Consider the following 72,089-nt stretch of genomic DNA (forward strand, 5'->3'; position numbering starts at 1 on the left):
AAGTTCCTGAATGGAAGTGGGAACAAATCACAATGGATTTTGTGGTTGGATTACCTAAGACGGTTGAGGGTTATGATGCTATCTGGGTAGTGGTGGACCGTTTGACCAAGTCTGCTAGGTTCATCCCGATGAAGGTCACGTACTCCGTGGAGAAGTTGGCTGAGTTATACGTGAATAACGTGGTGAGACTGCACGGCGTTCCTCTATCCATCATCTCTGATCGCGATGGTCGTTTCACTTCTAACTTTTGGAGGTGCGTGCAAAAGTCGCTGGGATCGCAACTGAAGTTTAGCACCGCTTTTCACCCCCAAACGGATGGCCAATCCGAGAGGACGATTCAGACCCTAGAGGATATGCTAAGGGCATGTGTCATGGATTTTGGTGGGAGTTGGAGTAAGAGGCTGCCACTTATTGAATTCTCATACAACAACAGCTACCAAGCCTCAATCGGCGTTGCACCATACGAAGCTCTCTATGGGAGAAAGTGCCGATCTCCAATTCACTGGTTTGAAGCTGGAGAAAATAATCTCGAGAAAACAGATTTTATCCGAGACACAACAGAGGCTATCAAGAAAATTCGTGATCGAATGGGAACTGCCCAAAGCCGACAGAAAAGTTACGCCGATAAGAGAAGGCGACCACTGGAATTTCAAGTTGGAGATTTGGTGTTCTTGAAGGTAGCACCTCTCAAGGGTGTGATGAGGTTCGGCAAGAAGGGAAAGTTGAGCCCGAGGTACATTGGTCCTTTCGAGATCATAGAAAGAATCGGAAAGGTAGCCTACCGTCTAGCCCTGAATCCCGAGTTAGCATTGGTGCACAACGTGTTTCATGTCTCGATGCTCAAGAAGTACCTACCTGACCCAACGCACGACTTAATCCAAGTTCCCATCGAAGTTCATGAAGACTTGACGTATGAAGAGAAACCTGTCCAGATTCTCGATCGCGAAGAGAAAGTTTTGAGGAACAAGGTGATTCCTTTGGTAAAAGTGTTATGGCGGAATCACAAGATAGAAGAAGCTACTTGGGAACGGGAAAAAGACATGAAAACACGATATCCCGATCTTTTCAAAGGATTTTAGTATGTCCAAGTAAGAATTCTTATGTTCTTCTCGATTTTTTAATTTTCGGGACGAAAATTCCAATAAGTAAGGGAGATTGTGAAACCCCACAATTTCAAAATATTTATGAAGTTTTGTTACTGATTTTTTTTATCCAAGTTTTTATGATGCTTGTTGTGTGTGTGTATATATATAGATATATATATATTTATTTATAAATATATGTGTATATATGAAAAGTGATGAAAGATATTTATTAATACTCGTTTGCTTTTTGAATACATAAAGTATATATATATATATATATATATATATATATATATATATATATATATATATATATGAATGTCAGTGTTTTATATATATGTAATTAAATTATATAAGTATACAAAATGTGTTTGGTTGGGTTACGCAACCTATGACTTTTCTTTAAAAAAAAAAGAAAAAAAAAAGAATATGATATATATATGCACACATTTTATCTGATTGCGTAAAAAGTAATTGGTATCATGAAAAGTAACGAAATTTTTTTAAATGATTTTCCTTCTAGAAGTATCACATCAGAGCTTGTTATTTTTTCCCTCTCCTTGCGCGTGTTTTGTTGACGAAAAGTAGGATTAGTTAGGGTTTGTTTCAAAAACCCTATATATATATATATATATATATATATATATATATATATATAGCTAAACAACTCTTTTTGTTTTTTTTTTTCTCCTCTCTTCTACACGCTGTTTTTTTTCTTCTTCTTCAGAATCTCCCCAGCCCTCTCACCCACGTTTTCTCTCCCCTTTCCTCTCTATCCCTTTTCCAACAATAAAACTAAAAACCCTAATCACCAAATAGTCATCTTAATCTCTAAGTTTTGGTTCAAGAAGTGTTAGTGAGTTTTTTCCAATCTCTTTTAAGGTATTTTTTTTCTTTATGCTCAGTTCATATTGTTCCTTAATTTTTTTTTATGCTTTTATTTCGTTTTTCATAAGAAAAATTAGGTTTACTATTTCCTGTTTAGAAATCAGTTTTAAGCAGTGTCAAAATCGCACGTTTTAAAATAGCTAAAAACGGTTTTTGGATCTAATTTTTTTTACAGATTATACTTTCACATGTTATTTAATTGTGGTTTAAATTTCAGAATTTTACGAGTTATCAATTTTATTTTATGAATTAATTACGATCAGTGCGCAGACTAGTTTTTACCCTGATCTTTTTACAACAAAACGTCTTGTTTAAATATCTACAAAATTCCTTTTGAGCTAATTGTTATACACGGCCTAGTTCTATATGTTTATGATATCTACTCCAAATTTTAGAATTTTTGGATGCCCACAGAATATATTTGGGATAAAATCCAAACGGTGCGCAGAATCGTTCCAAAGCAGTTTTCGTTTTTAAAAAGAATAAATATTGTTTTCTTATACTTTTGATTTTTATTAAATAATCTGAACATATTTTGTATATGCCTCTGAAGTATGAAGTGTTCCAAATATTTTTTTCGCTCTCACAGTAATTTTTATAGATTTATTTTTCAAAAAAATATTTTATCGACCCCAAGGGTATTTTGGTAATTTTACACCTTCAGTCGAAATTTCGAAATTTCCAGAAGCTAAGTCATGTATTAAATCCTTTTCTTACCTGATAAGTAATAGTCAACCTTTTCCGTTTAGGTTCCGAGTCATTAAGAGCGTCTTTTTCCTTCGATGGTCTTCGATCGTAATTCCGATATCCAGGTGAGAATAATCTCACTGCAACACGGATTAGTTCAAAATATACTAAGTATTATGTGATATGAAGTATTTATGTATTGTGTGAATTTTGTGTACGTGTTTGTTCGGAATGTGCTTGGTATGATATGATATGACGATATGTGAGTTTATGTTATTATATTATGCTGTGTGTTAGAATATCTATAACACGTCTTATGTTTCTAGCTATGTTATCATGTATGTTTTTATCTTATGTCGCTCATGCTTTTAACGTAATAAACACGAGTAATAAGTTAAGTAAGCAAGAGAGTCGTACCGCCTCGAACTACGGAGGTAACTAGAGGAATTTCTCGAGCCGAACTACGGGCTCACATAGAGAGTTCCTTATATGTTTATGTATGTGACGGGGCGTTCTATGGGAGGTCGCAGCCCCATGGTTCGTTACCAAAGTGTACACTGAAATCGGTACGGCTACTCTAGGGGACCCCCGAACTAAAATACGATAGACTTTTAATAGGGTATCTCATGTCACGGTTAAAATTTAAAGTACTAATAACCGGTTCATGTATTTTTTGTTTTATTGCTTATGTTTTGTGAGTTATAGTTATTCTCGCTGAGCGTTAGCTCACTCTATGTATTTACGTCCGTGTTGTAGGTAAACAACATATGAGCAAGTGAGGAGGGTGGATCAGCGGCGGCGATAGCGAGAGGGTTGGGTTATGGTTGCCGTTTTCGAAAATAAAAGACTTCCGCTTTGCTTTCAGTTTTCAATAATCCAAACCCAAGGTTTTATTTTTCATGGTTAAAGTTATGTTTTTTTTTCAATTTCGTTAAAGGTTACGACTTTATTTATGGTATTTATTTCACAATAGTATTTTTGGGTTTTAATTTCCGATTATGCAACTTCGACTTTTTGGTTGTTTTCGTTCATCAAGTTTTAAATGAAAATTTATTTTTAGGTTATGAGTTTCCAAACTTATATTTTAAGTTATGTTTTAAAAAAAAAATTTACCTCAAATTTTCTTAAGTTTTAAAAAAGTAAGATAAGTAAGACGGTCCGAAAAGTCGGGTCGTCACAATTAAGCAATCTTGCATTGCTGACTCCACAATGGAAGCAGAATATGTGGCTGCTTGTGAAGCATCCAAAGAGGCTGTATGGCTTAGAAGATTCCTTAAGTATTTGGAAGTTTCTCCAAACGTCGACGAGCCGATGACCCTTTATTGTGATAATAGAGGGGTTGTCGCTAACTCAAAGGAATCTCGAAGCCATAAGCGCTCTAAACATATTGAGATGAAATATCATTTGATTCGAGAAATCGTGCAGTGCAGACACGTGGAAGTGAAGAAGATCCCAACGGTAGACAACCTGGCAGATCCATTCACCAAGGCCCTAGCGAACAAGGTCTTCGACCAACATCGAGAGGGATTAGGCATGAAGGACTACTCACATCTTCTTTGAGTCAAGTGGGAGTTTGTTCTCAATGGTGCCCACAAGAAGAGTAGTAGTGTCTATTTATGTACATTTGATGTAATATAGTCTCACGAAGACTCTTGCTTGTAATTGCTTATTTATTAATAAAAGTTGAAACGTTTATTCATTCTACCTAATCTGTTTGAAGTTTTATGATAAAACTTTAGTCTTTAGTCCATAAACAAACCTAACAACACATGAAGAGACAAATGTAGATTTGCATGAACAAACTCTTCATGGTTTGCTTAAAACGATATATTCACAATCTAAGGGTCAAAGGACTATTGACCTCAGTTCGATTGTTAGGAGAATCTATGATGTCTGGTTATGGGACATTGAGAGTTGGAGACTCTATAGTTCTTCTAGGTATCTTCCGAAGGTATTGAATTGACCAGTGCACTTCTAGAGACAAGATAAGAACAAACCATTTAACCTCTTATATCTCGAAGTCACTACGTATGAATTGCATCGTGCTTACCTCAATCCTTAAATGAGACATGTCATTTCGCAGCTTACGTATTCTCATTTGAGACATGCCCCCCGCCCCTCCCCCCTCCCCCTAACCCGATTGGAACTGAGCTTCCCGCTATAACCGAGCTGCATCTTGTTGCGACCTCTTCATCGTTGCTCGGAGTTTTATTTCATATTCAGGACCCTCTTCATTAGCATTAGTGTGAAAGGGTTTGTTGAAGGTCCTGCGAAGGATTTCGTCCAATGTATGTTTATGCTTCTTCTTCTCAACATTACCGAGGATTAAACCTCGCATCTCCTCCATCAACTCAAGAGGAACTTTATCGCACATTTTTACGTTCTTCTGAGCGTCTAAATGTGCAAGATGATTTTCCACTCTTGTGATCCCCTCCTCCCATTATATGACCGCAAAAATTGCACGTGTTTGCACTTGCTTTTCCCGGAACGGGCTTCCAATACTTCCTTGTTGGGTCGGGTGGCGCCATTCTTCAAGTCTACTATACAAATAAGTAACAACACATATTCATAAGGATTAAAAGAATCCATAAAAAATTTCAACAAATTCATATATACAAATTCTAAATTTAATTTCAACAATCCAAAACAAATTTCCACAATCCATATGAAATTTCAACAAAAATCATATAAACATATTCAAAATTTAATTTCAATGATCCATATCACATATTCAAAATTCATATGCAATTTCAAAAAACCATATCACATAAATATACACCTATTCTAAATTTAATTTCAACAATCCATATCACTTATTAAAAGTTCATATGAAATTTTAATTATACATATCACTATAAACATACGCATACACATGATCAAAATTCGAATTTGAATAACATTATCTCATAATCATATTAAAACAAATAAATTAAGTTTAACCATGACAAAATCTATAAGAAATTTCAACAAAATCAACCAAACAATTCAAAAACCTAATTTCTGATTACAAATCCCTAATATCGGATTATAAATATCAAGAATTCGAAACCAAAATCAGATTGATGTTACTAAATATGAAAAGAACTAACAAAAACTCTAAAATCCCTAATAAATTAAAAAAAAAAAAAAAAAACCTCTGATTATCGCTTACATTGAGATATGTCAGAAACTGTTTAGGATCCCAGATGTTCTCACCTTTCTCGCTAGGAAGAAGGAAGAAACTCTCGTCTGGCTGCCGAAATCTTCAAGCTCTCGGTGGGAAGTGGCGGTTTTGCGTGACTTTTCTCTTGAGCGATGTCGGGTAGATGTGACCTAAATCTTGGAGTGAATTGAGATTTTAGATCTGGATTCCCGTTTTATAGTTTGTTTTTAGGTAAAAATGAACTGGACCGGGCTGACTTTTCTAAACCGGGATGAAGACCGAAACCCGTCCGGTTTCTAGCGGTTCCTAGGGAACCACACGATTTTATGTTGAACCGTGCCGGATAGTGTCCGGAACTCGGTTCTCGGACGGGAACTGGCCGATTCTCGAACGAGAAGCGGCCAGTTCCCGTGGGATTTAAACCCTTAAGCCAGAGTGTCATTCAGTTGGCAAAGAATCTGGTGTATCATGCTAGGAAGAAACATATACAGATGCGATACCACTTCATCAGATCAGTATTAGAAGATGAAATGGTGATGCTTGAGAAGATCCCCGAAAGTCAGAATCCATATGGCATGTTGACAAAGTCATAATCTAGCTAGCATGTTGACGAAGTCAGAATCCAGCATATTAACGAAGTTAGTGCCATATGACAAACTGAGGTTGTGCTCGAACTCAGTTGGACTCGTTGCATGATGATTGGAGTCGCCGCTGCAATGGAGACAAGAGATGTGATTAGTCTCTAAGCGAAATTTTTTTTAAAGTGTGGAGCCTTATTGGTCACCGAGATGACAAGCTGAAGACCAGCGCCGAGCTAAGGAGTTGAAATGCTGAAGACCGAGGTTGATCACCGAGCTGGTATTGATCGGCGGGCAGACCACGTCGAGCTTGAGTTAGGCCAAGAGTTTTTAGGGTATTTCAAGTCTATTGTTGCCCTAATTGTTTCTTATAAATATGTTGTAGCCGTCACTTTTGTGCGTCTAAAAAAACAAAAGGGAGAGGCGGTGCAGAGGGAGAAAAGAGAGAACAAATTTTGTAAACACCTTTTCTGATTGGGTTTATAGTGATATTTGCAGAGGCAAAGTAGATGTAGATTTCACGTTGAGATTTAACCACCATAATCTTCTGTTTTTTTCTTTTCTATTGTTTATTTTGTCTTCTAATTATAGAGGGGTTTCGGCGTTGAAATCTAAACAACTTCCCAAGCATCACATAAGGGAATGGATTATTCATGGTCTCATGCCTCCCAATTCACCTCAATCTCCTCAAAATAGTCCTCATTTTTTAGCTTCTAAGGTTCGAGTCGAAATGGCCGATCTCAGTTAGACATTGAGGTTATTCTTGGGTCGAGAATGTTGTCAATAATGCCCACAAGAAGAGTTGTAATCTTTATTTTGTGCATTTGATGTAATAAAGTCTCATGAAGACTCTTGCTTGTAATTGCTTATTCATTAATAAAAAGTTGAAACGTTCATTCACTCTTCCTTGTCTGTTTGAAGATTTATGATAAAACATTAGTCTTTAGTCCATAAACAAACTTAACAACTTACGAAAAGACAAATGTAGATTTGCATGAACAAACTCTTCATAGTTTGGTTAAAACGATATATTCGCAATCTAAGGGTCAAAGGACTATTGACCTCAGTATGATTGTTAGAAGAATCTATGATGTCTGGTTATGAGGCATTGAGAGTTGGAGACTCTATAGTTCTTCTAGGTATCTTCCGAAGGTATTGAATTGACCAGTGCACTTCTAGAGACAAGATAAGAACAAACCATTTAACCTCTTATGTCTCGAAGTCACTACGTATGAATTGTATCGTGCTTACCTTAATCCTGAAATGAGACATGTCATTTCACACCTTAGTATTCTCATTTGAGAAAGTCAGAGTTCGGACTCACTATGTGATTCCGAACAAGGCCTATTGGTGAAGTACTAAGTTGTGAGAATGTCATGAGTAACTTTGTGAAGTTCTCATAGATATGGAATTCATGTACAAGATTGCTGAAATGCAATGTATATCACCTCATGCTTTGTTCCTTGGAGTGTGAATAAATGAACTGGCCAGTGTCCAAATTGAGTCTTGACTTTTTTTGGATGAAACAATGTGACTTGTTAGCTCCTCGTCAATACATTGTTTCTAACTTATTCACAAGCGACAAAGGAGTTGAGGAAATAACAGTTAGAAGGGTAAAATGGTAATTTTGTAAATCCCGACTTGCTGATGATATTCATGAAGGGTAAACACTGATAATATTCTTTGGATCCACTCATTACAATTAGGTTGAATTCTTGAGTAGAAAATAAATTCATTTGAACCGAGAGATTTTCAGTGTCAACTCTTTAGTGGAGTCAGTTGACATTAAGCTAAACTTGGAAAAGGTTTGTGAACTTTTGAGTCCAAGTATTTAGCTCAAGCTTTGTTCATTTGGATCCATGAGGTCACTGTCACGAATCACATCGAGTAGGAATAGTTAAACTGGAAGCTAAGTCAAAACAAGAACGAAAATTGTCAAAAGAGTATTTTTGTCTTTTGAGACATAAGGTGAAATGAATGTCAATAAATTTTTTGACAAGGTCATTTGATGACTCAATAACACTAGGCCATGACTTGATCATTGGGCCTTGTGGATTAATTTCATTTCATAAGAATTTTATTGTAAATTCTTAATGGGCCTTTTTCATGATGTCATGAACAAATGAAGAAGCTTCTAGAAGCTCCTTCTAGAGTTGAAATGGGCGCCCAAATACCCAAGAGAAAGAGAGAATATTTTGTGCATAAATGTATCAAGATACTTGCCAGAAGAAAAAGAGGAAACAAATTTCCCCTACATGGAAAGGAAAATTTCGGCCAACCTAGAGAAGGAACAAATTAGGAAACAAATCCCTTAAGGGAATGAGACATGGGCGCATATAGGAGAAAATGGGAAATAAGGGATTGCTCATGAATGCTTGAAAAAAAGAGGAAACTTCTCTTTCTAAGGCTAACCCTTCTCCTATAAATAAGGCTCTCATTCTCATTGTTTTCTCATTCCACATAAGTTAGAGATTGAGAGCTTCTCTCTCTAGACCTTGTGGTGGCCGACTCCCCTCTCTCTCTCTCTAGTCAATTTCGTTTTATTGTTTTGGCACCTAGGTCCTCATTTGACCTAGTGTTTAGCTCTGCGACTTCAAGACTTGTTCTTAAGTCGTAGTGTTTAAAAGTGCCCACTCACTAATTCATTTTTTCTCGAGTGATTTAGTGATAGAAACTTTCGTGGTTGCTCGAGTTAACGAGAAAAGGAAGAGAGACGTGCTGCGAGGGAGAGGAACGTTGCAACCTTTATCCAAAAGCTTCTCAACGTTCAAGCGTCTAAAAAGGTTAGTAAACTTCTATGCTCATATTAGTTTCATTTACATGTGCTTGCTCTTTGTCTAGGTTAGTAAAAACTGTTTTACTTGAAAAAGAAAATTTTAAAAATTCCGCCGCTTAACGAAGCGTTAAACCTTTTCTTAAACCCTAGATCAATTCCAACAGAGAAATAGCTGGATTGCTAGATGATGTCTAAGCCCCAAAATTCATTATGATGCACCTCTGATCCCGGCTTTAGATCACACTAAAATTTTGAAGCCATTACGTAGTCTCTAAACGTTCCAAGATGTTCGCTTCACCCAAACATGTAAACCACAATCCTCTAGGTAGAAGCGAAAATCAAACATACCTCGACCCGACTGATTCGAACTGCCCATTTTTGTATCGAGTCTCCAGAACCTTGTTGAAGTCACCGAGACAACACCAATGGGTGGATGAAAAACAAGAGAGATGACGAAGAACCTTCCATGTATGCATCCGTTCACCGATGCATGAATTCCCATGAACACCATAAGCCGCCGTGATTTTCCCTCCGAGTTCACAATCGAATCATCAAGATCGCACCAAGAGTAGTTCATCACCGAAACCCCCCACGCATCTTTCCATAAAATTAGAACTCCGCCGCTCAAGCCCACATAATCCACTGCCATATAGTTTGGATAGCCTATATATTGTCTAAAATCATGGACCTGTTGCCCCAGAGACAGATCTCAATCGAGAATACAAGACACGGGGGAAAAGCTACTGATTAGCCTTTGGAGTTTTAGGATCCGTCGGGGTTTCCCAATCCCCAACATTCTTAGAGAGGCGACTCATTGAACCCAGTCGGGCTGAAACAAAACCCCCTCTAATCCAAGAGTTGAGATGACTGCATCATCCACAAATTTTTGTGACTTCTCCTTCTTCAATTCATTATGAGATTCATAAATTTTACGTTTGGATTTCTTGACTTGAATCATGCCGGAATTATGGTTACCATCACCTCTTCCTCTAGCAAGCTTCTTCCAGTTCATCAACTTGACACGGGGTTCAGACTAGCCAGCGCCAAACGAGAAGCCCATCAAGCCTTTGGATAGAGGGTAAGAGAGAAAATGGTATTGAGCCCCGACATCGATAGGCTCACACAGCTTTAGGACACCATAACCCTCCCAAACGGCGAAGGCATAATCATCGGAGAGTCCATCTTCGAAGGCGAGACATTGATCACAGAGTATATGGGATCAGAAACTGCTTTCAAGGGGAGTATGCATGTTTTCAATTACTGCAGACCCATTATTGGTGCTTTTTCCACTTTCTGCATTTGAAATTAGAACTGAAGTGGACTCCCCTGATTGGATGGAGAAAATCTCACCCATACTTCGCATTCGATTCCGACATTTCCTGCAAAACCCTAGAGCCATTCCTAATTTCGTGGGTCAGAAGATCGATGTTAATCAATGGTCCTGCAGAATTGAACGGACGCCTGAATGTCTTTCTACCCACTCAGTTATCGGCAAAATTGTAGGACCATTGTGATGTCAACCGCCAAAGTTTTTATTGGTCGTGATTTCGAAGCTCAAGCTTGATGCAATAAGAAGAATGCCAAAAAGGTGTTCCACATCATAGTAATCAGGACATGGTGAAGAGACATGAAAATCTTTAATGTATGAATTAATAAACCACAAGTAAAGTAAAAGCCCAGAATCTTCTCAGACTTTCATGAAGCGACCATAACACATCCCCCGATAGTCTGATTCCACGTCAGTCACTCCTTCGACCTGATTTCCTAGGAATTTTCCGATTGTCATTATCATGAAAAATACGGTAAAGACCATGAATTTGAATCCACATGATAGTAAAGAAAAATTCATCACTGTTATCTCCATTAGATGTGTCATTCAGTAACAAAAGGGCTTTGTCAAAATTTTAAGGCCCATTATTCAAAACTCACAATTTATCTGTCTCGTCACTAAATTTGAAGAGGAATCTGTCTGCCGATGTTTGAAACATGTGCAAATTGCCTTTGGGATTCATGACGGACGTGAAGAGAAGTTAGCAAAATTCAACCATACCGGCTTGGTTGTAAGAAGTTTCACTAAGAGGCTGAACCCGATCTCTTCTTTACCCCTCTAAACCCAAACCTCGTCAATGTCCATGATGCTCTCATCTCCCGCAAGAGAGAACCCATTAACCTGGCCTATCACAAAATCCATGGATGACCAGAAGAAAAGAAAATCACCTTTACATGAAGAAAACACTCTTTTAGATGTTTGAATTAGGCTAATTATATGTTAATATTTAATTAGTCAACAAGATGGGATTCTTTTTCTTTATATGTTATTATATAACACACCGTTGGTAATTTTTTGGTCGTCATTTTAATTTTTTAGAATGTTTGGTTAGTGGTGAGTTTATTATATATGGTATTACCCCATATTCTCTTGGGTCATTCTAATTTTTTTCTTCACTTAAATAGAATTTTAGAGCTGATTACATATCATATATAGATCTATGTAGGTATAGTGCATTGCATGATACGTTTAGAATATAATTTATTTTATATAAACATTTTTGTCATTCAATTATTTTAACTTGTACCGAATAATTTGCTTACAAAGTAATTTAGTATTTAGGAATACTTTCACTATTGATTTAGGGATCTGCTTTGTATTTTTAAATGAAATGAGTCATTTATCATAATTAGGTCGTTTTATATTCGTGTAAAAATATTCTGGTTATTTAGCTACACTACCTTATTATTAATTTAAATAAATTAAAAATTATTATAAATATAAAAAGTTATTTAATTGTTATATGTTATTTTATTATATTATTAAAAAAATCACTGAATACATTTTAATAATGTTATTTAGACAGAAAGTATCGTCAAATCTTGGCTAATATGAAGTTCAATAGTTTAAATTAACTTACTATATGTGATTTATAGATAAACATTTCCAATGTTATATTCATTTTTTTTTTTATATACTCAATGATTTGTTAAATGATCAAATATCATATAAGACAAATAATTATCACTTTATATTATTATTGATTAAATTTATTTCTTATAATAATATGAAAATTTATAGTATTTTGTTCAATAAAATAAATAAAAATTATAATTATATTTTATAATTATAACAATATAAATTAATTTTAATATTGTGTTATTTTAGTACATTTAACTTTTATTAATATTATAAAATACATAATCAAATATTATGCTTGATAAATTTAATACATAATAACTCATATATCTTAAATGATGGACATTCTTAATGAGTTTCATTCACCTACTTAGTAGAATTAAAAGAATGTTTAAATTTCCATTTAAATACTAATTTAAATGAATTGAATATTTTCTGGTTTTTTGCTCAAAATACACATAATATTATTTAATTTATTAATTTAAATGATAGTGGTCCATTAATACTTTGCTAAACAGGTTCTAAGAATCGTGCCCAATTCCATTGTAAAATGTCTAGTGATTGTTTATTTACATTGTTTGACCACCATGTAAATAAATCATGTGGGCAACATCTTCTATTTATTGCAGAAGCTAGGGGGTTTGACGGTCCGGTCCGGTGTCAAAAATTAAACTGGACGGTCTAAACGATTTTAAAAAAAATTAAACTGCATCGGACCAAATTAAAAAAAAAAATCGGATCGGACTAAACTGGTTAAAACGGTTTGGTCCGGTTTAAATCGTTTCAAAGCATTTTAAACTGTTTAGATTCAACTGTTTTGGACCCTTTTAAACAGGACCCTTTTAGCTTGACCTATTTTTTATTTGTATTCTTCTTAAATAGTAAGCGGTCCGATCTGCTTATTACCATTTTGGACTATTTTAAACTGGACTATTTCATACACATATTTTTAGTTTTTATTTTTTGTAAAAAAAAATTTCGGTCTAGACCGCAGTTCAAAAATTTTAGATCGGACCGAACCGTTTAAAAATACAAATCGGACCGAAACATGTCGGTGAAAATGTATATCATTTAAAATCGGATCGTTGATCTAAAAATCAGTGGTTCAATTCTGATTTATGATTCCACCGCTTTTTTTGCGCAGCCCGACATATTTGATTTGGCACGTATTCTCTGTCTTTTGGGCAACTGATTATAATATGGATCACTATTCCCTATTTCCCTTAAACATTTCTTAGCTTTTATCATCATTGAAAAACAAAATAGGCTTAACAAGCTAAATAGATCTGAATGGGATATATTTTATATGTGTTTTACAGTTGGATTGGATACGTAAAGATTTTCCGCACATAAAAAAATAATTTACACCAAAAACAGGTCACCTAGCAGCTGTTGAAAGTCCTCAAACTGAATAAATTATATAAGTTACAGGGAGTGAATGTGCTTGGAAAAATATATTAAAGCAAAGTTTAAAAGTGCTTGGAAAATATTTAAAGCAAAGTTTAAAAGAGGTTGACAATATATCATGATGAAATGAATCGCGAGTTTGTTAAATTTTGAAATAATGATGGGTAAGTATTTTCATTCTGCTTAAACTCGGTTTCGCTAAAATATTTTTATCAAATTAATTAAGGGTAAAACTTTGTATTCGAATAATCCAACCGGATTATCTTGTAAAATTGTTGTCACATTTTGCAGTCTCGACAAGTCAAGAAAAGAGGTCGACCAATAAAGGTCAATCCAAATCCGGAGACAATTAAGCGAGCTGAGAGAAGGAAGAGGCAGCAACAAGCTCAGTCTCAGACTCAGTCTCAACCATCTCAGTATGGCCCATCACAGTCCCAGCCATCACAGTCCCGGCCATCACAGTCTCAGCCATCACAGTCACAGCCATCACAGTCTCAGCCAACACAGTCCCAGCCATCACAGTCTCAGCCAGCACAGTCCCAGCCATCACAGTCCTAGCCACCACAACCACTCACAACACTTGCGGCGTGGAAGAAAATGTATCGACCAAACAGACGTCAAATAGGCCTATAAGTAGGACCTGAAAATATGTGTAAAGGTCCCTTTTTGATAGTAGGTCTTTTGGTATATAGAACCTACTGAACATTTAGTATGTTCTTAGTATGTGATTTTGGTAGTTTAGTCGTCTGTTTTTGGTGTGTAAAGGTCCCTTTTTGATAGTAGGTCTCTTGGTATATAGAACCTGCTGAACATTTAGTATGGATGCTTATTTGAACATGAATACAACTAACAAAACATTTTGGCTCAATTTGTGTTCTCACATTCTGCTTTCTCATCCATAACACATTCACCACCAACAATACACAAAAAAAAAAACCAAATGCATTTCACAGAGTAGAAGATGATAGTATTCAGTCAAACCAATACACAACAAAAGCAGTACTTTGCATTCAATCAAACCAATACACAGAGTACATTGCATTCAGTCAAACCAATACACCATAAATCGTTGACACATAGTAATATACCCATAAATTGCATCCCTATACAGAGTAGAGCCAAGACACAATCAAACCAATCACAACCAAGACACCAAACACCCTAAACTTTCCAAATTTGTTGCTTCCCGACGGCCCTTCATCACTGATTTCACTCATTCCGTCATTTATAATTCTAATTCTCTCAATCTCAAATTCCAAGTGATTAATTCTTTTGATGAGTCTCGGGATCATTTCCGTCGATCTCTTGCACATTTCTGGATCAATCCATACAAAAAAAGTGCAACCCCTTTCTGCCTAAAGAAAAGAAGAACGTCCAAATAATTAATTAAATTCGTCAAAGAAATAACTCGTCAAGACCTTACCTTTTTCTTGTAGCAAGATCGGAACCTCCTCCCACTAGTACAAAAAATACATTTGGGTGCGATTTTTTTCACACCCAAAAGTCAATTTTCGCACCCAAAGATATCTTTAGGCGCGACTTTGGGCGCGACTTTTCTGCACCCGAAAGTCCGCACCTAAAAGTCTTGGGTGGGAAAAGTCGCACTCAAAAGTCTTGACTTTCCGGTGCGACATTTAGGTGCGACTTTCCGCACCTAATGTCGCACCCGATATTTTCCCGCCATGACCATTGGGTGCGACTTTTCGCACCCACTAGTCATTTGTGGGTTAAAAGAAATAGTGCTTAAGATGTCGCTCTATTATAAAGTGACTTAAAATCTTTGAAAAACGTAATTATTAGCAGTGCTTTAGTTGTCACCTGATTTAAAAGTGACTTCGATTCTTAATTTATTTATAAAAATAAAAAAAGAAACTAAATACGTTCAGCCTCAAACTTTGAAACACAATATGTCCTCAAGATCCACTTATGTCCTCAAGTTCTGATGAGTTTTAATCCTCTAAACTATCTACGTATCACAAATTCCAATTTTGGTTAAGAGAAAAAAAACTCATTGAATCAACAATATCAACATGTTTAGCAAAAGGAAATAGAGCAAGGGTTTCTATTGAGCGTCTTTACATGCTAATCAATAAATTAGTACTTGAAATCCTTAGCTACAAGCAACTTCCTTAGCTACAATCCTTAGCTACCGCGCCGATGAACCTCACTGTCCAGGCCACCTAAACCGAGCCAAACTCTCGACAACAAACTCGCAACAAGACCAAAGCTTAACAACCATATCAAACAATCCGGAAAAAACATCAAATCAGAAACCAAACATTATTCTCAGATTAAATAAAATACACCAAATTCTCAGATTCTTGACCTTAAACCCACGGCCAAAACAAATCACTTCATATCGTTTCAACCAAAAGCACACTCACAAGTCTCGGCCAAAACCAACAGAATAAACCCAAGCTTCACAAACTATATTAAGAACAAGTTTCCACTTCAAGCAACATGAGAGATAATTTCCTGACAAAACAAAGGGTACAAGACTAACAACAAACCCGAAAAGTATCATCTCAAACACACGGCCAGATCAATCAAAGGTTCCAAACACAATCAATCACCTAGAATCATCATTGAACCAACGCTATAGGAGCCGATTTCATATTCTAATAACTCGAAACCCTAGAATCTCCAAAATCCCTAAATCATAGAAATCAAAACCTAGAGATAAAATTCTTCTTACCTCGGGTAAAATTGGTGGGGTTCGAGTCTTCTTCGGCACTCTCTCCCTCTTTTCCCAGCGATCTCTTCTTCGGCACTCTCTCTCTCTCTCTCTCTCTCTCTCTCTCTCTCTCTCTATTGGGATTCTCCGTCCGACTCTCGCTCTGTCTCTTCTTCGTTCCGATTGAGCTTAACAGCAGTGAGGACCGGAGAAGATGAGATATATATATATATATATATATATATATATATATATATATAGTGAGCTGGAGAGAGAGAATGTGAGACAGAGTAGGATAGAGAGAGAGAGAGAGAGAGAGAGAGAGAGAGAATGAGAGAAGACTTACCGGCCGGAGAGGCTTTCGGACCGGGGCGGAACGACGGGCGAGCTCAGGCGGCGAAGAGGACCAGAGAAATCGAGAGTGAGAGCGTGAGAGAGATAGAAAAAAGCTCAGACTGATTTTTTTTTTTAATAACCAGACCTAGAATTTGGGTGCGACTTTGTCGCACCCAATAGTCCTTTTGGATGCAAAAAGTCGCACCCAATGGACCTTTTGGGTGCGACTTTGTCGCACCCAATGTTTTGACCGGTCAAAATTTATACAAAATGGTGGTAAAAGACCGCTTAAAACATTTGGACTTTTGGGTGCGACAAGTCTTTTGGTTGCTTCAATGTCTTTTGGATGCGACTTTTCGCACCCGAAAGTCTTTTTTGGTGCGACTTTTAGATGCGAAAATTCGCACCCAAAAGTCATCCGCACCGAAAAACTGTATTTGTAGTAGTGTCCCTGGGTTCAAGTCCGTCCACGCCGTCCTCTCGACCCACGACAGGTCACAATTGCAACTGCGATGACCTTCCACGTTGTTCAATTTCGAGTTCGTGTACGACGAGCCTCCACGCCACTTTCGAACAATCTTCCTAGATGAACTCGACGGCTGTTCCTCTGCCATGTCGTCAATTTCGCTCTCAGAAATAGCTAGAAGAAGAATCGAAGAAGAAGAATCGAAGAAGTGGATTTGAAGACGAATCGAGAAGTTTTTGGGGTTTTAGGGATTTGAAGAATCGAGAAGGTTTTGGGGTTTTAGGGATTTGAAGATGTTTTAGGGATTTCGGGAAAATGATATGCATTACATATATTTAGTTTAGGGATGTTTAAACACTATTTTCTCGACATTTTAATTCCTTAGATACATAGATTCACGCCACGTGGATTTCCGTTTACCAGTTAACGGACTTAGCGGAACCTTTATATGGTAACATGGGGTATTTTCGCTAAAGAAAAAAACATTGAGTATATAAGTCGTATTTTGAGAAAACATTGAGTATTATTGTCACCATTTTCCCATAAATAAATAAATAAACTTTGTGTTCAAATGAATCTCTGTCTGTAATTTATTTATTCCTCGTACCTGTCTATATATATATTTACAGACCTTCCATTGACTCGGTAGTTTTATAATATTTTTTTGTATTATTTATAACTCTCTTATAGCTTCCACTTTCACATCACAAGCTCAAAAGTTACTCCAATTCAAAACTATTCGAAAGATGTGCCATCATCGTGATGTAACAGCTGTAGGATAGTGTAAAATTCATATTAAAATACACGAGCAAATATTGACCAAGATTATACTCGGTTCTTTTATAAAAGACCGACTTACGAGTTGTGACGACCCGACTTTTCAGACCGTCTTACTTATCTTACTTTTTAAACTTTAGAAACTCTTTAGAAAACTTGGAGAATTTTTTTTTAAAAAAACACATTGAATCAAGGCGAATCAAAATTTTAAAGATCTTAAAAAGAAACAAAAGCATTTAAGAAAAATATGAAGACTGCATATCGAACATTTCATGAGAAGTACTTAACCAAAATTGAAAATACGAATTTAAAACTAGCGGCAAAAGTACTAAAACATAATCCATATTCTAAGTCTCAACTAAATTAGAAAACTCTTTGAAACTTCATAACTTCGAAATAATTGAAAATAAAAACTTTAAAATTTATTTCTTAAGGACTTGTAGCGTAAGACTTATTCTGTAAATGAAAACCATAACCCAACCCTCTCGCTATCGACGCCGCAAGTCCGCCCTGCTCAGTTCCTTGCAAGTTGTTTACCTACAACACAGACGTATATGTTTTTCGAAGAAATGAGCTTACGCTTAGCGAGAATAATATAAAGCTCACAAAATAAAAAGAGTAATGCAATGCATGAACCGGTTATTAGTATTTTAAAACTAATTTGTGACTTGATCTTTCTTTTCTTGATTCTATCAATTTTTAGTTCGGGGTGCCCCTAGGGTAGTCGTACCTATTTCAGTGCACACTTTAGAGACGAAGATATGGGGTTGCAAAGTCCTACACTTCGCTCTATCTAATAAACATATTAGGGCCTCAGCCCTAGAAATTTCCTCATTTGGGCCCGTAAGTCAGCTCGAGAAATTCTCCTTAAGAGCTCTGTAGCTTAAGGCGGTACAACTCCCTTGCTTATCTTTATCTTTCACTTTTTTTATTTTCGTTACATACACGAATGACGTATGACATAAAATATACATGATAACATGACTAGAAAAAGAACATTATATAAGTATTCTAATTTATAACATATCATCACATAACATACCATACCATATCATATCATCACATAACATACCATACCATATCATATCATCACATAACATACCATACCATATCATATCATAAACTCAACATATCATAACATACCATTCATAATTTATCATGCCATACCATATCATATCATAAACTTAGCATATCATCATTCATAATTTATCATATCATATCATACCATAACACACATATGTCAAACAATCACACAATAACAATTTCAAACAAATATTATAATAAACTCATTCAGGTCATATACTTATCGTATTTTATTTTTGTGAACTAATCTGTGTTGCAGTGAGATTATTCTCACCTAGATATCGGAGGTTACGATCGTAGATTGTCGAAGAAATTTGGACGCTCAAAACGACTCGGAACCTAAATTCCTAGACGATTGTAAAAGAATTAATCTTTAACAATCATAGGGCTCAAAAATAAAGAGAGAAATAGATATATATATATATATATATATATATATATATATATATATATATATATTTAGTGGCTAGGGTTTTATGGTGAAAAAGAAAGGGATAAAGAGGAAAGGGGAGAGGAAGCCGAGTTCTCAAAAGAAAAAAAGAAAAAAAAAACGGAGGCTTGATGCTATTTATATCCCAAAAATAAAATCCTAATTAAAACAAAGCCATATTTTTTTTTAAGGGACTTGCGCATATAATACAGTTTGTGAACACCGAATATATTGTTTTCCTTTAAACACGTAATTATTCACACGTGTACTGATCACTTCTCTTTTCTTTTTTCTTTTTTTCTTTTTTTTTTTTGTTTCTTTAACAGATTATAAATATCTATATATGTGCACATATTGACCCTATTTATATATATAAAAAAAAAATTGGCTTTCCGTACATACTTATAATATCCTAATAAGATATTTTATTTATTAACTTTATATAAATATCTGTATACATAAAGACAAAGACTGAAGGTAAGTCTCTTACGGTAGACTTTTATACATATATATATATATATATATATATATATATATCAATATATTTTGAGGTTTATATTAATAATACATATAAGTATACATATATATATATATATATATATATATATTAATAAACTCCACATAATTTTCTTTGGATTTAAAAAAACCGAGATAAAAACTAAAAATAAATCTAATGCATTCTACATATCTCAAATTAGTACTTTAAATCTAATGATGAATTTTTTTAATAAATAATAGCTTAGATTTTTTTTTGGGTTTTCACACGAGCAGTATTGATGACACTCTAATTATCACAGTATAACGACAAAGGATGATTAAAAGTGCACCCAGATCAGCAAGTAACCAACATAACCAAACAATCTCGCATGTAGTATGGTTATAGCGTGTGAAATCTCGAAAATTAGATGCGTAAAAAAAAATCAAAGTTGAAAAAAAATAGATATGAAATTTTTTTTTATGAATTGTCAATTAATTATGGTTGCTGATTTAGTATTGTTTTGGGTTTTCTTACTTTTGAATTGTCATTAAATTTTTGTTAATTATCGTGTTTTTTTTTGTTAATTATCGTTAATAAATTACTACGTTTTTAGATTTTTAGTGCAGTAATAGTTTTAATTTTTATTTATTTTAGAAATAATTAATTGTGTGTATTTTATGTTAGGTGTTTCTTAATTGGTGGAATTTTAATTACTTGTCTTTTTTAATTTCTGAAAATAAACAATAAAAGGAATCTAAGTAATAGACTAATAGCTAATTAAGGGTTTTAAAACGTTGGTCAGATTAAAATCTAATGTTTCAAAATGGTTAGTAAGCTAGTCCATATATTTTTGTAACATTAGTAAAAATAAGAGAGTTTATTCACAAATAAACAGATAACTAATGATATGTGACCACAATAAACTGGAGGATATAAGAAAACAACAAATAACTAAGGCTCGGACTGATACTTCCTTATTTATTATATTCAAGACAACTCTATCACTTAACGCATAAGTACAACATAGGAGTAAAACTCCCAGCAAACCGTCCAAAATTATAGTGGCAAGTGGCAACGATCTACAAAATTACATCATCGATAATTTTTTTTTTTTTTTTTTTTTGAGAAACATCATCAATAATTTAATCACAGATAACTTTCGTTGCCACGTGGGACCCACAGCTGAGTCGAGATCCAACTACTTTCAATCACGATACGTCGATACCTATCGACGTGCTCTATATATAGCAATTAATGAAAGATAAGGTGGTCATCAAGTATTGGGGCCAAATTTTGAAACACACCAGAACAGAGATAGTCAACAACATCAACAATGGAAAGCAAGAAAGTGGCGATCATTGGAGCCGGAATAAGTGGGCTTTTGGCCTGCAAATACACACTCTCAAAGGGTCTAAGCCCAGTGGTGTTCGAGGCCCGCGATGGAATCGGCGGAGTGTGGACTCAGACTGTTGAGACCACAAAGCTTCAGACACCGAAACCGGTCTACCAGTTCTCCGACCACCCATGGCCGGAATCTGTGGCCGAGATTTTCCCAAGCCAAGACCAAGTCAACGGCTACATCAAGTCCTACGCGGAGCGTTTCGACTTGGCCAAGCACATCAAGTTCAACTCCAAAGTGCTGAGCGTTGAATACGAAGGAGTGTCTGAGGATGAGATCCTCAAGGCTTGGACTCTCTGGAGCGGCAACGGAGAGGCTTTTGGGTTGAGCCAAGGCAAATGGAAGCTTGTGGTTGATGAAGGCACTACTTTTAATCAGGTAATAATGTTTATTCTCTTTTTTAGGAATATGATAATACATAAATACACTTCTAATCAGGTAATAATGTTTATTCTCTTTTTGAGGAAAATAATACATAAATACTTTATGTTTAAGTGAAATATCGAATTTAATAATTGGTTCTCAAAAATATCAAATTTGTATTTCAATTTTATTAAAATGATAAAATTATATCCTAAAATAGATAACAATGCCACAAATATTTTTTATTGACTTTTTATTAATGTTAACTATGATATAAGAAACTTGACCAGATCCAAAACCATTATCCCAACCCCTAAATTCTCAATTTTAAAATAAAAATAATCTTAAATCGAAATAGACTAATATAACTCGTACTTTTCCCAAAGATGATTTTCTTCCATATTCAAATTGCAATTCCGAGTCCTGAATTTAACATTCGAATCAGTGATTTTGATGATTTTAGACTGTCGATTTTTACCTTTTTTCTGTAGTTGTTCTCCATGATCCAATTATTGTTGTTTCTTTTTTTCTTTTTAAATAAATTATATAGAGCGCCGTATGAATAAGAATAAAATGAGGTTTACATATAAATATTAAAGTCAATATCAATGAACATTCAATAAAATGAATATATGTGATACTATTATCTATTTTAGGATATAAATTCACATTAAAGAGATGCTACAAACTCGATATTTATAAAAACTAAATGTTAAACTCGATATTTTACTAAAACAGATGGTATATATGTGTTATTTTTCCTTCACTTTTTTGTTTGATGTACAAGTGTGACGGAGAAAGTTATTCAGATTCAGGTTGAATTCTATGTCTGTTTATTTTTTTTTTAATGAAACAAATAATTAAATACTAAACAGGATTTTAAACATATATTATTTTAGAAATGTTGTACTTTTATAGCTTTTTTCTTGAGTAATTTTGCCCCGCCATGCCTGAACATGTCCAAGGCCCGATAAACGAAAATTTAAGTAGGAGGCAGATATGTTACATAATTGATTTTCTAACTTAAGCACTTAATTCTTTTAGTAATATTAAAAAATAGCCCGACTTAGATCGAAGCACCATGTCAATAACCATACTATGGATCGACATTTTTTTTGGGCAATTAAGTGAATAGATCAGTAGTTTATTTTTATTTTAAAATAGTCCACATTTCATTTTATTTAAAAAATAGTCCACCAGTGTTCAGTAAATTAAATTAAACTAAAAAATTATTTTAATTAACTATTTAGTTAATTAATTAATTTATTGCGGGTTAATGAGCTATTTTTTTAATAAAATAAAAATTGGACTAAAATATTAAAAAAAATTTAGTGGAATGACTAATTGCAACATTTTTTTTTCCTCTTATATTTTTAAATTAGAATTTTTTTTTTCCCGCCTGCTCAAAGCGGCCTTAGTAAGTGCAAGGCGGGGTCGGGATAAAAAGAATAAAAAAGCAAACCAAATTGGAACCCAACCCGGTTACAACGTACTCGTAGGGCCGAATAGGTGGCTCCCACACTATAGTCAAACCAATTTTTACCACCACCTTAGACAAAGTAGAAATATAGAATTCAAAACAAAAACTAGAAAATACAATAATTTCACTCTAAATTGTCTATAAGATTATAAATAACAAGTACTGTAAAATATTTTAAACTGTAATATCTGGGGATTATAGTAAAATTATGACCATTTGTAACTTTTTTGACCAAAATTAATTAAAACTTTTTTTTTACCTAAATCAATTAATTATTTCAAATTCCAAAACTATGACACTATTTATTGACAAATTTGTCAAAAATTATTGTGTTTATTGACAAACATGTTAATCAATCTGTACATATTGATAAACTTGGGCATACTTTTGGTATTTCAAGTAATTAATAATTTTGGTATAAAGAAAAAGTGTTAAATGATTATAAATTTGGTAAAATCCCAAAAATCCAAGCCGATTAAGAGATTTACACATTTTACTAGTGACATTTACAATGAATTTATATACATATATATATATATATATATATATGTATGTATGTATATATATTGAGCTAAATTTAAGAGCACAGATCTAGCCTTGTGTCACAATCATGTTGCTGATTATGATTACAAAGTGCAGGTTTATATGGTGGACTTTGTGATCCTTTGCATCGGAAGATTTAGCGACGTGCCAAACATTCCGGAATTCCCTCAAAACAAAGGACCTCAAGCATTTCGTGGGGAAGTTATCCATTCGAAGGACTACGCTGCAATGGACTACAAAAGTGCCGCCAAATTTGTGAGAGGTAAGAAAGTCGCCGTCGTAGGCTTCCAAAAGTCGGCCCTTGACATCGCCATGGAATGCTCAACTGCCAATGGTATGAATCTTGAATTACTATTACCGAGCTATAATATTGTAAAGCCTAGACAGAAAATATGAATATTGAGTTAATGAATTATTAATTTAAAAAAATAAGAAAAATATTGAGATTTGCTTTTTTTCTTAGGATTTTGTATATTCACTGAGTACCAAATTTTATTTCCTCTGTCAGTGTTTTTTTGCTGCAAGATTATACAATTAAGTAAAAATCAATGATGGTTTTTGTGCCATGTAAGTTTTACTTATACTACTAAATTTTCGAATAGAGTTTCTCGTTTGTTTTAATAAAACGATTAACGAAACAATTAAACAAGAAATTAGTTATGTGTTCGAAGCACCCAAATTGAAATGCATAAGAGCTTTTCAGTTTTTATTTTCCCATTGATTCTCAAGTTCTTTGTTACAACTTACAATAAATAGATGGGAGTCCAAAAATTAAAAGTGCTTGACATGGATTTGCAGGGGTAGAAAATCCTTGCACTGTGATATACAAAACCGAGCATTGGAACGTCCCGGATTACTTCCCATGGGGTTTCCCTCTTGCTAAGTTATACCTTAACCGTTTCTCCGAACTACTTGTTCACAAGCCCGGCGAAAATCTGTTGCATAGCCTATTGGCAACAGTACTTACACCTTTGGTAAACTTTTTTTTTTTCTCATCTAATCAAGTATCATAATTATTTCTAAATTTTGCACAATTCTTTTATAAACGACAGAGATGGGCAATCTCTAAATTTGTGGAGAGTGACATAAAACACAAGCTTCCGCTGAAAAAATACGGAATGGTGCCGAAACACAGCTTCCATCAGGAGATCAATTCTTGTTTGATATCGACGGTGCCTGGGAAGTTCTACGACAAAGTCGAAGAAGGAAGCATTGTTCTAAAGAAGGCTCCGAGTTTCGGATTCTGTGAAGAAGGCATTGTGGTCAACGGAGAAGCAACGCCCATGAAGACTGATTTGGTGATTTTGGCAACCGGGTTTAGAGGTGACAAGAAGCTCAAAGACATGTTTGTGTCGACCACTTTTAAAGACTACATTGTTGGAGACCCAAAGCAAGCAGTGCCCCTTTACAGGTAATTTAGACTCTTACTATTAAAAGAAATTATAGAAAAAGAGGTATTTGAAGTATTTCTTAATTTCATTTTGGTCGTACCTGTATGTTTTGTAGCATTTTAATGATTTTAAAAAAAAATTATTTTCTTAAAGTTCAACACCTAATCAACTAAAATTCTTTTCATAAATCCTTTTACGTGCTGCATCAGGGTCAAAATATGATATTTTATTTCATAAAATTATAAATATATAGTTTATAAACATATTTTTACGTTAATAAAGGGTATAGTTTGATAAAAATTACTGATAAAAATTAAAAAAAGGACCAAATTGCTAGAAAATCAATAAGTTAGGGATACAAATGCAACAAAAAAATAAGCTACGGACCAAAATGTATAAAACAAATTGAGGGAGGGCTTAAACCCCCCTGTTGGGCATTAATTAGGCACTACTTGCAATAAAAATCCTTCTAACCAAAGCTAGCTTTGTTTTGTACCTAGTTTTTAGGTTATAAGAACATGATTGATGTCAATTGTCTATATGTATATAACAAATATGTGATGTTCTATTTGGTCATGTATTTGTTTTTTTAATTATCTATAGAGAATGTGTTCATCCCCGAATCCCGCAATTAGCGGTGATTGGATTCTCGGAGAGCGTCTCAAACTTGTTCACTTCGGAGATGAGGTGTCGGTGGCTGGCAGAGCTTTTGGCGGGAACTTTCAAACTGCCGAGCATCAAAGCGATGGAGAAAGATGCGGAGATATGGGACGAGTACATGAAGCGCTACTCTGGGGTGTACTACAGGAGATCGTGCATAGGCGCTCTACACGTTTGGTACAATGACCAATTGTGCAAAGACATGGGATGGAATCCAAAGAGGAAGAAGAGCTTTCTTTCCGAGTTGTTTGAGCCTTATGGCCCAACTGACTATGTTTCCCCTTAATTAATTAAACTTGCTTACACTTATTATGTTCTTTTTTAATAATTTAATTTTTACATCATATATCATATCAACAATTATATTGAACAATTAAGCACAATTACAAGATTTAATCTTCAAACGTCAATATTTGCATTTCTTATGTATTGAACTCTTGTCCTCTCACATAAGCTACCTCATAAGTAGGAGATCTTATCACTCAAACTAAGTTTTTGGGTGTGCTTTTACTTATTATGTCTTCCATCATTTTTTTACAAGATTATCATTGAACTTTGCAATAAACAAACACATTTTTTTTAATATGAAATGTGGTATGGAAAAGTCATCCGTCGATCTAATTAAATCTTGCTATTGATTGTAACCAAAATTTGATTACGCCGTAAAGAATAAAAAATTTCTCAATGGTCAATTTTATCAACAAAAAGAATTTACAGTAATTGAAACCAAAATATTACAAATAAGGCCCTTGCTTTTTTAACTCATACATAGGCTATCTTTCTTTCTAAAAACTCCTTTTGCTCGAAACAAATTGATGGAAAAATATTAGTTGGCACATACTTATGGCTATCTAGTGTCTTTCCTAGAATTTAAAATGGATAAATGAGAAATAACACCTTTCGGGTATGATCTGATAATTATGGTGTGGAATAATGTTATTTATAGGAAAATGATATATATATATATATATATATGTATATATATATATATACATATACATATATGAACTAATCATATTTCTAGCTCCTTTAAATATTCTAGCCAAAATTTCATTTTATTAAAAAAAAAAAATTAGTTCATCAAACCCGCAATAAATTAATTAACTAAAGAGTAAGTTTAATTTACTATGGACATGGACCACATGGTGATATATTTTATTAGTAAATTATATAATCTTGGTCAATAGTGACAGATGCGCTTGCACCGCTAATATATCATATAATCATGATCAATAATGTCACTTCTACAAAAAAAAAATGAGAGGGTGGACTAATATTGGAAAAAACAGGTTGGTATCAGACACGAACAATCACTTTGATACCACTTGTTGGTGATTGTTCACCTCATCGTAACCATGCAGAATAAATTAATTACTCTACTTAGCTAATTAATTAAGGTTATTTAACAAGATCTAGATTTATTTAATTAATATCAAACCATGAGAGCAATTATCAAACAACCGAATTAAATAGACGAGTTATTAGAAAACTTACGGGTTTCTCCTTAAGCTTTTGAATCTGGTTCTCCCTCTTCTTCTCGTCTCCCTTTCCATCTTTGAGCTCCGGGATATCTTAGAATTTCTTAGATCTCCTTGGATGAAACTGTAGTCTTCCGAAACATAATCTTCGGACGAACAAGAATATAGTGTGGGCACACTATATTAATCTCACAAGATCTGATTATGGAGTTTTATATCTACACTTATTTTTCTAAGAATGAAAACACAAAATTCCGAGGGAGAGGGAGAGAGAAGAAAATTCGTCCACATCTATGATGTTGGGCGAATTTTGCTTCTTCTGTTGTGTGTATTGTGTTCTCCTTGACCCCTATTTATAGTAGTAGAAATGAGATATTCTAGGAAGCTCCTAGAGATATTTTATTCTCCTTTATTCTTCTTATTTTGTAGTTAAGCATGAACCGTTGGATCTTGACTACGAATCCTACATTTTCTCTCATCCATCAGATCAGAATCTAGGATATTATATTTCTTTATTTTTCTCTTATATTTAAGGAATCTAGATATATGTGAATTATGAGGACAATATCTTATATTCTTATTTAATGGAGAGAATATATCTACCATTATTATTCTCATAGATATTAGCAAATTAATTAAGAGAGAAAATAAATGACAATATCTTATTTCCTTATTTAACGGAGAGATAATATCTCAACCATTATTATTCTCTCTCTTATTTAATTAGCTACCTGATTTTTTTTCACAAATCTAGCAACTAATAAAGAGAGAATAATGGGTAATTAATACCCATAGTAGGCGCCTAACTTCATGGTCATGGGCCAACGAATTTTGAATTTTACAGTGTCCATAAAGCCCAACTTAAAGTTTTATTAATTATTTACTTGATCTACCAATAAATAATTAATTTCACAATAAATATTTAATTCGGCAAATAAACAAGTTTCCGAATGAATGATGCTAAACATTTCACAGCTGTGAGATTGTAATAATAATAATAAATAATCTTTATCTTTATTATTACTAGAGAATTCTTGTTCGTCTTAGTCAAAGTCGAATCGGAGACTATGAACCAAGTAACAGAAGCTCCTACAAATTCAATTAAAAGATGAAATAGTCATTTTCTTTTCAATCAATTCGTTCAATCTTGTTCAGTATTCCACAGAGTAATCCAAGACCGCACATTCCTTATTAATAGATTATATTTACTCATCGTGACGAGTGTCCACTGATCTAGTCAGTTCGTGATCAATATCCTCCAGGTTCACCCCGTATCGAGTAAGGCCAATTATTCCATTATACATTTTCTCAATACATATATGTCCTAAGCACCATTGCTTCCCCAGCAAAATATTCTTCCGTACGTTACTTACTATGAAAGTGTTAGCAATCTATCGGTTCTCGAATCAACCCTTAGGTGAGTGAACATTGACCTTCTTTCAGAAATGCTGGATTTCATATCTGTCAACCACTTTCTTCTCAGATCACATTCCGGATTCCCAAGACATAAGTATCCCAGCATCTCAATAGCCTTTAACGAATGAGTCAAAGAACCCGGTGATATGACCTAGAAGTCCACGATCACTTCAGGATGTAGATCAAGTTTCATTGTGACCATCATAGCGACCATGGCTAGTGTGTCGTAATGGTACTTAAACGACACATCAACAACCGAAGTCTGTCCAGAATCGTATACTTACCACAAGTGCAGAATGCTCCCACAAAGTGATCAACTTTCATTTGTGTTCCACGTATCTAATTTTAGATACAGCTATACAGGCATGTATCAATCATCTATTTTTAGCTCACCGTCCGAACTCAGATGCTCGGCATGTGATTCAGCTTAATGCGGAGGCTATGGATGATAGTTGTTATTGATTCTGATTTAGAAAACAACCCACTAATCATATGATGCTAATAAAGTAAACTTCTTATCCAATTCAGTAATTATTCATGTTCATTTATTATCTTCAGTGAACAATATTTCTAATAGCTACTAGTCTAATTGCCACTATATATTGAGTTTAAGTAAAATGCTACGTGTTGTCGGTCATTTTTGAAAAACTGGAAGCATTAAATTCGTCGCCACTTACGAAAAATTCAGCATAAAGAGAGCCCAATGGGCATGGTCACAAAAATCCCATCAAAGCCTAGAGAAGTCAAAAGCCCATCAAAAACAGACCCAAGCCGAGCTCACGCTCACACGCGCCATGCGAAGCGAAGGGTGCGACGCGCCACATCATGTGGGCGCAAGAAGCTTGCTTGGATTTCCCATTCTACAGTCCAAACTTCTTCATAATATTCTTAGCATACTTGCTATGTGAGAGAAAAATGTGTTGGTGATTATTGCACCTTGATAACCATATTAAGTGTGAAAAAAAATTAATTACACTAACAAGAGCTAATTAATATTATGGTTATCTAACAAGATCTAGATTTACTTATTAATAATTCATGAAAGCAATGTGAAGCAACTAATAAGAGCAAGGTTCAGAGATTCAGTAATACTTACGTGATTCGGATCAGCTATTGAATCTTCAAGCTTTGACTCCTCTGTCTTCAGTCTTAAAAGACTATCTTCAAGCTTTAGCTCATTCTTCAAGCTTTAGCTCCTCGATGGTCTTGAACTCGTCAGTGATGAAACCGTAATTTTTTGAAATGTAATCTCCGAGACGAATAAGAAAGATGAGTGGGCACAATCTTTATCTCACTACAATCTACAACGAGGTGTTTAGATCGCACCGTACGTGTTTATAGGATTGGAATCACAGACTTCCAAGAGGGGGAGAGGGAGAATCGGCCGAGAGAGAGAGAGAGTCTTCTCTTGGTCAAAATTTCTAATGCACAGAAGTGTATTTCTTGCCTTCTCATTAACCTCTATTTATAGTAGTGGAAATGATATATTCTTGGTAGTTTCCAAAATATATTATTTCATTTTATTGTGTCCACATTAGTGAATCAAAGCTTGGTCTTTGGATCTCATCTCATGAATCATACTTTCTCTCTTAGTCATCAGATCAATATCTATGAAATTTTATTTCTTGTTTAAATAGAGAATATTTATTAATGAGATAATAAATGAAATATCTTATTTTCTTTTTAATATTATTCTCTCTTAATATTCATGAGAGAGAATAAAAGACAATATCTTATTTCCTTTTAAATATTATTCTCTCCTAATATTCATGAGAGAGAATAAATGACAATATCTGATTTCCTTTTAAATATTATTCTCTCTAAATATTCATGAGAGAGAATAAATGACAATATCTTATTTCCTTTTAAAGATTTTTCTCTCTCCTTTATTTAAACAAATAAAGAGAAAATATTGGTAAGTACCAATAATAGCGTGGACGAATTTGCACACGGCCAAGGAGGAATTTGCGTAAATCTTGTGCCGGGATCCTCAAAAATTCGTGCATCTCAATATGTGTCAGGCCCAATTGCTTAAAACCCAATTAATTATTTATTTACTTTGTCCAACAATAAACAAATAAGTAATTGTTTAATTATTTATTTGATCAAACAATAAATAATTAATACTACCATAAATAATTATTTAATTATGCAAATACCCAATTTCAGAATTGATGTTGTCAATCACAATTATAGCTAGTGAGATTATAATAATGAAAATATTATTATTCGAAAGCTCTTATCCGCATTTATCAGAGCCGAATCGGGGACCATGGACCTAGTATTAGAAGCTTAACAAATCCGATGAAAAGACGAAAAAGTCATTTCTCTTTTCTACATCGATTTGTCTAATCTTGGTCAGACTCCACCTTGCAAGCCAAGACTGAATCCTCCTTGGTACTAGAATTATATTTATTCATCGTGACAAGTGTCCACTAATATAGTCAGTTCGTGATCAAGATCCTCTAGGTTTAACCCGTGTCGAGAAAAGTCAATTATTCCGTTATACTTTTCTTGACACCTATAAACCTTAAGCATTGTTGCTTCCCCAGCGAAAGATTTTTCCGAACATACAAACTTTGGAAGTGTGCGCAATCTATCGGTTCTGGAATCAACCCTTAGGTGAGAGAATATTTATCTTTTTTCAAGATGGCTGGATTCCATATCTGTAAATCACTTCCCACTCGAACCATGTTCCGCAATGCTCCCAAGACTACATAAGCTGTAATTATCATGATAGTGGCCTTTTAGCGAATGAGTCAGAGAGTGCGGTTACATAATCTAGTTTTCATGATCACTTCAGGATTTAGATCAAGTCTCACTCTGACCATCATTTGTGATCTTGGTTAGTTTATCGTAACGGTCCTTAAACGACACATCTACAAGCAAGATCTGTCTGGGTCGTACACTTATCACAAGTGTAGAATGCTCTCACTAAGTGATCAACCTTCACTTGTGTTCCACATATATGATTTCGGATTCAGCTATCCAGGCATGAACCAATCATCGACCAGTTTTAGTTCACCGCCCGAGCTCAGATACCGTGCATGTGACTCAATTCGATACGGAGAGTATGAGTTGATGAATGTTTGATAAATCTTAATATATAAGAAATAACGTTTTCGATTCGAATAACTATAAATGTCAAAACTTTAATTTATTAATATTATAGCGAGAATTTACAAAAGCAATATCTCGTGGGCAAGAATTCCTAACAAGATGCCTTCTTCCATCTGTTTGATTTGGAATCCCAGAATCCCAAGAAGGAGGAGAGTTCTCCCACTATGCTTATCTCAAACTCAGATTGCATTTGTTGCACAAACTGCTCTACCATCACATGTGACATGCTATCAAACACTATATCATCCACATAAATCTGAGTAATCATCATATTAGTTCCTGATTTTTTGATGAACAGAGTTTTATTTGACACTGTTCAAGTATAGCCATTCCGAGTGAGGTAATCAGCAAGACAATCATAGCACGCACGATAAGCTTCTTTTAACCCATATAGAACCTTGTACAGTTTGTAAACATGATTTGGATATCGTGGATCAACAAACCCATTAAGTTGTTCCACATATACTTCTTCATTGATGAAGCCATTCAGGAAGGCACTTTTGACATCCATATAGAGAAGTTTGGACTTCGTCAGGCAAGAGATTCCTGTCAGCAGACGAATGGCTTCTAGTCTGGCAACAAGAGCAAAGGTTTCTTCATAGCCAATTCCTTCGACTTGAGTGTAACATTGAGCTACTAGTCTGACCTTGTTCCGAATGACATGACCAAGCTAATCTAACCTGTTCTTGTAGATCCATTGCGTGCCAATGATATTCACTGATTCTGGCCTAGGGACTAGCTTCCACACCTCATTTCTCCCAAATTGTACTACCTGCATAACAGTCACTTCATAACTCATCACCAAGGGCCTCGGTAACATTTTTTTGGTTTGTTCTTGGATGTGAAGTACACATCTCCGATCATCTCCAAGTAATTTACCGAACCTTTTCTCTAAGTGGTGACACCTTCATTGAGTTCTCTAATAATAAAGTCTGAAGGGTGGTTTTTCTTTGTCCTGCTAGAGGGTTTCTTAACAGGAGCATATGCATCGTTTTCTTCTTCATTCGAGTCTGAATCTTCAGCATTGTTGTTAATGATGTTAGAGACATCATGCGAGACACCATTATGGAAGGGGACTCGAAGCAATAACCCCATCATCTTCAACTCTGATCGAAATACCTCGTTCTTCATCATCAATGATCACATTAATAGACTCCGGTGCGCTTTTTTAAGACACTAAAAGCCGATTGTTGGTATAATATCCTAGAAAGATGCCTCCATCACTCTTAGATTTAGGTGACCAAGCCTTATGTGTCATAATTCAAAGACATCTTCTCTGCTTACTAGAGTATCAGTAGAATAATAGATGAAGGAGCGTTTCATTGGTAGCAACTATCATGAGATTTGATTCCCTTCATGAAAATGGAGTCATCCTTGCACACAACTAAACAATCATCCTTGGTGAAAGTCACAATTATGTCTTGATCGCATAGCTGATTTATGCTGATTAGATTTTCCTTAGAACTAATGACTAGAAGGATATTATCAAGACCTGGCAGACCAAAGACATTTAGTTTTCCCTTGCCAACTACTGTTCTTGTTGTTCCACCACTGAACGTGACATGTCTTTTGCACATGACTTCACATTGTTCATGTAGGTCACTTCATCAGTCATATGGTGAGAAAAAACACTTTCAAAGTATCAGTCCTCTCTAGCAGTAGCTTTTAGAGAAGTATAAGCCATTATTGCTCTATGATTGGTCTTGACTCTTCACTCCCTATTAACCACCGTGTGAGGGTTATTGATGGTCTTCTGCTTCATCTCAATCTTCACACGAGGAAACCTACTTTGAGTAAAGGAGTTAGGTTGTCTAAGTCTAGCCCGTTGAGGCTTCCTTTCCAAGTACCTGTCGTTGAACGAGTAGCAAAAACTACGAATATGGCCATATCTTCCACAGTAGTGACATCTCCAATCCCTTCTAGAATAGTTCAGAGAGTTAGTAATCCTTGATGTTCTCTGATATGGTGGAGACAATAAGAGAGACATCTGATCATTAGTTTTTTATGGAGACACAAACATTATTTTCTAGGAAGAGCTAGAAGATGAATGATACCCAAGACCTCTGTGACTTGAGGAAGCTTGTCCCATCTTCATGATATCATTTAGATTGGATATTCCTGAATTTAGCATCTGGACAGACTTAGTCATGGAAGTAAGATCACATGAGAGTTTCACTATTTGCTTCTTCAAATCAGTATTCACTTCCAAGAGATTTGACTTTTCAGTGAAGAGGGACTCAATCCTTTCTTTTTAGAGAATTGGTAGAGTCTTTCTTAATTCAGCATTAATCTCCAACAATCTAGCCTTACTAGCCTCAAGATCTTCAATTCTTTTCATATGCTTCAAAAAGAGGTTTGATTCATATGCCCCTTTCACAAAAAGTTTCTTGTAGGCTTCAAGGAGAACCTCATCACTCATATCCTCATCATCAGGGAGAGCTAAGTGAGAGACACTAGAACCTGAGAGACATCGGATATGGCATTCTTTCCCTCGGAGAAGGAATCAAGGGATTCTAAAATCTTAGAGGTAAAGGCAACAAAGTTGTTTCCACCATTATCTTCTTCTCCACTGTCAGAATCATTCTCCTTGTCACTGAGTGTAGAGTTGAAGTTCTTTTATTGCCTCTTTTGATAGTTAGGGCATTCAACTTGTATGTGGCCGAACCCCTCACATTCTCTACACTGAATGCAATTCCCTTTGTTTTGCTTAGGATATCCACGATATTCTATCCCCTTCTTGTAGCTATTCCCTGGATTGTAACCTTGATTGGGCTTGTCTCTGTCAAAAGGAGCAGTAAAGATACCATTACTATTGTTGGTGTGCTTCTCAAACCTTCTCAGAATTTTTCCGAAGTTTTTAGCCGTTGTGGCTAGTGATTTTTCATAGGACTCACTAGGAGCATCGGACTTCTAGTTGTGAGATTCGGAGTTGGCAAGTTTGAAGGCTATCCCCTTAGATTTATTTTTTGGTTGATCATCAAGGGAAATCCCATAGGCGAGAAGAGACCATATCAGCTCATATACCTTCATCTTCGATGTATCATGAACCTCATCAATGGTGGTGACCTTGAATTTGAACCTCTCAAAGAGAGAGCGAATGATCTTCTTCATGAGCTTGTCATCAGACATAGGTTCACCTAGAGAATGAGATTCATTAGAACGATCTTTCATGCGGACATAGAATTTACTAATGGTCTCTTCTTCCAACATCTTCAGATTTTCGAACTTAGTAGTAACCAGTTGGAGACTTGAGTTTTTCACTTTGTCTGTCTCTTCTAGGAGGTTTCCAGAATCTCCCAAGATTCTTTAGCACACACACAAGTGTTGATAAGTCTGAAGACATTCTTATCAACTCCATAGTAGATAACTCCTAGACCATTGGAGTTAGTGAGAGCAGCTTTGTCCTCAGCAATATCCCACTCCTTTTCAGTCTTAACAATTGAAGTGACACTATCTTCGAGAAGTTTGGTTGGAGGGATCCAACCATTCACTAGAAGTTTCCAAGTCTTATGATCAATAGACCTAATGAAGGCGTTCATCCAGGTTTTTCAATAAGCATAGTTCAAACCATCGAGAAGAGGAGCTCGAGTGACTAAACCTCTTTACCTTAAAGCGTCCATACTCACAAAAACAATAAAAAAAAAATACCAGGAATTACACCCTAGAAATGCAGGTGACTCCCTCTGATACCAATTGAAAAAGTAGATCTACTGGTTAGTGTGATATTTCTACGGATGTTCTAACAGGTTAAGAAACAACGTATCAGTTTAGCAAAGTAACACAAGCACATAAACAGAAAGTAAAAGTACATAAGAGATGTAACGCAGTTCGGCCAATAATGCCTACTTTTGGAGGGATGAAATGTCCAATGGAAAGAGAAACTTCACTAGACGGTAGAGTAAGTACAACTTCGGACGGCCATGGATGATCGCCTTACAGGTCTCCTCAACTTCTAACTATCCTAGTAATTTCTAACCTAGACTCCCCATGCGTTTGACCTCTCCTCACTTTCCATTTACACTCTCCCAGTATTTTAACAACGTATATAACAATACATGTTTACAATAACCTGAATCAACTATATGATAACTCTGTGACCACCTCTAATGATGGTTGTCAACCAAAACAGAGTAACACAAACCACCTAGGATGAAGAGTATCGACAATGACGATTGCAACGAGATACCCAGATGTATAACCCTACCCGAAAGAGAAAGCGATCCTTTTATATGACACATACAGGCTTAGTGTCTTGGGCTAGAGTTTCTCAATACACATGGAGAACGCTCATTTGACGATCAAATATGACGCGGAAGCAAATCAGACAAAAAGGTATGCCAACAGAAAAACCACGTCACAACACTGATGTGTAAACCATACAACGTATGTTCTAGCAAGATGTTTCCAATATCATAGCGAACAACCGTTTTTCATAACAAAAACAGCCAAATCAATTAGTAACAATAATGTCGATGGCGCGAAACGTCTCCAAGGTCGGTGGCAAGCTTCTCAGTAAAGCTCTGAGTCTATCGTCAACCCACCCTAGCGTACTGCCAGAAGCTACCACTCACCGCTGCTATTTATCTGGTCTTTCACGTCTCCTAACTATGATCAACAATCGGCGATCGTACCCTTACAGCGATCTTCACAAAAGACATGGAAATAAAGCTCAAGCCCGCGGCACTCATAGAGCGACGAAAAAGGCCCCACAGACAAGACTAGGTTCCTAAGATGTTAAAGCACTATTAACTCGAATATGTGACAACGTGGACGTCGATGAAGCAACATTTTTCAGGCTTTCCACCTTTGGGATAATATGGATTTTAAGGGGGCGAGTAATGATAGACTTGCGCTTTTATTATGCTTTATTAGGATTTAAGTATTTCAATTATGTTTGAGGACTATTATATTATTTCCTTATTTATTAGGAGTTTAATTGTGCAATTAGGAATAAACCATGTAGGTTATAAATAGCCATCAGTCACATTAGGTTTAGGAGAAGTTTTTTATTATCCGTCTCGGTATTTGAAGCTTCTAGGGGGAGTTTCAGGTCTTGCACTCGAAGGAAAGGCCGAACCTTTGTTATTTTTCATATTCATTTAATAAAATCATCACAGGAACAACAAGTTCCTGTGATTTCCATAAATCCTTTCATCTTATAATCGTTCTAAATCCAATCATATTCATTGTGCTCTCAAAGTAGTGCCACACTTGGGGGCTGCTTGGCAAATTATTAAAATCATTACTAAAAAAAATTCCAATTTCAAAAAAAATTTTGAAGTTAAAAGCCAAGCGCATCTTGTTGTTTTTTGAAATTAGTACTCTAGTTATGACAAAGCAGGCCTTCAGAGCTTATTTTAACCTGTGAGCAATAGTTAGTCGTAGGGTTTAAATGGGGTGGCTTAACAATGATCTGCGGGAAAATAAAACCTTGCATTGTGTAATACAGAATCAAGCATTAGGACATTCCGGATTACCTCCCGTGGGGGGTTCCTTTAGCTATGTTGTACCTTAACCACTTCTCCGAACTACTCGTTCTAAGCTTGGTGAGAGTTTGTTGCTTAGCCTTTTGGCAACAATGCTTTCACCTTTGGTCATCAATCGTTCCTTGGTCTTCGAAGAAATCCTTTGCCTTTTGGAGCCATTCGGTTGGGTCAGCAAAAGCCTGTCGTATGTGGGGAAATCTAGGCGAGCTGGTTTGGACTCATTAGGACCGTGGTACCCACGTCTCCTTCTGGGTCCACCTGTTGCGCGATCATCGATGTCGTATTCGTACCCTTCGTCATTGTATTTGTGGGGTCCTTCATAGCTTGTTTCCCAGGTCTCACATTCCATCTATTTCCACCTGCTTTGGCGCTTTTGACGCGACTCACTCCTCCACATCCCGCTTATTCCCTCCCCGAAATCCTGATGGTTGTTCTCTGACTGATTCACGATCGTTGCGAGCGCTGTTGTGCTCTATGGGCTCTATTTGCTCGTCGTGGCCTAGCTTCTCTGGGGAGACCTGCAACTTTCATCTTCTTAGCGCGGCTCCATCGTGGCGTTTGTCTCACCCAGATTCAATCCCGTCGCCCAAGAGCAAAGTTCGTCGCGGTGAGCCTGGTACATCCTAATCTTTTCTTACAGCGCCGCATGCGATTTTTCATGGGCCACCTGAGCCGTTGTTTGATTTGTTGCGATTGTCGTGATGGTCGTGGCTTGCTTTGATGGGGTTTGCCTCACCTCTGCCATAAGATCCTCAATTATTGCCCTCATCTCAAGGGTCGGATCTGATACCAAAATTGATACAGCCCGGGACTTTGATCTCTGAGGAGAACCGTGTTATTTAGTGGGTTGTGTGATCTGTGTGAACATGTTGGGTGCTTATTTCTTTCAGGGAAACCTAGTCTTTTCCTCTTAGGGAAAAACTATGTTTATTTGGTTGAAAGATAATTTTCTTTAAAATAATTGACCCATTATAGGTAGGTCAAGAACTTACAACCGGACTTTTCTTAATGGGCTTCTAGACTTAAAAATAAGACTCCTATTACTCAACTTAAACACAACGCTTAAAAATAATTAAATCCTAATGCTCTTAAAAATAAAAAATGTGAATAATAAATAAAAACTTCATACTGATAATAATAATGATATCGTTGCTTTCCGATGAAAGCGTGTGTATCACAATGCTACAGATTTAATCCTAAATTTTTTATTGAAAAGAATAAGCTTGTTTGAAAGCCCCACAAGAAGAATTTTGGACACCGAAAAATGGTGTAAGCCAGGATTCAGCAACAATATTAGCGTATACAGATCACTTTGATAATTAGGACTGTGAAAGCAATTTGATAACATTTTGAAAAGCAGTTGAATACATCAACTCAAAACAATATCATCTTCTAATTGCTGGACCCAATACTCCCGTAATCACAAAAATCCCAAAATCAAAATCAAATAATAAAGATTAAAATACGGGAGAGTGAGCATACTAGCCCAATCAACCCACCATATTAGGAGAATAGCTCAAGTTTGAATAAATTAAGTGAATAGCCCAATTAATATTGTACTACCTAAATTACCCTCATATATAAGAGCAAAACTCAATTTTCCCAAAACCTAAACCTAAACTCGTTCTCATCTTCGTCCATTTCATGCCATCGATCCACTTCACGCCGCCAATCGCCGTCGATCCATTTTACGCCGCCGCGTCGTCGCCAATCGTCGTCCATCCTCGTTGCTGATCCCTAACGTCGCCGGCGAGATCCGCCATAGACGCCGTCAAGATCCGCCGTAGACGCCGTCGAGCTCCGGCGGCGACGATGCTCGGAGAATCGACGACTCAGATTGACTCGAAAATCGGCGGGGGGAGAGGAATCGGCCGCGGAGAGAAAATCGGCGGCGATGGAGGGGATTGAGGAGAGGCACTTTGTAAATTCGCGAATCGGTTAATTTAATTAACCTACTGGAGTGAGTTAGGTTAATTAATTAACTGATTCGTGAATGATTTGAAATTCACAAAAAATTTACAAAAATCATAACTTAAGTCAATTGATATTCAAAGCATTCAATTAATTAACCTAATTCCGAATTCAATCATTTAGTAAATTAATTTTACTCACAAAAAAATCAAAACCTAAACTAATATTCAACCAATAAGTTAATTAATTAACCTAACTCACTCCAGTAGGTTAATTAAATTAACCTATTCGCGAATTTACCAAGGGTGTTATGGTCTGAGCCGAAAATATGGGCTATTTGCTTAATAAAATGAAACTTGGCTATTCCCCCAATAAGAATTACGAACTTGACTAGTTACAACAAATTTCACTTAAAATACCGCATCTCGCGTCTGTACTATGGTTCTAATTTTGAGGATATCTCATCTAGTACCAAGATATTTTGCAATATTTTATTAACGTTTGGGTATTTCGTACCGCATGATATACTGTATCTCATGAGGTATATCGCAAAACAAGGGCTATCTCGCGGAGTATTAGAACAACAAATTATATAAACTACATAATTTCATATATTCACTAAAATGTAATAATTTTTGTTTAAAGTTAAAGTTATTACAAATTACTATATACAAGTTATAGTTATTATAAATTTATATATATATATGTAATTAAAATTAAAATAAAATATAAAATAGTATTATATTTCATAAAGTATAAATATTCAAATATATATGTATATATTTACATATAAACTCTAAATTATAATATGATTCTCAAATGTTATAAATATTAATATATTATTTATGCTTGTCCAATAGATTTACATTTAATTCGATAAGAAACTTATCAATAATACTAATTTACATTTTAATAAAAATATGTATATTACATAGACAAGCAAATACATTATAATAAACATTTCATACATATAGTCTAGTTTAAATAGCATATAGACAAGTAAATATATTATTAATAAATATTTGGTAGTACGTAACATCACTTGTTTTTTTTACTGTTGATATTAATTGTAATGGTATTCAGTGGCGGACCCAGACTCCGGCGACGGGGGGGCCGGCGGGGGGGGCGGGGGGGCCAAAACTGAATTTTGGCTGAAAAAAAAAAAAAAAAAAAAAAAAAAAAAAATTTAAGCCTGAATTTTTTTTTTTTTTGGGGGGCCCAGGCCTCTTGAGCCTACAAGGTATATACAATAAGCCCTTGACGTTACTATTCGTGGGAAACGAGATCTTGGTGCCCCCATCTCACGCAAAATTTTAATCCTTGAGCAATACAGACCAAACTTAGGATTGAGGATAAAATAACTTCACTTTGGAGAGACGAATTCCAAGAGCTTACACTTTAGATTTTGGTTTTCGGTCTACGTGGTGTCGATGAAGATGGAGAGAGTAATGCATTTGGGGTTTTAATGGTTTAAGCCCCGCATGGCTTTTTGGTTCTCTCACTTTTTGGTTATTGATCGCAAGACAGGAAATGGACCGATCCTTAAGCAACAGTTTTGAAGATAGAACGGCTTAGTTTTTAGGAAAAAATGTCCAGTACAAGAAATGTGATTTACCTACCTCATAATGACAATTCCATCTGAAAAATAGATTAATAAAATAGCTTCTGGGTGAGTGGAAAACACAATCTGAGTGAGTTCTATTGTGAAAGACAGGGCTTGGTTTTGAATCTTTTCTTTTTAGAAAAATGACATGTTTGCCTCCTACATCAAGTGTATCACCTGAGTCCACAAACTTTTTAATCTGTTTTTATGATATTTAGAGTTTATTTTTTTTAGCAATTTTAGTCCTTTCATCAATTTTTGTTATTTTTTCTGTTAAATTGTCATGCTTTTGTCATGTGGTGGGCTAGAGAGATGACAATTTGGTCCGGACACGATGTACGAAACAATTACGAGACATGACTTAAAGTGAATTTGGATCTTTCAACATAAGCCCAGTGAGACTTTTGGCAACAATGCTTTCATCTTTGGTAAATCTCACTATTCTCTCTAATCAAGTCAAGGGAATTAAAAAGAAAAAAAATGAGGCTAATATTATGTTATGAAAATATCATGAGTATCCCTACTGTTTAATCGAAATACGAGATTTATCCTCTCTATTTCTAGAAATATCAGACATATCACTTCAGCTTAATATAAATGACATATACATCCCTTAAAAAATGTTATATTATAAATATCACCATTTTTCATTTATTTTTTACAAAAAAATAATTTGAACTCCCTAAAATACCCTTAATGAAATAATTTTTTATTTTCTATTCTATATACAAAAAAATTAAATTAAAAAATTTCTTTATAAAAAGTTAATGATTTTTTTTATAAAGAGAGATTTTGATTTTTTTTAATAAAATAGTAAATAAATATTTGTTCTATTAAGGGTATTTTGGAGAATTCAAATTATTTATAACATTTTTTAGAGGAGTTATATGTCATTTATATTAAACTGAAGGGATATGTCTGATATTTCTAGAAATAGATGGGATAAATCTCGCATTTCGATTAAACACGAGGGATACTCCTGATATTTTCCCTATTATGTTTTGGACAATTCCATAGAGATGGGCATTTTCTAAATTTGTGGAGTGACATAAAGCATAAGCTTCGGCTAGAAAAGAACGGAATGGTACCGAAACCCAGCTTCCATCAGGAGATCAATGCCTGCCTGATATTGACAGTGCCTAATAAATTCTACAACAGAGTCGACGAAGGAAGCATCATTCTGAAGAAAGCGTTCACTTTTGGATTTTACGAACAAGGAATTTTGGTCGGCGAGGAATCCGGCAAAGTGATTTGGTCATATTGGCAACCGGGTTTAGAGGCGACAAGAAGCTGAGAGACATCTTTGTGTCATCAGCTTTTCAGGAATACATAGTTGGAGACCCAAACAAGCACTACCTCTTTACAGGTAATGCTGAAACTTTGATAGTTAGGCAATTAAACAGAGCTCACTACAAAATAAGAAATCTCGGCAATTCCGATATATCTCTTGCTGTATTTCGGCAATGTGTGTGCAGAGAATGTGTTCATCCGCGAATTCCACAGTTAGCGGGGATCGGATTCTCAGAAAGCGCTGCAAACCTGTACACATAGGAGATGAGGTGTCAGTGGCTGGCAGAGCTTTTGGCGGGAACTTTCCAAGTGCCGAGCATCAAAGCGATGGAGAAAGATGCGGAGAAATGGGACGAGTACATGAAGCGCTACTCTGGTCAGTACTACAGAAGATGTTATGCTGCAATACACATTTGGTACAATAACCATCTGTGAAAAGACGGAATGGAATCCCAGACGAAAGAAAAGTCTATTTGCCGAGTTATTCGAGCCTTATGGGCCAACCGACTATAGTTCCCCTAATTAACATCATAAATAGAAACAAAGCTTGATGAACCGAAATTACGACATCATATAGTACTAAAAGCTAAACTTGTCATGTACAATTTTTTATTTTTTTCCGCTTGGCATGTATACGGAGATACAGTGGTTATAAATAACGGAGCGACGAGAATATGTAGACAAAATCAAGAATATTTAACTCATTAAAGATGTAATATTGCCAACAAAAAAATAATAGATGATAATAATAGTTTGTTCTTTCTACCTGTTAATAGCAGAGAATGAGAAAAATATGCTGACACGAATATACCATGGTAACTCTAATATACACCTGAGAGCGCTCTAAATTTTTTAGCATTACTTTGTCGATGATAACAAAAATGGTTCTGAATTTTGTCCATCTCAATTGGCAAGCTGTAAAAGAAAAAAGGATTAATTTTAATACGATTGAACAAAGCAAAACTTTCAGATGATATGGTTGGCATATATGATTACGTACCTCAACTTTCCGATAGTCACTGTGCAGAAACCACCAAGGTCCATTTCTTGATAGCAATCTGAAATTAAAACTCATGTATTATATCATGTAACGCAGTCTCAACATATTGCAAATAAATATTCTTGGGTAAACTAAAAACAGAAATCTTCAGCTTTTTATATTTCGGCATTTCATACATTATACTACGACATTTCAAATCTCAGCAAATTTATACCTTCTTCTTGAATTCTGCAAATTCTAATCACTCTCTCCCACAAATCAACTAACCAAATGGCACCAACTTTACTATAACTTTGTAAATAGTTGAACTATTTAATTAGTAACTTGGTAAGATAAAATTATCTAAATTATAAAAGTCGGGAAAAAAATTTCCGAAACAGAAAAAGTGACGGTATTTATACGTAGTTCACCATTAATTATTATACGTTATGGACCCTGATGCTTCTTAAGAACAATGCAGAAGATTATAAATTAGAAGTGGCCTGATCTTTACTCTAGTAATTAAAACTGTGAACCAAAGTACATTTTATTACCTGTAAAACCCAGCAACAGTACGCAGGCCCATGAAGACCGTCAAGCCCAACCAAACCCCAGGAAGGCCCATAGTCCTCGATCCGTACACCAAAACTACAGAAGATATAGCCCCTACCACCATCTATATATAGCAACCATGAAAAAATAAACATCCAATCGTTTAAACAGATAGAAGCGATTTTTGCAGCCTTAAGATCATCATTTCATAAGTTCGGCTTACCATAGCCCAAGCCACGTAGGCGAAATCAGAGACGCCGTAATGGAGACCGTCAAAAACATAAGCCAGTGCGTTAAGAGGTTGACTGGCACTAACAAACTGCAACAATTTTTTTACTAGTCATTATAAGATCGATCAGAGGGAACTAATTAAATATAGGAGCAATGCCCTATTATACACATACCAATACTCCAGTGCCAACAATTTTCAATACTCCGGGATCCTTGGTGAACAAGGTAGCTAATGAACTGAATGACAGGCTCAAAATTACAGTCAACAAGATACCTGTGAACAGAGACAACTGATAGACACATAGAATAAGTAATCCAGAAGGCAAATGCTAAGAGGCCACACAATTATCACTCTGTGTGATTTCTTTCACTCTCTTCTAAGTTTCCTCTAGAGATAGATCAATAGATATAAAGGGAGAGAGAGAGAGAGAGAGAGAGAGAGAGAGAGAGCTACCTTTATTGAATAGTAAGCGATTTCTTTCACACTCTTGTAGTCTCCTTTAGACAAATAACTAGCCGTCAAAGCCTATCAATAAACATTAGTAACAAGTTAACAAAATACATAACATTCCGATACTGCTTGTTGACTTTGCTGAGATAAATTGTGAATCGTTAATTCAGGAGCTAAAAAAAATACACTTTTTATACTCACCAATGAGTTAGAGTTTATTAACTACGTATCAACAAACTACACATTAATTTACCCGAAGCTCACAACATCGGAAAATATAATCACAAAATCAGAACAAGAAAATGGAACAATATTAGACAGCTGCAAAAGAAGCAACATCAAACCTGAGCAGCTGCGCCCATAGCATCAACCAGAAGAGACACGGCCAACCATACTTGTATGCATATCTGATGAGCAGCCATGGCAACCGGACCTTCACGAGCAGCCATTGATGTTCCCAACGTCATTGTCGAAAGAACAGCAAGAGTTCGTCCAAGAAGAAAACCACCTGTACAGCATCCAAAGGCATTGTTATATAACCCCGACTAAGAATAGCCCATTAAAATAGCCAATACAACAGTCCTTGTGAAAAAGGCTGAGTTTATAGTTTATATCCTGTCACCATCTTCTACAGATTCGGAAAGATCAATTATGACGAGGAAAAATTGCATATATATATATACCGGATTTAGCATATCCCCCAAATTGCAAAGATTCCATCTTTGGCGGCAAAATAATGGCTCTCTTGTTTAAGAACCACAACATTAAAATCGTGACAACGTATCTGAAACAAAGTTGAGCATAATCAATCTCCAATTCGAAGAATAAATCATCTAAAAATGTAAAAGCCGCCGAAAGAACACGTACTGTGATATAACAGTGGAAAGGGCTGCACCAGTTACACCCAGTCGGAAAGTATGCATAAGAAGGGGAAACAAAAAGACGGCCAATAGATTACCAATACCTGCATAAGCAACAAAAAAAGGCGATGGCACAAATTGGAGAGGTGTTCCAACAATGGTCGACTAATTAAATTATAACGAAATTTCCCACATGACGACAAGACACAAATATACTTGCCTAAACATAAAACTGGGGTTTTAGTATCCTTAAAGCCACGGAAAACTCCTTGCAGAGCCAAAGAGACAACAACAGCAGGAGCGCCCAGAGCTCGTAGTGAAAGATAGTGCTTAGCTGGTACTCGCATAGGTGAATCCTGATAAGAAAACAATATTCAGATGATAGAACCACACACATGCAAAATCATATCAGCCATATCTAATCTTTAAAACGCATTGCCAATGTACATATCGAGGCTTACTATCGATATTCCCATCAGACTTAGAAACACGCCAGATCCCAAAGACAGGGCTAAAGCCTCAAAAACACCAATCCCGACAGATAATAGCAAAGCTGTGGACACTGAAGGAAGTTGCATTCTCTTAGCTGCTCCAACCAAAGGTGTACCATTACTGGCACCATTGTTTTCTGTAAAATACTTAACAAATCAATATATAAAAAAGTCCAGATAACAGAAGAGTTTTAGTTGCTCACACACTCAGCCATGATCAGAACGGCATTAATCGAACATGAAGAAAACATAAGAGAAGTTATTCGGTTCAACACACCTGAAGCAGATAATTCAACCTCATTCTTCGAAATATCTTCAGCGACAAAAGAAGTAGCAACGCTGAGGAGAGGAATGTTGAATAGCTTCGAAATGTAATTAAAAATGTTCACAGAAACACCAGCAGAACCCAACTCCAGAGCGCCTACACAGAAACACATGAATATATTAAAACCCCTTTCCCAAGCAACCGCTCCGGAAATACCCCTAGAATCAAAATCGCAACTGAATAGAAAGCAACTACGGATCATACCTAATCTACCGATGTAAGCGGTCTCCAAAAGCTGTGCCAAGGGATCAAGAGCTTGCCCTGCAGCAGCGGGCAAAGACAGCATCAAGATCTCCCTCTTCACATCCGGTCTTTGATTTGATCGACCATTTCCACTTTCTTCCGACTCACTACCAAAACCAAATAAATAAAATAATTACGAACAAATTATGTTCATACAGAAAACAACAAAAATAAACTACAAACAAATAATGAAACCGAATTTCTTCATTCTCACGGCGAGTCATTCCCTGCTATGCCGTCTTCCTGAAGTGCGACTCTTTCCTCTGCCTCAGAAGAGCTCGCGGCACAGAAAGGGATATTCCGGCGCCTGATTATGAGTGGCCTGAGAGAATTTCTACGCTGCTTAAATTTCAAATCATAACCCCTGACTAAACCCACACGTCCTATGCTCTTCCTATCAGAAACCGAAACTGAATTTGAGTTCAATCTCTCTGTATTTCGGTTGCATCCTCCGCCGCGCCCATATAGAGTTCCGTTCGAAACCGAACCGCCTGTGAATTGCACGGCCGACATTTTCACTGCAAAAGACATGTACGGACGTGAATAAAAAATTCTTGACAAGTAATGATCTACATCAATGCGATCAAATGTCGGAGAGCGAAAGTTTAATCATCTTGATCAAAACTGCGTCTTTCTTTGTTCCAATGAAAGAAATGTATTTTCGGACTCCTTCAAATCCTCAATTCGAAGCAGATAACGAAGAACGGAAATTTGAAACCGCGAAAGAAAAAAGAAAATAGAGTTCATGTTACGAGAAATGGTAACCAAAATGAGTACTAGCACGAAAGAAAGAGAGCGAGAGAAACAAACACAAACCTTGATGACGAACGGACGGAGCGAGAGAGACGGAGAAAGAATACGCCAGTGAAAGAAGTCTGTTTTGATTCCCGGGAAAGTGAATGTCATGAACGTGAACGAGCTTCCGAAAAGCTTGCTTCGTTGATAGAAGACGGTTTCCGATTCTATTCTTCTGCCGACTTTGGTTCACACTCTACTAATTCATTATTCTTTCGTCAATTTTCATTTCTTCAGATTAAACGAATTCCCAAGAAAAGACAATAGAGCTAATATTGATATTTTGAGAAATATAACCTAAGAGACTAAGACGCGCTCAAAATAAATAAACAAAATAAAAGGGCTTGTTCTGAATTCTTACTTATTTATTTTCTTTCATTTTGCTATAAGACTCTATTGCCTCGTCATGCACATTCCTAAAATTAAATGGGGAATTGACACTAATAATACTATCTCAATGTCACTTACCAAATTTAGCCGAAAACCAAAAAATTGACACATGTAGTACCTAGGCCATTATGTAAAGACTATTATACCCTCGTAATTCTTTTAAACGTATGCAAACTCATCTTCCTGGTTATTCTCCATCTTTTTCAAAAAAAAAAAAAAAAAAAAAAAAAAAAACCTCTCATCCTCTCTCTCTCTCTCACGATCCCCCATTGTTTCTCGCTCAAAAAAATCGCGCACAACCTATCCCTCTATTCTCACTCGATCTCAGACTCTCTCTCGCACGTTCTCTTCTAGTTCGCACCTCTTTGTTTCTCACTCAAAAAAATCAGCCGCGACCACCTATCGCCCATTCTCTCTCGCACGTTCTATTTCTTTCTCGTTCAAATAACTCGGCCGATCTCTTTGTTGGAATCTTGAAGTTTTCGCAATAAATCGGTGAAGGAGAAGAAGGATTCCCATCTCCTCCAAGTCAGCCATGTTCACTTGTAAGTCCCTTTTCCCATCCCCGCACACCAACTGTTTGTCGAAACGTCCCTGAGAAATATTTCTCTGTTTCTCGGTGCAGCTTCGAGGGCCTGTCGGCGAAGAAGATGGCGAGCCTCGGAGGGCTTAGCAAGGTCGTGGGTTTGCCTAGGTATGGCTTCGCCGCCGTGGCGAGACTCTCTGCACAGCATTCCTGAGCACGGTGCCAACAACAAAATCGGAGCTTCTTTCGAAACTCGCTGCGGTCTGCTTTTGGTAAATCCCTGATCAAGCTTATTATTTTTATCTATTCGATTGTGATGGTTTGATTGAGTAAAGCCTGTAGAGTATGTAGAGATGATTAATTCAATGAGGCCTAACATATGGGCCTCTTTGGCAGATGAAGTCCCCGCTGTTAGGAATATTGCCCACTTGAAGATAATGAATAAATGATTACTAAATTCGATAATAAGATTACTTTATTAGCATTATATGATTAGTGGGTTGAGTTCTAAACAATTAGAATCAATAACAACTATCTTCCATAGCCTCCGTATCTAACTGAGTCACGTGCTGGGCATCTGAGTTCGGGCGGTGTGCTAAAACATGGTCGATAACTGATATACGCCTGGAAAGCTATATCTAAAGTCATATATGTGGAACACATGGGTGAAGGCTGATCACTATGTGGGAGCATTCTACACTTGTGGTAAGTGTACGACCTGGACAGGTCTTGGTGTAGATGTGTCGTTTAAGGACCGTTACGACACACTAACCGAGGTCACCATGATGGTCACAGTGAGACTTGATCTAAATCCTGAAGTGATCATGGACACTGGGTTATGTTACTGAGCTCTTTGACTCATTCGCTAAAAGGCTATTCATGCTAATCACAGCTTATGTCTTGGGAGTTTTCTCAGAGCATAATTCGAGTGGGAAGTGATTTACAGATACGGAATCCAGCCTTCCTGAAAGAAGGTTAATGTTCACTCACCTAAGGGTTGATTCCAGAACCGATAGATTGCTAGCACTTTCGAAGTAAGTAACGTTCGAAAGAATCTTTCGTTGGGGAAGCAACAATGCTTAGGGCTGATATGTATCAAGAGAAGTATAACGGATAAATTGACTTCTCTTGACACGGGTTGAACCTAGAGGATCTTGATCACGAACTGGCTATATCAGTGGACACTCGTCACGATGAGTAAATATAATTCTAGTATAAAGGAGAGTTCAGTCTTGGCTTACAAGGTGGAGTATTTGACCAAGATTAGACGAATCGATGGACAAAAGAGAAAGGACTATTTCGTCTTTTTCATCGGATTTGTTAAGCTCCTATTACTAGGTCCATAGTCCCCGATTCGGCTCTGATAAAGGCGGATAAGAACTTTCGTATAATAATGTTTATCATTATTAAATCTCACTTGCTGTAATTGTGATTGACAGCATTAATTCTGGAAAACGGGTATTCGCGGAATTAAATAAATATTTATGGTAGAGTTGTTTATTTATTGTTTGATCAAGTAAATAAACAATTATTAATTATTTGTTTATTGTTGGACCAAGTAAATAAATGATTAATTGGGTTTTAAGCAATTGGGCCTTGCACACATGAAAAATTCGAATTAGGGTTTTTGGCACTAGGAATTTGCGCAAATCCCCTTGGCCGTGTGCCATCAAGTTCGAAATTTTCATAATTGGTATTTACCAATATTTTCTCTTTAGTTGTTTAAATAAAGGAGAGAGAATAATATAAGATATTTTCCTATATTTTCTCCTTATTTAAAGGAGAGTATTTAGGAGAATATTTAGGAGAATATTTAGGAGAATAATATATTCTTCTTTATTATCTCACTACATAAATTATTCTCTATTTAAATAAAAGAATAATATCCCATAGATATTGATCTGATGGATGAGAGAAAAAGTAGGATTCACTTGTTGAGATCCAAGGGCCTAGATTAAATCCATTAGTGTGAACACAATAAAAGGAAATAAAATATTCTGGAAGATTTCATGAATATCTCATTTTTACTACTATAAATAGGGGTTCATGAGAAGGCAAAAATTAAGGATTTTGACCTAGAAATTTCGTGGCCCTCCCTCTTGGCCGTGCGAAATTTGCTGCTTCTCCCCCTCGGAAATTTGTTTCCATTCTTAGTAAAATAAGAGAGAGATCTCGAAACACCTAGTTTCGTGATCTAGTGAGATAAAGACTGTGCCCACTCATCTTTCTTATTGGCCTCGGAGATTACGTTTCGGAAGACTAAGGTGTCATCCTCGAGTCCTTCATCAAGACTCAAGACGAAGACGGATTGTGAAAGCTTTCAGTTCGTGAGCCAAAAACTGTAAGTATTCGTTTTTCGCTCTATATCGGTTGCTTGACTTATATGCTCTCGTGAATTAAATTAATTAAACATAACTAGATCTTGTTAATTATAACCATAATTTAATTAGCTTATGATCAGCGTAATTAATTATATTTTCCGCATTAATATGGTTATATGGTGGAATCATCTCAAAAGAGGCGCGTCGGAGCGATCGTTCGTGTCCGATGCGCGCTCGATCCACCAACACCCGCCTGGGTCTCTGAGAAGAGGAATAAGACCTCCGTTGATCGCACTCTCACGTGGCTCGATCAATGCATCGATTTAAACTCGGTAGAAAGAAATCAATTCAGTTTCTTTTCATCACTAATATTGTTTGATGGGACACATAATGATCTTTGTGAAAAGTTTAGGGAGATGGAGGAGTTTTCGGGTCCGTAGTCGGAGGCTCCGATGTTGAAGAACGCGAGAGGTGTGCTCGCGAGGTTAAACATAGAAGTGTCTCTGGTATGATTTTTTTGAATAATTTCGCGATATACGTTGCTTTCATAATCTCTAACGATGTTGATTCTTGTATGTTGTTATTACGTTTATATACTTAAATGACTTTTTTGTAGGATATTGGATTGGAGGTTTTGGACTTGGAGAGAGCATGAAGGATTGTCCTGCTCTTCTTGATTCCGTAACTGTAAGATTTCTTTTAAGGTTCGGTGTCTAATTTTGTTTGATAAACACTGACAATAATGTTCTCAGGATGTCCTAAACGACGAAAAGCCACGCCTTGTCTGTGGGCTTGGACTTCCAGGTACCCGATTTATTGCAATTTTTCAGATATTATATCGACTCGGTGCATTTTGCTAAAGAATGTGATTTATCTGCGTGCCATGTTGTTTGGAATCTTTAAAACGGATCTATCACAGCGATGTTATGTGTTTTTCTCGAAATAATTTATGATGAATTCGATAGTAATTTTCTATTATTTTGTGTGTATTTGTGTGTTATTGCATGAATTATTCTTGCATGTTTGTGTGTGTTTGATTGAATTTCGGTAGGTTTTTGTGTTTGTTTGCATATTTGTGTGTGTTTGATTGAATCTCGGTAGGGTTTTTGTGTTTGTTGCATGTTTGTGTGTGTTTGATTGAATCTCGGTAGGTTTTACCGTCACTTAGTCTACAAACCCATTTGGATCTTGGTTCGTGACATATTGGTAACGAACTGGTTGAGTTCGTGACCGATGTGTCACGAGCTCGCTGACTTCGTGACATATGCGTCACAGACTGACCCATTTTGTGACACTTCTGTCATGAAGTGGGTGACTTTGTGACACATCTGTCACGGAGTGCGCGAGTTCGTGACACATCGGTCACGAACTCAACCATTGTCTGTGACAGATGTGTCACGGAGTGAATACACTTCGTGACAAATGTGTCACGAAGTGATTCACTCCGTGACAGATGTGTCACGGAGTGAATCAATTCGTGACACATTTGTCACAGAGTGTATTCATTCGTCAGCCGGCTTACTTTGTTATTTTGCTCATGGGTAAATATTTTAATTCTTAATTTTACATTCTTAATGACACATTTTAATTAAAGCATGCGTTTTTTGTTCCTTCAGAAATTATTGTGGCATGTTTATGATCAAGACTGCCGAGTTTTTGGCGCACGACCTTCCATTGTCTGATTTGAAACCAGATGACATGCTCATGTATCGACAGAAGATGACCACTGAATTATACCGACACAGAGCGCTAAAACTACACACGCGTGGAAATGTCAATGTTGAGGCTACTTAAAATTATGTGTTTATGATTGTACGTGTGTGTTTATAACTGTATATATGTGTGTTTAGAAGTTTATGTATTGTCTTGACGTCAATTTCTTAGTTTAGAATTTTATGTATTGTTTCTAAATTAATTTATGTGTCACAAAGTGACCTCATTTCGTGACAGTTGTGTTTTATAAACCATTCTTAACAATAAACTCAATACCATGGACTGAGATCACTTCGTAACACATGAGGTGATATATCATAATTCCAATATCACATTACACAGGCGAGTCCAACAAAAGTCAAACCAAATCAAATGTAATTTCATTTTTTAAACCATTCAATACATCTTCGACTCATTTGAACAATAACACAATACCTATGATTAAACAACAACAACAAGCATTTTAATCTTGAATAATTCAGATATAATCAGTTGTTCAAATTCATTGGCTTCAGTTGGTTCTTCGTGTTTAAAGTCTTCATTGACAAAAGATGGTATATGGTTTTCCAATGAATTTATTTTCCTTAGCAGCCCTGAAATGATTTGAATCGATCTTGGGCACATAGGTGGGTCAATCCATTCTAAAAACCAGCATCCATTGAATTTCTTTATCTGTCACAACCATAAACCAAAGAATATTTATTTACAAACACGATTCTCCTTATTTATAAGATTTCTATACGATTTCTAGGATAACAAGAAACATATTCAAACCTTATACTCGGGGCATCCATAGAATCGTCTTCCAGGGTTATCAGCAGTCCAGGAAGTTCGTTCAACTCCATTTAGACCACACGAACATGAAGGAGGAGGTCGTCGACGCTCGGTACCACCTCCTATATATCCTGAAACGCGCGGCTTCCGACGTGTTGACGAACTGCAATCACTCGACTCCATCGTGATTGTATCAACTGTTATTTAATTCTGAAAGAATAGAATAAAAAACATCAACAACATGGTAAAATTTTTATTTCCAGTTCGTGACACTAGTGTCACGAAGTGAATCCAGTTCGTGACACCCTGGAAAAATTGGGAAGTGTCACGAACTGGATTCACTTCGTGACACCTTGGAAAAATCGGGAAGTGTCACGAACTGGATCCACTTCGTGACACTAGTGTCACGAACTGATTCACTTCGTGACACCCTGGGAAAATCGGGAATTCAACAAAAAACACCATTTTGACAAACAAATCACACTCAAACACAATGGAACCTATTTCAACATGAATCAAAACAATTAAACATGTTCTTGTATGTTAAAGATAGGAAGAACTTACCAAAATTTGTTTGAAGAATTTTGGATCTTTGATTTGAACGAAGATGAACTTGGATCTTTAATATTGAACAACCACTATGGGTTTTAGAGGAAGAAGAAGAGATTATGGCGACAACGTGTTCAGATTCCGGCGAGGAAGAAGAAGAAAAACGTTGAGTTTCAAATGGGTTTCAAATGGGCGTGAGGAAGAAGAAGGAAAAAAAATGGGTCTCAGTTTTTTTAGCGTGAGAAGTTGGGGAATAGAGTTGGGGGTAGGAAACTTACCGTCGACGAGCAAGATTTCGGCGACCCAAGTGATGAAGAACTCAAGCAAGCTTCGTGAACTTCTCCAGCTCAGACCCAAACGAGGGAGAAGAAAAGAAAAAATAATCGGCCAAACTTGGTTTTCAGAAGAAAAAAACGTAAATGAGGAGATGATAGGGTTGAGGGTAATCGGGGAAAAATTAATTTCTCTCACCTACCATAAGTACTACTTTTGTCAAATTTTTCATTTTGGGCTATATTTGGTAAGCGACATTGCAATGGTATTATTTGTGTCAATTTCCCAAATTAAATATCTATAAGGAATTAAGGATTAATGATCTTGATATTTATATCTAAAAAAATAAGAGGGGGGGAATATTTGAAGGGATGCGGACCGAGCGTTGAAAATGGAAGAGTATCTTCCTACTTGGAATGTACCCACATTGATTATAATCATGTTTTAATATGTTCAACCTTACCCTTGTCATTGAGTGAATCCTCAATTATATTTAAAATTAAAATACAAACTACAAAGGATAACTTAAGCTTCAACATAGAAAGGCTTTTTTATTTTAATGTGGAGGCCGGGTGAGTAGATCGAGTGGGTGAGTGGATTTTTAGAGGAGTACCGAGGGGTCGTTGGAGTTTTGAAGGCCCTTACGGAAAGAAGGAAGGATTGATCCCTCTTGGGTCCATCCGAGTTTGGGGGTCATTGTGATTAGCGTGGATGCGACTCTTGACAACCGTACAGGCTATTTTGGCCCACCCTACATTATTTAGAATCATGAAGGTGTGGTCATTGCATCTCATATCACCTTCTCCAGTTGGCGCTTCTCACCCCCTTTAGCGGAGGCCATGGAGGTTCTTTGAGGGCTACATTGGTGTGGAAACTTGGATGGACGAATGTGGTAATTCAACCAGGACAACATTGAGGTGGTAAACGGGTGTAAGATGATGTCCAAACCGGCTTCGGATCTTGGTCTTATTCTCAAAGAGATCGCGGCTTTAGAGAGTCCCTTTATTTTTTCTGTTTCTTTTATGTATAGAAATGATAATTAGGTTGCTCATAATTTGGCATAGTTTGCGGTGTTTACTAGAGCGAACACGGGGTGTGTTAAATGATTTTTTTTTATAAGTTGTCAAAGGCTTTCAATAGAAAATAGGCATGAAACCCTAAAGCACAAACATTTTACATCTATTAACAAGATTACATGAGACCTCAAGACAACCATGATTCGATTTTAAAATCAGATGAAAGCACGACTTTCGAAGACCAGAATATTTATCACACTAAAATTCGAGCAACTCATTAGCTCTTTCAAAAAAAATCATCAAAGGTTAGTGAACAAATTAAAGTGCTCGAGAACATCACCAACTGTGGCAAGAAACGCTTGCACCGCCAAAAGACTAACAAAAAACTCAAACTAAGTACCCAATAGATGACTAAGTCATTTTTTGAACACAAAAACCACCCTAGTGTAGTGGACAAAGCATCAAAGCTTAAACACTATAAATAATGCAATAGATAAACTAAGTTAAAACTAACACATCTTCTCTAAAAAGCACACCACAAGAAACAATAAACACCACCAACGCACGGGGGAGTTGCCATGGAACAGGCCACGGAGCCGGGGGAGGCGGAGGGAGAGGGCAACCGTAACGAACCGTCGAGAGGTTCGGAGATGGAGGTGGTGAAGATGAGACCGAATCTGAGCACCGTCGAGATAGGAGAGGCAGAATACGACGGAATGGGTGAGGTAGAATCCGGCGAGAATGGCTTGAAATGCTCTAAAATTGATGGTTTAAAGAAGATGACCAAAACTCCTATCTTCCCCTATATTGGAGAACACCGGAAAGTGATGTCTCATTCCCTAGATGTATGAGCACTACTACAAATATGACTTTTAGAAGCGACGCACAATTTTAGAAGTGACAAGTCGCTTCTAATTAGAAGCGATATTTTACCTTTAGAAGTGACAAGTCGCTTCTAACCTATTCCACGGATATACAATCATCTTAACATGAAAAAGTCATTATGTTTGAGGTTAGAAGCGACAAGTCGCTTCTAAATATTTCCCGCCAATCTGTTAAAATTTTAAGTTTCTTGTTGTTTCCGCCAAAATTTTTAGATTTTAATCAAAACGACGACGCTTTTTTAATTTAGAAGCGACTTTCGCTTCTAAAAACGCTTCTAAACCCTTAAAATTTTTGGCTTCTTATTTTATTACTACGTATTTTGGTATAAATGAAACTTTTAATTTTATGTTTCTAAAAATTAAATTAAATTAAAAAAAATAGAAACCAATACTTTTAGAAGCGACAATCTGCTTTTAAAGTCGCTTATAAATATTACCCGCAATATGGCAGGAAAGATTTAAAAGCGACAATACACTTCTAAAGTCGCTTCTAAACCCTTCCCCCATTTCGCGGGAGCTTTTTCCGGCGCCAAATTTTTCATTTATAAGCGGCTTTAGAGGCGATATGTCGCTTCTAAAAATTTCGCTTCTAATTTTTAGAAGCGACTGACCTTTAGCAGTGGATTTTTAGAAGCAACATTTCGGCTTTTACAAGCGACTTTTATCGCTTCTAAAAACTGTTTTTGTATTAGTGGAGGGAGGTTGAGAATCAAGAATCTCTAAGGTTTTGTTTGGTTATTACTCAATTCATTTTTAGTTTTGTTTTTTAGTTTTCTATAATTGTTGTGAAAAATATTTGTGTAGTTATTTTCAAAAAGTTGTTTGGTACCGTATAACTCTCTCTCTCATTTTTTTTTCATTTTTTAACATTAAAAAAAAAAAAAAAAAAAAACTTCTGGCCATGACCGATATGAGACCCATGCCCTCAATCTGGAGCTTCAATTGCCTCATCGGATGCTCGCGACGGTTCTCCGACAGATCCGCGATCTGGACACGGCAGTGAGAGCGGCGGAGGTTGACTCAGTGACAACCGGAGAAGACAACCAGAGAAGACGATCGGAGAAGACAACCGTGAAGATGACCGGAGATCAGTGAAGGCAGTGAGTGGGGAGATCGACAGAGGTTGATTCGGTGGAAACCGGAGAAGACGGTGGTTCGCAGTGGCGCGGTGGAGGTTGGCTCGGTGATTGTGGAGAGTGAAGAAGAAGAGAGAGAAAGAGGCAAGGAGAGAGAAAGAGGCAAGGAGAGAGAAAGAGGCAGGGAGAGAGAAAGAACTCCACGAACGGGAGAGAGAAAGAGGAGTTTGGAAAAAAGAGTTAAAAAAAATGAAAAACACCTTTTTACACTTTTCAGATTTTATGAAGAAAAATGAAAAACAATTGCAATACAACTCAAGTTTAGATTTATAAATGAAGAAACAAACAGTTTTTTTCATTTTGTTTTTTATTTTTATCATTTGAAAAGTAAAAAACTTTTTTGGAGATGACAACCAAACAGAACCTAAGTTTCTTTGTAGAGAAAAAAAGGAAGAAGGGGAGATAGTAGATCTAGGAATTTTCAAAAAAAAAAAAAAGATGTTTCTCTAGCTATGTATTTTTGGGTTGTTTCCCCAGCTATTTCTAACAACAACAACAAAACCATAGAAAATTTTCGAGCAAAAAAAAAAACATAAAAAAGTTTTTACATTTCACACTCTCATGAGATGTACCTAAAAAATATATCGACCAAGCCATGGTCATGAGCGTATTCTCAACCTCAATTGAACCCGCCCATAAGATCTCGAGCAATAAATTCATCCCTTTGACTAAAACGAACCCTAACGAATCCAACAAGGACACCTATATGAATGGTAGGGGTGAAATCGGTTCGGTTCGGTTCGGTTTTGGACCAATTTGAAAACCGAAACCAAATTTTCGGTTTTGAAAATTTTGGACCAATGACCGAACCGAATTGGTCAAAAACCGAAAAATCGGTTAACCGAAAAATCGGTTAACCGGTTTTGTAAAACCGATAACCGATTTTATAACCGTTTTAAAACTGGTTAACCAGTTTCGAAACCGGTTAACCGAAAAAATCGGTTAACCGATTTCAAAACTGGTTAACCAGTTTTAAAGATGTTATAATTATCCAAATCGGTTATCCGGTTCAAATCGGTTAACCGATTAAAATCGGTTATCCGGTTTAAAACTGGTTATCCGGTTTCAAAACTGGATAAAAAAAATCGGTTAAATAACCGATAACCGAATTTTTGGATTTTCAAAACCGATAACCGAACCGATTCTTAAATTCGGTTTCGGTTAACCGAACCGAATTTTCGGTTTGATGACGTGGCACCGAATTTCGGTTCCGGATCGGTTCGGTTATCGGTTTAACCAATTTTCGATCAATTTTTGTGAATGCTCCCTCTTATATCATTGCGATCTCAAGATCACAACTCATTGGAAAATGACAACCTCCGTCTAACTTTTTCCAATAAAATAATGAAACCTAGCAAGTAAAATAGCAACTTCCTTACTAATTACTTAGCTTCAATGTTACAATGGATATTCTAACATCAAATAGAAGGTAAAAGCTCAAATTGGCAATTCATAGATTGTATATTAATGAATGATTCATGAAGTATCTCATTATTTTGTATAAAACTTTGTTCGTTTTTGCTTTCACTCGATTAGTATCTCTTTCAATCAAAATAATGGATTTTTTTTTTTGTAGTTCTCATATGTAGAAAAAAAAATTAAAAATTGATTTGTTCTTTTAAAATTTGTATAATCCTAAAAAAGCTTTTTTACATTTTTTTTAGTTCTTTAAAAATAAAAATAGATATGCATAAGCATAAAGGGTATGTTTACTCAATTAAAAAAAAACCATGCACACTTTCTCTTGAAAACACCATCATTATTTTAAATTTATCAACACAAAAATTGACATCTAATACACAAAACAATGTTGTCGTAGGTAATACAACAAAACTTGAACATTTCATAATCAAAAGAGAGCAAAAGCATGTAAAACCGCGAGGAAAGACGTGAGCAATAAGTTCCAACTCCAAACTTGCATGCCCATCTTCGAAACGCCGTTATTTTTTTCACCTGTATTATCACATTAAATGAAAGAAAAGAAAGGAAAAAAATCAGATTGAGTGAGATTTGGACCAGAGAAAAATAAAAATATATATATACTACCGATAAAGATTATGTTATAAGAAAAAAAAATAATAATAATTTTCCCAAGTCCTAAAGTTTATGTTGTTTTCCATGTCCTTGATGTTACTCTTTTCACCCTGCTCTTAACAAATTGCCCGTGAGATTGTTTCTTTCAATACAAGGCAGATAAAAAATTTGCCTCATTAATTGATACAAGAATAAAACCAAAAAAAATTGAAATCGATCAGATAATAATCTCACCTGGACAAGTAGACTGTTGGATTAGAGCAGTGAAGATAGTTGTATTATCATAACCTGCATAGGAACAAGCTTGGCAGCCACCAGAATTTTTTGTAACATTGCCAATGCCCAAATTACTATCATCGCACTGAGTCGAAGGACACGAACTCCATTGGATCGGTTTCAGCTGCGATGGTACACATTGCAATCTACCGCGACATAAAAAAATTAACAAGATTAAAAATATTGTTGAAAATGTTTAATCCTATAGTCGGAAAAATAGCTAAAATGGGATGAATTTACGTCAAGTTGTTTGAGGCATCACATCGGCACGTGACACACTGCTGAGCTGTGACGACGTACGTCCCGTCTGGAACGACCAACGAACTTTCCAACGAGTTGTTTTTCATTTGGGACGAGCAAGCTGTGACATGAGAAACAGAAAGACAAATTAGCTCCAATATAATATATTAGACTTTCTATGAGTCAACATATCTTCTCAATAAGGTGGTTCATTTTAGATCATCATCTAAGGCTAAATTATATTTTGGGTGCTTGTTATTAAGTGCTGTTTAGACTCTGATATCATGTTCAAGGCAGACTCAACATTCCTAAGGGCCCAAGGCGAGAATTGAAAAATAGGCCTATATCTTGATATTAATACGTGAATATTATTCCTTCTGTTCAAACTTAATATCTCAAATTCTGTATTGTTGTTTTTATTTCTTTCATTTTAATGTATTTTTTCGTTGTTTACATTTTAATTTTAATTAATTTTTAATTGTTTATAGTGTCATTTACTTTTTTATTTAGAAAATAGGTCAAAATTAGTTAAAAATAAAAGATATTATGAAATGTTTAAGATGCGAGATATTTTTTAATTAACATCTTGAAATGACGTATCGGTAGAATTTCTCCTATTAATTTTGAGTTTTAGTTATGAATTTCCAAGACCCCTTTCTAATTATCTTTTTTTTTTCTTACACTGGGTTCATTTATATAGTGCCATACTCATCGCTAACAAATCAATAATTGTTGCAGTAAATCCTTCAGAAAACTGGTGTAACAAAAGTTTTAAAAAAAGTTTCAAAATCAAAGTTAGATTTACAAATATGATATGTACATGTAGAATTAGAAGCTTGGATTGAATATACGAGGCACAATAATAACCGATTAACAAATGAGAAAATAACACATATATACCATACATATATACCATGTGTTTTAGTGAAATGTCAATTTTAACTTTTGGTTTTCAAAAATGTCGATATCATATCATCTGTTTATCTAAAATTACGAAATTATACCCTGAAATGGATAACAGTGTCACAAATCTCTCTTTCATTGATATTAACTCTTATATAAGAAAAACCGAATCAAATTCAAAACAGTATCCTAACTTCCAAATTTCCAATTTTGAAATAAAAATAGCTTTAAATTGAAATTAAATAATAAAATTCATATCTCCCAAGAGATGACTTCATTCTGTGTTCGAATTGCAATTCTAAATCCTGAATTCTCTGTTCGAATCTGTAATTTTGATGACTATCAACTGTCGATTTTTACCATTTTGCCTCTTTTTGCGTTTTTCACGATTAAGAGACTGTTGTTTATTTTTTAGTTTTTTAATAAATTACATATATGACGCGAATGAATAAAGATAATTGGTGTTTACATATAAATATTATAGTCAACGTCAATTAAAAGAATATTTGTGGTACTATTATCTATTTCAGGGTATAATTTCGACATTTTAGTTAAACAGAGAGTATGATCTCGACATTTTTTAAAACCAAAGATTAAACTCGATATTTCACTAAAACACAAGTGTCATTTTCCCTTAACAAATCTTTCACTAGTTTCAAAAAAAAAAAAAAAAAAACAATTCAAAATAAACAAAAAAACAAAAAAAAAAAAAAAAACAAATCTTCACTACGAAAAATGCACACTATCAGAGTGGGGTCAAATACAATGATTCAATTATGAATAGTTTTGCTCAACTGGGTCATAAATGGAAATCTTGCGACACTAGGATAGAACAAAAATATCCCCCACCAAAAAAGGTAAGGAAGTTTTGGAAGTGATAGACCCCACCTAAATCTAATAATACAAATCACTTTTCGCAGTGGACACCACAAACAAAGTAACACTATTCCATAATATGAATTTGGAAATGGAAAGTGATTGATGACTTGGCGAATCAAACACAAGAACAACACTTCCAAAGCAAATTGCTCATTTTGGAGAAGTGATGTGTCGTGAATAGAGTGTGGGTTATTATTGTATTGGACAAAGGGTGAGAATAAGAAAATGGCAGTGAAATTTGGTGTAGATACGATCGATGGGTATAGCATATAAGATTTTGGGTAAATAATAGGTATTACCTTATTATTTTTACAAATTCATTAATTAAGTATTTAACTTAATTAAAGGCCCTAAAATATAAACAATATATGACAAACAATCACAATAAAACATATTATTCACCGCATAAAGTGATATCAAACATATTATGGTACACTTGAAAATGAAGGATATAATTTTATTACGTACCCTATCGTGTTTTTTTTTCTTTCTTATAAACATTAATAATGAAAAAGAAAGGGCGTCCAATTAGTCTACTGATATATAATGGATAATAATATAACCTAACCGAGGTCACAAGACAACATGTTATTTAATTGTTTGTTTTTCACCAAGTAATTTAATGAATTTAATTGTTCAAGACTTCAATCATGGTCCCTCCTATGCAACACTAACGCATATAAACGTATGATAGCGATATGACTAACGACGACGCGTGGACTTGAAAAATAAAATTACTGTCCACTTTTATTTAGTCATCGCTTTCCCGTGAAGCCTAAAACTACAAACCCTTGTATCCTTTTCTTCATATGTTTAAAAAAAATTAAGAAAAAAAACTGTTTAGATTAGTTTATAAACTAATCATCCAAATATAAAAAACAACTTGTCTTAGCTGTTTTTTAATCACTCCATCCCGTGTCATTTGAAACATTAAATGTAATTAATATATAAATATATATCTTCTGTAACTTGTCCAATAATTAAATTTGCGTGAATCTACTTGACGACATAAACATAAAATTGTGTGAAGAAAATAAATATTAATTAAAATTAAGGGTGACGTAGTTAAATAGTCAATTTAAAGATGAATTTACAAAATAATCAAAATTTGTCTCAATTTAACGAAATAGTCAAAATGTGCAACAATCTGATTTAAAAAAAAAAATTTAACCCCGAGATTAATTTTTTTTTAAGACGATAAATTGTTTATAACAATCGTAAAAAATTTTAATCTTAGTTGTAAAAAAAAATTGGAAAACGTAAATCTGATTACTTTGCTGAAAAGTTGAAACTTTGACTATTTTGTTAATCAATAAGTTTGAAGCTATTTTCTACATTTTTTCTTAAAATGAACGAGAGAGAGAGAGAGAAAGAGAAGCGAGTGACCTTTGAGAGGAACATCAAGCAATTGAGCGGCCTTGAGTTCAGTCGCATTAGTCATGTTGTTGAGGCGGAGCAGCGTGTCCTCGGTCGTACCGTAAACCGCCGCGATTGACTTCAACTCGCTCCCAAGAGCCACCACGTGTCCGTAGTGCACCACTTCAAGGCCGTCCACTCTGTCGCAGCTACAGGGGATCGGAACCGTCAGATTCTGCCCCACTTTGATGAGGTCCACGTTCTTCACTCCGCTCGCCGCGGCGATCTCCTGGTACGTCGCTAGGCCTCCGAAGACCTGCTTCGCGATTCCGTCCAGCGTGTCGCCGCTCCTCACGGCGTACACCGGACCTCCGGCGGAGGTTCCGGTGCCGCTTTTGCACGCGCAGGAGAACGGAATCTTCACGGGCTGACCGGATTTGACGGTGGCGTTTCGGTCGGAGGCGGCGGAGAGGGAGATCGGGATGTCGTTTGCGCCGAGGAGGTCGTAGAGCTTCTTGACGCCGAAGAGGGACTGGATCGCTGCGAATGATGTGTCGTTTACCGGAACGTAGTCTACGAGCGCGCGACACGTGGCGCGAGGAGCTTGGTTGCAGGTGAAGCTGGCCGTGCAGGCGGTGGCTGTGAGGAGGAGTAGTAGGGTTAGGAGCGTGGGCGCGGCCGCAGAGGAAGACATTTTTGTCAGAGAGAGAGAGAGAGAGAGAGAGAGAGAGATTGACTTAGCTAGTTGATATATAAATTGTGTGGGATAGAGCCGAACTCAGAATGCTAATTAAGCAATTCGTATCTTCTTCTTTTCGGTCCCAAGTGAGAAATAATTGGATGATTTTTAAAAAATTAAAATTGAAAATAAAATTTGGACACAGTTTTTAGGAAGTCCACTTCGACGCCTTACATGTGGAGAAATAAATATTGAAGGAATATAACTATCACCGAGAGAGTTTGAGGAAAAGAGTCGCAAAAGCATGAGATTTAGAATGTGAAAAATAATTAAACAAAAATTTAAGCTTTTTTATTGTTATTTTATTGTACTTATCCCGGATAAGAATCTCGTGTATTTTATGTTTTTTTTCAACTGCAATTATATGAGTGGGATATTTTGAAGTCGTTGTAATTTGTTTGATATTTGCTATCTGCAAAAACATAGCGGTATTTATTTTATTGGATGATAACCACAGTTACCAATAAATTAAGACAGTAAATTGGATTGACTAGAGCAGAAATGGACTCACGCGTTTGTGTTTTTCCCTTTTATAATGCGACAGGATCAGATTAACTATACTTTTTCCTTAATATATAAGTAAAATGATGTTATATTATAAGTTATAACACGGACTCGTTGAAGATATCAAATCAATTAGATTTTTTCACCAAGTTGAAGATGTATCATGTATGTATGCGTATCAAAAGTTGCTTGAAGTTTCGCCTCTTTTTCTTTTTGTAGAAAGAATTATTCGAGTTATTAATCTAATTTTGTGCATTTTTTCCCATTCACGCCTTTTATAAGACTTAGACGTGTTTTTGTTGCATAGCGTAGAGCTCACAGCTGGATAATTTTTCCTTCTCTCTGACTTTTCGTTGACACGTGACAAAGTTTATTTTTTGTGAAAGTAGTTTTTATTGATATATTCCCGGTTAAAAGTCCGAGTCGATAATTCTATCTATCCTACGATAAAAACCTGTATTATATAATGTGTTTAATTGCAGTAACGTGGTCTTTGCGTTGGTATTCCATGTTTTATGGTATTTGTCTTGTTGATTTAATGTATAGCTTCGATACATGCCATTAGAGGAGGGTATTGAATTTCGTGTACGCATTCACAGCTTCTGAAAAGTACCAAAAATAATAAATAAAGGTCATAAATCCTGTCGCAGCAAGGAGAAATAATTGCAAGAGAAAACTTTCTCAACTATTTAAATTTCACGTAAGATCTCTCATTTTGAAAAGTCGCAAGAGCGAGTTGATGAAAACTCACAAATTGGGCTATTTTTCCGCAAGTTCTCGCACGTTATCTCGCGCATCTTTTTTCTCCATATCTCGTCAAAATTGTGTTACGAAGTGAAGAAAACTCTCTCATTCTCGCTCACTTCCTGCAGAATCGGACGAGAAAATGGGTATGAGTTTATCACCACTTTCATCGTCAAATCTGCTCCGATCTCGCTGATTCCCGCGCAAGACATTTGTTTCCCGTTGCACAGCCGTTCAACCTTGACCAGATCTCGCTGATTTCCTCCGATCCCGCGTGGAAACTTTTTAATTTAATGAATTCTAGTCTGGGACTCGTAGGTTTGGATTTTGGAAGAGATTATAAGAAAGTATATCAACTATCAAGTAACGTATACAGGTCTGTTTGGGTTTTTTATTTCGGCTTTCAATATAAAGTTTAATGCTGGAATTAATGGTATATTGTGGGGGTTAAAAATAAATTATTAAAAATATTTATCTTTATTGGGATTTAGTCCGACCAAAGCCCAATATCCCCTTTTGCAGATCGATTGACGGAATTAATTTTGGGCTTAATGCGATCTCGACAGGTCGGCCCAAGCCCAACTACACTTTCCAGCTCTTTGAGGATTCCAGCTCGACCACGTCCACCTGGCCATAAGGGTCGGTCATAGTCAAAGAGACGACCTCGCCGTAAAGACCGGATCTAAGACGACTTCAACCCCAACGATGTGGAACGGATCAATCAACACGTGTCTTGAACAAAGGAGTCCCGCCTCGTCTATAAATAGAGGATTAGATGTCGATTTGCACACACGAGCTTAGAATTTATTTCTGAATTATTATTATAATATTGTTGCTTTCATTGTCGAGTTCGCCTGCTAGACTTCGTCACTTCGTCCTCTTGTAATTTAATTTCACGATCAATAAAGTTTATTTTTATTTTCCTCTTATCGTAGCTTTTCATTTCTATATTGTTTCTTGTACGACGTCTTCTGAAACCTTTGCAAAATAAAATATCAAATACTAGCACATTACTATTTGTGATTGTTGATCGATCCAAAAATCGACATCAATAGTTTGGCGCCGTCTGTGGAAAATATCAGAAAGACCAACCCCGAAAGAAACAGTTCGTAAAAAAAACACTTTTTATCATGTCTTCCACTCCGACTCATTATGAATCTGGAGAGGAGATCCCTCCGGGGATTAGGGCAATCTTGGATATGTTGACCCAAAAAATAGACGCACATGCAGAGATCAACCGAGCTCTTAACGACCGGTTGAATACTCTCTTGACCCCTCAGAACACGCCGGACCCTCAGACGGAGTCCGGAGATACGACCATCTCATAATCCGCTCGTCAAGCAGCCTCGGCTGCACAGACGAGTCGGGCTCTTCCTCCCGGAGTTCGTCTGGACTTCTTCGGGATCCAGGTCACCCAAGGGACAGACCAGTCTCCCGGCACAAGCTTCCAGCTTGAGGGGACTGTTGGCAAAGTCATCGCAGGAGTCACGATCGACCCAACTGGACTGCCTCCCCCTCCCCCGGTTGGAGCGCCATCCGGGTCTTTCCAGGCTAATGTGGGACCGCGCCCTTTGGCGACCTCCCGAATGTTCTCTCCCCAACATTTTAGTGGGATGAATCAGACCCGTCGTAACCCTGTCGAGGCGACTGCGGTTACGTCTGCCCGTACGGGAAATTGCCTCTTTCATGAGGACGAACCCAGCATGACCGAACTTGATCGATATAAGGAGTCAATAGCGATCGAACTGAGAGCTATTCGTTTAGAATTTCACTCTACAACCAGTTCGGCCCCTAAAATAGATCACCTCGTTGAAGAGACGAGAAGGACTCATTTTGCAAAAAAATATTACCGAAGTGCAACTTGGAGATACCGGAAAGGTCCGCCTTCCGCGGTATAATGGCACCTCAAGTCCTAAAGCTTTTATCTTGTCCTTCAGAGTCGCAATGAGACGGGTTATGCTCGCGGAGAGAGAATTGGAGGCAGGTTACTGCCAACTATTCGCAGAAAGCTTATCTAGATCCACTTTAGAGTGGTTCTCCAAACTCGAGCCGAACTCTATCGATAGTTTCGACAAACTGTCGGCTGCATTCCTGAAACATTATTCGATGTTCGTGGAGGATGATCTGACCATAGCAGATTTATGGGGGATTCAACAAAAAGAGAACGAATCCTTGAAGGACTTCATGGTCCGTTACAAGGATGTGCTCTCGAAAATCTCTAACGTATGTCACGAATCCGCCATAACCTCTCTAAGGAACGGGTTAAGGCATGATTCAAAGCTGAAACTAGAGATGACTGTTAATCGCCCCTACGTTAGAGGAAGTAATTCACAAAACCGCGAATTATGCAAAAGCCGAAGAGGAATTCGCTTCAAATGAAAGGCAACGTGCGGCTGAGAAAAAACCGCCCTCCAATACTTGGGTGCGACCTGTCAATGCTGGGGGCAACCCCCGCAGGGCCAATCCCCACGACGATGTGCCTCACGCCAGAAAGCAAAATGTCCCTCCTAATTACACCTTCAACATCGATTAAGACGGTAAAGAGGGAGGTCCCCAGGCAAAGAAATGGACACGGGAGCCCAACGCGTATTGCAGTTTCCATAAGGCTAACGGCCATGACACGGTTAATTACGAGACCATGCACAAGGCCTTAGCAGAAAAATATGCGAAGGGGGAATTAAAGGACATTGATCTAGGACCCCCGCCAAAAAAAGAAGATTTTTAACAACAACAACAACAGAGGAAGGGGCAACCCATCCCCTAAAAGATTGAGACCTGCCGAGGAAGAGGAACCAGATTCCCCGCCGACCGTCGCAAAACATAGAGTTGACTTCATAATGGGCGGTTCAAAGTTTTGCAATGGCTCGGTTAACTCGATCAAAGCTTACCAATATCAGTTGAGTAATCAGACCACCAGAATTAGACCAGAGCAAGACATCCAAATCTCGTTCTCCGAAAAAGAAGCCGTGGGGCAACAGATCTACATGACGATGCACTAGTGATCACGATCGACGTGTCGAAATGCGAGGTCGCAAGAGTCCTGATCGATGGAGGAAGCTCTGTAAATCTTATCTTCAAAGTTACCCTGGCTAGGATGGGAATCAGCGAGGATGAAATCGAAAGAGAACAAACCCAACTGAAAGGTTTCAATGGGTCAACTACTCTGTCCTTGGGAACGATCAAGTTGCCAGTAAAAACAAACGGAATAAACAAGATAGTAGAGTTCCAAGTACTAGACTGTCTTTCCCCTTACAATATCATTTTAGGAAGACCATGGATACATAGGATGAGGGTTGTGCCTTCAACCTTTCATCAATGTATTCGTTTCCCTACGCCTGAGGGGATAAAAGAGATCCGAGGCAATCAGGCAGCCTCCCGCAGCTGCTATCTCACTAGTCACAAACATTACGTTAAAGCGACTAAAGAGGAACAATAGCAACTAATGAACATGAAGTCGGCTGAGAAGGTTGCTGAACTAGAAGAACCCGACTCCCTCGACGCGCCAAGTACTGGGATAACAGTCCAAGTGCAGCTCGATGGCTCCATCCTTCCAAGCACGTCGGGATCGGGGCCGAACTCAAAAGTTGTATGAGGCGAGAGCTAATTTGTTTCTTAAAACGAAACAAGTCCACCTTCGCCTGGATGACCGAAGACGTGCCAGGCATAAGTATCGACTTTACGTCTCACCAACTTAATGTCGATCCTAGTTTTAAACCTGTGAAACAAAAAAGACGAAAGCTCGGCCCCGACAAGGCACGGGTTGTTAACGACAAAGTCGAAAGACTACTAAGTGCAGATTCGATCCGCGAAGTAAAATATCCGGATTGGCTGGCAAACACCGTCGTCGTGAAGAAAAAGAATGGAAAATGGAGGGTATGAGTTGATTTCACTAATCTGAATATAGAATGCCCCAAGGGCAGCTTCCCGTTGCCTCATATAGACCAGCTAGTCAAAGCAACCGCGGGACATAAGATCCTGTCGTTCATGGACGCATTCTTAGGATATAACCAAATCCCGATGCATCCAGACGATCAAGAAAAGACAACTTTCATCACCGACCGAGACACGTATTGCTACAAGGTCATGCCCTTTGGACTGAAAAACACTGGCGCCACCTACCAAAGGTTAGTCAACGAAATGTTCAAAGAGAAGATAGGAAAAACAATGGAAGTATACATCGATGACATCCTCGTAAAGTCTCTAAGGGAAAATGATCATATAGGGCATTTGGATGAGTGTTTTGAAGTATTGAACAAGTACCAGATGAAACTTAATCCCACCAAATCTTCATTCGGAGTCTCATCTGGCAAATTCCTTGGATACTTAGTTACCCAACGAGGAATTGAGGCTAATCCGGATCAACTGCACCCTTGTGAGAAATGCCTTCACCCCGTAATAGGCGGAAAGTTTAAAGGTTGACGGGACACATTGCTGCCCTTAACCGCTTCATCTCTCGGTCCACGGATAAATGTCTCCCTTTCTACCGGCTTCTTAAAGGAACAAGAAGCTCGAATGGGACGACACGTGTGAGGAGGCGTTCAAAAAATTGAAAGAGTATCTATCGACACCCCCGATCTAGGCAAAACCCGTTGCGGGAGAACCGCTCTACCTATACGTCGCCATATCCCAGGCGACTATTAGCGGAGTACTCGTCAGAGAAGAACAAGGGGACCAACGACCAATATTTTATACGAGCAAGTCACTAGTTGACGCTGAAACCTGATACCTTGCTATGGAGAAGTTGGATCTGGCCGTCGTTTCTGCCCCACGAAAACTTCGACCATATTTCCAATCTCACGCCATAATAGTAATGACGACGCATCCGCTGAGAAGTTTTTTACACAGTCCCAACCAATCAGGAAGGTTGACTAAGTGGTCCGTAGAACTGAGTGAATACAATATTGAGTATCGAACGAAGACATCTGCAAAATCGTAAGTTTTGGCAGACTTCATCATCGAACTCCCGAGGGAAATCACGCCGAGGCTGAAGTCGAAGGCATTTGGATACTCAAAGTAGACGGGGCACCGTCAAAGCAAAGAGCAGGAGTAGGAATACACCTGACGTCCCCTCACGGCGAGATCATAGAACAATCATTCAGGCTCGACTTTGTTGCATCCAACAACGAAGCCGAATACGAAGCACTAATCGCCGAACTTAGGTTAGCCGCATCAGTCGGATCCAAGAAAGTGGAAGCTTTCTGCGATTCTCAACTCGTAGCAAACCAGTACTCTGGAGAATACGAAACTAGGGACGAGCGAATGGAAGATTACCTGAAATTCGTAAAAGATCTTGCAAAAAATTTCAAGGAATTCTCTCTGATGCGAATCCCTCGATGTAAGAATACTTCGGTAGACGCGTTGGCCGCCTTAGCATCTACCTCGGATCCGGACCTCAAAAGGATCATACCAGTCGAAACGATCAAACAACTTTCTATTGCCATGACCGTTACCGCAGTCATAGCGATAGAAGGGAGGATTGGAGAGATGAAATACTACATTACATCACGACTGGTACGGTCCCATCCGATAAGATGGCAAAACGCAAACTCGTGCTGAGAAGCGCTAGATTTTGCATCATAGACGGAAGCCTGTTTAAGAGAAGCTTCGCAGGACCCTACCTCAAGTGCGTCGGAATGGATGAGTCTAAGCGAATCCTGGAAGACGTGCACGATGGGGAATGCGGAAATCACGCAGGCGGGCGAGCACTCGCCATCAAAATAAAGAGGCAATGCTACTTTTGGCCAACCATGTTGGCAGATTGTGAGGCGCACTCGCGCCGCTGCAACCAATGCCAACGCCACGCACCTAACATAAAAATACCCGCAGAAGAGTTGTCCTCCATTTCGGTGTCATACTCATTCATGAAATGGTCTATGGACATCGTGGGACCAATGCCGGCCGCCCTTGGCGGACTAAGATTTTTATTAATCTTACCAGATTATTTTTCCAAATGCGTCGAAGCAGGCGCCTTCGTCTTGATAAAAAATGTCGACGTCACAACATTCATTTGGAAAAATATAATATGTCGACATTGAACTCCCTACAAGATCATAACGGACAACGGATCACAGTTCATATCAAAAAAATTCATGAACTTTTGCTTCCACAATAACATTGAGGTGAGGATGTCAACACCACGATATCCTCAAGGGAATGGACACGCGGAAGCTGCAAATAAGACCATAGTAGATTCCATAAGAAAAAGTCTCGATGTTAAGAAAGGACGGTGGGCCGAAGAGCTGCCTGGTGTGCTCTGGGCTTACCAAACTCGTCCACGAAGGCCGACAGGGGAAACCCCATTTTCCGTGGTCCATGGAGTCGAATTAGTCATCCCAATCGAACACCAAGTGCAAACCCTTAGGGTAACGCATGCGCCGGAGGATGAGCTCAAAAATAAGGAATCGTTGTGCGATGTCTTGGATCTCGTAGAAGAAAAGCGGGACTCAGCCCTGGTACGGCTATCCCACTATAGGTAATCCATTGCCAGACTCTACAATAAAGGCGTTAACGTAAGAAGATTTGATGAAGGAGATTTGGTCCTCCGAAAAATCTTCCAAAACACCGCTGAGGCTAACTCCGGGAAACTAGGCGCTAATTGGGAAGGCCCATATATGGTCACCAAGGTTGTGCGTCCCGGAGTCTATTTACTCGAAACGCTGGACGGTGTCCCAACTTTGATCAGATCATGGAACGTCTCGAACCTAAAGAAATACTATTGCTGAAAGCAATAAGAATCGAACTACGACCGACTTGATCCATGTATAAGGGAACATAGGCAGCTTAAAAAAAAGCACAGTCTCCACACAACGAAAACATGCACTTCGCCTCGGACCCCGGACCGAGCTCGCTATGTATCCCATCTCGACTCAGGCGAGGTCCGAAACCTCCCATCGTCATTCCATGTAACGCCCTAGCAAGAGGTCGTCCCCTTGATAAGGTCAATCTCGCCCATGTCGTTCCAAGTGAAACATCTATAGATCTCGGCCATCTAAGAGACTTGACTACGAAAGGGTGATTACTCGAGCCTAAGTGAAACATTTTAGATGTCAGTCGACCTAAATGACTTAGCAAATATCACAATGCTTCGGCCTAAGGGAAACGTTTTAGATTTTTACGATCTAAAAGACTTAGCGAATTTTAAAGATAAAACATGATCATCTGACTTCGCCCTAAATTTGTAAGGGAAACATTTTAGACACCAAAAATCTAAAAGACTTGAGCAAATTTAGAGGGATCCTAAGTCATTTCGGACCATGATCAAATGTCATTTCAGAGTATACTAAAGTATAATTAGGTGATCTGAATGACTTGGCAGTTTTACGAACATTCACGCATGCTCGAGTTCTAGACAAAGTAATATAATTGACAAAAAATATCGAAACAAAGTTTAAAAATAAGAATAAAATAAAGCATAATAATGATAGGGGTACCGAAGCCCCCTATAATTGTTCAAAAATATTAAAAAAAAAAAAGGTTTCGCCCAAAACAAACGGGCCCGATAATAAAACATAAAAAAAAGAAATAGATAAATAATCGCAAAATTATGACTTCTTGAAAATGGCGAGCTCGGACTCAGGTCTGGCCGGGGGCGTCTTACTCAGAGTTCGAGGCTTCAGTTCCAGTGCGCTCCGGGGTCAGGGTGAATGGCTGATCCTCTTGGGCCTATGGGATGGTGGCGAGAACCTCTTCGGTCGAGTCCAACATCAAGCCGTGCTCGTCAAAGACAAGGGGTTCGGGGCGGACCTCAGGGTCGGTCGGAGCATCGGCGGGCGAACTGTCGTTATACGGAGTAAAATGAATATCCTCGACCTCTGGAATAACGACGGCGGCAAACTCCTTCTCGTAGTCGGCGATATCCTCCAGCTCATTCGACCAGTCGGAGGCTGAGTTATTGATAACTTCGGTGATGAGCTCCTTGTTACCCCGACACTGCTCCAGCTTTTTCAAGATCACGATCGCCTCTTCGATTTTTTCCCGTTGAGCACGATACTTAGTATCTGCTCTCGGTACGTCATCGGTGATGCCTTCCTTGCAGCCAGGATCGCCCTAT

The 72,089-nt window shown here is 36.9% G+C and overlaps 3 protein-coding genes and 1 pseudogene across 3 annotated transcripts; 2 read left to right on the forward strand and 2 right to left on the reverse strand.

Annotated features, from left to right (window-relative positions):
• Positions 1 to 20,975: 20,975 nt before the first annotated feature.
• LOC149389449 (putative flavin-containing monooxygenase 1) lies at positions 20,976 to 25,956 on the forward strand. Its single transcript, XM_089624442.1, has 5 exons — positions 20,976 to 21,492; positions 23,597 to 23,834; positions 24,299 to 24,474; positions 24,553 to 24,911; positions 25,495 to 25,956. Exons 1-5 carry the CDS (start codon positions 21,049 to 21,051, stop codon positions 25,835 to 25,837), a joined length of 1,560 nt encoding a protein of 519 aa, XP_089480568.1. The 5' UTR covers positions 20,976 to 21,048; the 3' UTR covers positions 25,838 to 25,956.
• A 10,075-nt stretch (positions 25,957 to 36,031) lies between these two features.
• On the forward strand, positions 36,032 to 42,381 carry LOC149389450 (putative flavin-containing monooxygenase 1; annotated as a pseudogene).
• A 153-nt stretch (positions 42,382 to 42,534) lies between these two features.
• LOC149389451 (MATE efflux family protein) lies at positions 42,535 to 47,048 on the reverse strand. Its single transcript, XM_089624137.1, has 15 exons — positions 46,804 to 47,048; positions 46,202 to 46,505; positions 45,949 to 46,094; positions 45,697 to 45,840; positions 45,390 to 45,556; positions 45,149 to 45,284; positions 44,936 to 45,032; positions 44,752 to 44,852; positions 44,413 to 44,576; positions 44,072 to 44,143; positions 43,791 to 43,907; positions 43,610 to 43,705; positions 43,389 to 43,510; positions 42,856 to 42,913; positions 42,535 to 42,770 (listed from the first exon to the last, which is right to left on the reverse strand). Exons 2-15 carry the CDS (start codon positions 46,498 to 46,500, stop codon positions 42,759 to 42,761), a joined length of 1,731 nt encoding a protein of 576 aa, XP_089480263.1. The 5' UTR covers positions 46,501 to 46,505; positions 46,804 to 47,048; the 3' UTR covers positions 42,535 to 42,758.
• An 11,009-nt stretch (positions 47,049 to 58,057) lies between these two features.
• Positions 58,058 to 62,911, reverse strand: LYM2 (lysm domain GPI-anchored protein 2 precursor). Its single transcript, XM_089621552.1, has 4 exons — positions 62,083 to 62,911; positions 58,915 to 59,035; positions 58,633 to 58,820; positions 58,058 to 58,317 (listed from the first exon to the last, which is right to left on the reverse strand). The coding sequence occupies exons 1-4, from the start codon at positions 62,744 to 62,746 to the stop codon at positions 58,214 to 58,216; spliced, it is 1,077 nt and encodes a 358-aa protein (XP_089477678.1). The 5' UTR covers positions 62,747 to 62,911; the 3' UTR covers positions 58,058 to 58,213.
• Positions 62,912 to 72,089: the final 9,178 nt, after the last annotated feature.

The sequence above is a fragment of the Urtica dioica genome, chromosome 8 (assembly GCF_054948205.1).
Source record: "Urtica dioica subsp. dioica isolate 48M chromosome 8, U.dioica_male_clone48M_v1_H2, whole genome shotgun sequence".
NCBI lineage: Eukaryota > Viridiplantae > Streptophyta > Magnoliopsida > Rosales > Urticaceae > Urtica > Urtica dioica.

What these genes read in the sequence shown, in the direction of transcription:
- LOC149389449 (XM_089624442.1), top strand. Translation starts at nt 21,049, where the DNA reads ATGGAAAGCAAGAAAGTGGCGATCATTGGAGCCGGAATAAGTGGGCTT. An exon ending in AAGGCACTACTTTTAATCAG is followed by an intron (nt 21,493 to 23,596) that starts GTAATAATGTTT and finishes TACAAAGTGCAG; the next exon opens with GTTTATATGGTGGACTTTGT. An exon ending in CAAGCAGTGCCCCTTTACAG is followed by an intron (nt 24,912 to 25,494) that starts GTAATTTAGACT and finishes AATTATCTATAG; the next exon opens with AGAATGTGTTCATCCCCGAA.
- LOC149389451 (XM_089624137.1), bottom strand. Translation starts at nt 46,500, where the DNA reads ATGTCGGCCGTGCAATTCACAGGCGGTTCGGTTTCGAACGGAACTCTA. An exon ending in ATAGCAGGGAATGACTCGCC is followed by an intron (nt 46,095 to 46,201) that starts GTGAGAATGAAG and finishes TGGTTTTGGTAG; the next exon opens with TGAGTCGGAAGAAAGTGGAA. An exon ending in AACCCCAGTTTTATGTTTAG is followed by an intron (nt 45,033 to 45,148) that starts GCAAGTATATTT and finishes TTGCTTATGCAG; the next exon opens with GTATTGGTAATCTATTGGCC.
- LYM2 (XM_089621552.1), bottom strand. Translation starts at nt 62,746, where the DNA reads ATGTCTTCCTCTGCGGCCGCGCCCACGCTCCTAACCCTACTACTCCTC. An exon ending in GCTTGATGTTCCTCTCAAAG is followed by an intron (nt 59,036 to 62,082) that starts GTCACTCGCTTC and finishes CTCATGTCACAG; the next exon opens with CTTGCTCGTCCCAAATGAAA. An exon ending in GATGCCTCAAACAACTTGAC is followed by an intron (nt 58,821 to 58,914) that starts GTAAATTCATCC and finishes ATGTCGCGGTAG; the next exon opens with ATTGCAATGTGTACCATCGC.